Genomic DNA, 72089 nt, shown 5'->3' with positions numbered 1-72089 from the left:
GCTCTAAGAAAAACACGATGTTTGCTGTCCCACCAAATCCCTACAACACAAGTTCAGATAATGAGTCGTTAATACTAAGATGTGCAGGTCTCAGCCCATGTTTGCTTAAGGTTTTGTGAGTCCTTTTTTAAAGGCTTAAGTCATGCCAGCTCCACAAACAACCCCCATCTGAGTGCCAGAGTTTTTTCTCTTTTTCACCTCTTGCTCAGAAGCAAAAACACACACAGGCTCAGTGCCATTAGTGTTTGGCTTCTTTGTTAGAATTACCTGGCAATATGCAAGATAAGAAGGAGAGAGGTGGGTGGATAAGAGTGTGCCATGTAAGAGTACTGTTTGTCACTGTAATTATGGACAGAAGAGGTCAGGGCTCTTGAGAAATATGCTTTCCTTTAGAAATAAGACCACACTGTAGAGGTATGTAGAAGGGCAGAGAGGAGGAGAATGCTTTTTTAAGCAGAATCAAATCAGCAATGAAGGCCACCTCACTCTCTTCAGATACCACGTGCATATGTCATAATTTTTCCTCTGACTTTACACTCAAAGAAAGCTAAAATGCAAAAAGTAAAGGTTATTTTGATAAAAACAGCATTCACAGTTACAATTCTACACCATTTAAAGTAGTAATCATAGCTTTTTGACTGTTCTGCAATTAAAAAAAGATATAAACATTTGTAAAAATCCAATGTAACATCTTGCCACATTTGAACTTTTACCTACTGTCAGGTAGCTCACAACATCTAATATAAGCATTTTTGTACTGTTGAATTGAATTTAATAGTGGAACAGTTTGTAGAAAGATTTGAACCTTGGTTCATTTTCTTCCCCGGTTGTGGGACTTATTAGCCAGTTGCTTAACTGGCAAAGCCAATGGTGAATTGTATAAGAATTGATATCTTTTAAGGAACGATATCAGATAAGGTACCACATCTAAAAATATAGTCGAGTGTGGTGGAGTGCGATATGAGTGGAGATGATGTTATATGACAGTACGATAGGATAGGATACGATGCGATAAGTTATGGCAAGATACGAAAGGATACGATACAATACCATATTATACCATACCATAGATATGAAAGGATATGATACGATACAATACGATGTGATACGGTGCAATATGATACGATATGATACGATGTGATGCGGTACGTTATGTTACGACATCAGACGAGACGATACAATACGATATCTGGAGAAAGACTATATTTGATATGATATGATGTGATGCAATGCGATGTGATGTGATATAACACGAGACAAGATGATATAATACAGTGCTATATGATATGATACAATTGCGATACAAGATACCATACAATAAGATAGGATACTATAAAATATGATTCAATATAACACTATATGCTGTGATACACTCTTTTGTCCTCTTAGGGAAACTTCCTCTGGACAGGAGAATCGATAAATTAAAGTAATGGGTACAAATGTATCTGATAAGATATGATACAATATCTGATATAATATGATCGTCCTGATAAATGAAACTATGTAATATCTGGTACGTTACAATATTTGATAAGCTACGATGCAATGCGATGTGATGTGATATGATGTGATAAGATATGATATAAAACAATGCGATAGGATAGGATAAGATAAGACATGATACGATGGGAAACAATATGATACACTATAATTTGATACAACTGATACAACATCTGGCAAGATCTAATACTTAGTGTAATTTGATATCTGATAAAATACAACCATCCTAATGTCTGATGAGATATGAATCTGTATGATGGCACGTGACAGGATAAGATATGGAAGTATTAGGGCTGTCAATAGATGAAAAATTTTAATCGCAATCAATCTCACAAATGTTATAGTTCACTTGAAATTAATCCCAAATTAATTACACTTTTTTATCTGTTCTAGATATGCCATAGATGAATATTTCTCATGATTTAAACATCTTTATCAACACACGTGGACAAAAAAGCTTTCTTCATGCAAATGTTTGTTCGTGTCAACAACACAAAACGACGACAGATAATGTCCAAAAAAATCTCTAGACTAAGCTCAAAGATACTGAATGCTCCAAAAATATGCTGAGAGCATAACATGGTAAACTCAAGCCCAACAAGGACAACAGATGGAGATACTGACCTTAATGTAACATTACTGAATAATATCACAGTAGTGTCCAACTTCAGACCTCTGGAAGTTTACTCCTCTGTTGTTCTCAGCAGCTTAACACAGAACAACAGATCTCATCATCACACATGTACATAAGTACAAAGTCAGTGAAGTTTGTATCACTCAAAGATCATTCCTGATCCTTCACACTAAAGCAGAGAATTTCAGCCTCACATGGGAGAAATGAAGGCTCACAGAATCATCCCTGAACACCAAGAAGACTCACAACAGGATGATTCAAAAAGAGACTAAATAAAGTTAGAGTATTACAGATTACTGGGAGAAGTCAAGTCTCTGCTGAGAGCTCAGCAGTAAGGCACAGACACATCTAATGGTGTTTCACTGTTCTGATGTGGTCAGAGGTGAGTAAGGTGGACACATCCGCCCTACTCAAGAGCAAAAGCAAGTGATTACTTGTCTGCTGTTATTTATCTTTTTTGTTTTTTTAAGAACAGTAAGAAATTACTGTCATCAGTCCAGTAGATTTACTGGAATGATGCCAATAACACATTTGAAGCTTCTTTTCAAAACTCATGAACACAAAGAAAAGAAGTCTTAGTGGAGAACTTTTAAGGTGTAGTAAGAGGACTTAACCATCTCTTCTTTCTTCAGATCATAGAAGAGCACGAGATTTAATCTCAAACATTTTCTTCATAAATAAATGGGAACCCACAGTCTAATAATGCTTTTTAGCTTATGTTATGATGCTATACAGAGCTCATTTACTGCTTCACTCTCATGCTCACCTGTAACACCTCTGCTCCCGCAACATGACGTAGCTGTTTATTTACCAGCGTCAGACCGTCTCCTATAGGGACTAAACAGTCTTTGACACTTCTGCAGCATCTTAAATGACTGTCTTTTTTTTTTTTCATTTGACGTTGATTAGGGGTAAAACAGACCTTTAGGGGACGTGATCTGACAAGTCAGCAGCCATTATAAGGGGGCAGCGCCGCTATGGAGCCGGTACATAACGGAAATAAATAAATGAATGAATCATACTGGGCCAAAAGTGCGTGGACCCATTGGGAAATGCCCAGTATGCGAGATTACGAGTCCACCCCTGCTTGCAGAGTTGCCTGAGTGTCTCCGTTGTAAACAATCCAGCATGGCCTGCCTCTGGCTCTCTACATTAGCGGTGTGCTTGGCCAGCGAGTTAAGACTCTGCGAACTCCTGGTAACTCAGTTCATGTCCACAGTAGGATCAAATAACTTCAGTCTCATCTGGCATGATCTGAAAGCTGAACCTTCAAAAGTCTTTGTCCTTTATCCATTTCTGCTCGCTTGCAAGGCATCACAACGGCATGCTTCCTGATCTTGCAAACTTGATTGAGGGTCACACAGAACGCGTGCGTATTAATAGTACGACAAAAAAAATTAGTGGCGTTTAAAGTAGTCTGAGTTAACCAGATATTAACACATTAACTTTGACAGCCCTAGAAGGTATACAATGGGATAAAATATGATGAGATGCAATAGGATACGATACGATATGATACAATGTGATACGACATGATGATGCACTCTTTGGCCCCCTAGGGAATTATGGATACAATTGTGTCTGATAAAATATGATGCAATATCTGACACAACACTGTCATCCTGATATCTGAAAGTATTTGATAAAATATCAGATAAGATATGATGTGGAATAAAGCGATATGATACGATACAACACAATGCGTTGATTCTCTCTATTGTCCCCTTGAGAAAACTTAACCTGGACAGGAGATTTAACATCCACAACAATCCACATGTCAGGACAGAGGCACATACCAGTGTAAACCAAATTTAATATTATTTGCATTTAAGCTATACTCCACTAGAGCTGCATGAAAATAATATAGGAAAACAAGAAAAAGATAACGTCCTTTAAGTTGCCCAGCCTGTATAGATGTCAGAGGAAACTACTGCCTATGTTCATGTGGTTTGTTGTGAGTAAACTGTAACTGTGTGACTAGAGATCCCACTGGTGGTTTGGGGACATCAGAAGTCCCTGGCCTCCTCCAAATGGGGCTATATGGCTAACTCCTTTCCTGGGACTCCCTCTGGGTATTGTGATGATTGAGCAGAAAGAGGACATCGGTGAATGTGTGGGTAAAAGTTACTGAGGAGAGAATGAGACACATTATAAAATACATCTCACAACTCCCACCCCTTCTCTGTCATCCCCCCTCTCTATCCTCTCCCCATCTCTCTGCCGTTTCCTCTGCTCTGTTATTACCATCCAGATCATTATCAGGCTCACTCTCCCCTCACTGTGATGGAGAGGAGGGCCTGCCGCCCACATAGCTTTGGTGAGAGATTTTTAACAGCGGCAGCTCAGGAGCAGGAGGGGTGGGGGGGAGAAAAGCGAAGACAAGAGGCCCAATAAAGTCCATCTAAATATAGAGACACAGAGGCCTTTTCCCCTTGTCCTTATAAAGAGCTGCTGGTGAATCCTGGACTATCCTCCTCGCTGTTCAGAGAGTTGATCTCTCCCTTTAGGATCAGGAACATAACTGTTGGTGCGTGGAAACACACAAATACAGTGCTTTATGAGACAGAGGACAGGCAGCTCAGTGAGTTTTTTCTTTACATGAGAGGGAAAATCATGTTTGGTGGAACATACTAAATTAGGAGAGGTTTGAGGAGACTTCCAAAGAAATGATGGGAGATGTGAATGATAGGGGGAGGTTCCTGGTCTGAGAGGACATTAGGAAAGAACTTTAATCTTTCTTTAAAACTTGGCTCGATTCGCAAACTTTACATGGGAAGTAAAAATAAAAAGCCTGTTAGCAAAACCACTGTGCCTAGCTCACTTTTTAGAATAAATAACTTGGGGCATGTTCACAGTTTTACTCTGTTACAAAGTAAATAAATAAAAGAGTTAAGGACGGGATAGAAGGGACATGGCTGAAGAGAAATAACATGCACCAGAAGTCTCCTGTTTGATGTGAAAACCCCCAGCATTGTGATTCTTGGTCTCTTAAGACTGATGCTCCTAAGCATAACAATAAGGTCTGCTAAAGCTAACTCCATGTGTTGCATCGTTTCCATAGCACTCTCTGGTGTTGACTTATGAAGCTGTTGTGATGAACAAAACAAACCAAAAAAAAAAAAACAAAAAAAACTGCAGTTCCTCAAATGTCCACTTGAGGCTAGCTGCAAAAGCCCAACACGTCATTAACACCCATGTTAAAAATGCCTAGTATTAGAGCAGAAATCAGCCAGTTTAATAGCCTAGCAGGGTTGGAATTTAAATATTTTGTTTACCTGTCACTGTGGCATTTAAAAAGCTACCAAAATGTGTCTATTCAAGTTACAGGCAATTTTATGAGAGAATTGGTGCATAAATGATCCAGAGGAGTGCTCATTTAAAACCTTGTTTTCAACTAGTTTGTCCTGAATTCAATCTTGCAAACATTTGCTGTGCTACCTTTGGAGGCACTGTCAATTCATGGGCATTTTCCTGCATTATGAGTGTCAGACTCACTAGAATTTTGTTTTGTGTGCAGTTTCTGCAGTCTTACACCAAAATTCAGGCTTTGTCTAATTACCATGGACAGTTACGGGGGAATATGTTGCAGTTTTGAGCATGATTGGACCAAAACACCTGATATAAAAGAGAAAAGGGACAAAACGGACACATTTTATACCCTCTTTCCCCATCATTATGTGTCAATTTCTGCCAGTTTTCCAGAGAACTCATGGGAAAAGTAGACAGTTATTGCAAGAAGAAGAGAGACAGTTGAAATATTGATCAAACATTTGAATTCAACCAATTTCACAGTAAAAAAAGGGTAAGACAAAAGGTATTATTGCATGTCCAATGAGGACTTCAGGACTTTTGTCACCATTTTTTTTTTTAGTCGGCTAATCACGACCCACTAGAAAAATTGCGCCTCGACCCACTTTTGGGTCCTGCCCCACCAGATGAGAACCACTGTTATGGTCAATGCTTATCAATAATATACCACATTGCGGTGATACTGCAATCATCTTCAGTTGCATAAGAATAAAGTATAAGTTGTAAACTTAAGACATGACTAATCAAAAATGCATAATTTAATGAACAGCACTTTTTAGTTGTGAGTTTTTCTTTTTAAAATAAAAGCCTGCAGCATGGCGCGCTCTCAGAATGACATTTCCATTAAAACAGTCATATTCTAACACTTATATAATATATTCAGCAAATATAATGTTAATGCGCTTCTATCCAGCTTTTTTACTCACAGTTTCATACAATTAAACACAAATAAAGAAAAAACACAAGTCTTCTTTTGTGCTGACAGTGCTTGACCTCAGATTCAGAGCACTTCTTACCATTGTTTATTGTTGCTAATGGCTTCATATTTCCTTGTTTTCTGAGAATATATCATGAAGAAGACATGAAAAAAGTACAGGAATCCTGTCCTGACCTCAGCTGTAAGCTTTGGAAACTTTACCCTCGAAAAGACGAGTTGGATTGCTTTCCCTTCTTCCTTTGTCCCATCCCCTCTTGGTTTTGATTGGCCAGTGATGGAGCAGTGACTTTGAAAAATGTGGTGCTGTTCCAAAAGTTGAGCTGTTTTCAGCTGACTGAGACAGCTGCGACAAAAACAGCCAACACCTTTTTATCTATTCAGGGTGCTTTGTGCAAAAAGTGCTGGCTGTGGACACAGACCCTAGCACCAGTTAATCCGGCACTTTTAAAAAAATACACCATACAGACAACAGTATCTGGCCACACCTGTTGATTATTGAATTCAGGTGTTTCAATCAGACCTGTTGCTTCAGGTATATAAAAATCAAAGACGTAGTCATGCAGTCTCCATTTACAAACATTTGTGGTACAAAAAGAGTCATTCTGAAGAGCTCAGTGACTTCAAACGGGGTACTGTGATGGATCTCACCTTTGCAATAAGATGGCTCATGAATTTTCATCGCAGCTGGATATTTTACAGTGAACTGTAAGCAACATTATTAGAGAGTGGAAGCATTTAGGAACAACAGCAACACAGTCACGAAGCAGAAGACCACATAAAAATCACAGAGTGGGGTCAACAACTGCTAAGGCACATGGTGGGTAAAAGTCCTAAGGCTCTACTGATTGCATTGTTGAAAGTTTTAGCTTCCAGTGGTTTTAATGTAAGCACAAAAAGCTGTGTGGTGAGAGCTTCATTGACAGGGTTTCCATTACTGAGTGACTGCAGGCAAGACTCACACCAACAAGTTCACTGCCAAGTGTTGGATGGAGTGGCTTTTCTGTTTTGCAGTCAAATGGGCGAGTCTGGGTTTGACAGATGTGGGGAGAACTTTACCTGCCTGACTGCATTTTGCGAGCTGTTTGCGAGTTTGGTAGAGAAGGGATAATGATATGGGGCTGTTTTCTAGGATTTGAGCTAGGCTCCTTATCTCCAGTGTGAGGCAATCTTAATGCTTCAGGATACCAAGACATTTTGGACAATGCTATGCTTCCAACTTTGTGGCAATAGCTTGAAGAAAGCTCTTTTCTTTTCCAACATGACTGTGCCCCAGTGCACAAAGCAAGGACTATAAAGACATGGTTTGATGAGTTTGGTGTGGAAGAACTTGACTGGCCCGCACAGAGTCCTGACATCAACCTCATCAAACACCTTTGGGATGAACTTGGTAGGAGATTGTGAGCCAGGCACAAATTCACACAAAAACACTCAAACATCTTGTGGGAAGCCTTTCAAAAAGAGTGGAGGCTGTTATAGCAGTAAAAGAGGGGCCAACTCAATATTAAAGTACATTTGAATACATTATGACAGTCCTTGGGGGTGTAATGAGTGGGCGACCAAATACTTTTGTCTATATACAGTGCTTAACAAATTTATTAGACCACCTGTCATATTTGTCTCAGAGACCATCCAGCATCATGAAGTGCTTTAATGCGGACTCTTTAATTTTCAGTGAGCTCTCCATGTTTTACCATTTTGAACAGGAATGAGGAATTTCAAACTGAGTTTCCCCAAATTTGAGCCAGCTCACTGGGCTTCTCTCAGAAGTCAGAAATGAATTAAGCATAACATTCAACCACTAAAACTAATTTTTCTGTTCAGGAATGCAAGTAAATAACTATAATTTGACATATTAATCAAGAAATATGAATGTGCTTTACTATTTTTTCAGGTGTTTTGTAAATCAGTAAATTTGAAAATTCATGGATAACAATAATAATTATATTTTAGCATTAAAAATATCATTTGGGTTAAAGAGCTTCAACATATTGGTGTATTAATCATTGCAGAAACATAAAAAATGATTTTGGTAATTACCAATGCTGTTAATTTAGGGCAGCTGTGGCATAAACCTTACTTTGGTTAGGGTTAGGGTGGTCTAATAAATTTGTTAAGCACTGTATATAGTGTACCTTGTACTCCAAATGTTTTTAAGCACTGTAGTGAAATTATTCTAATTTCACCAGGACTGCTAAAGAGCTAATTAGTAGTTTTTTGCAGGCTCTGAAACAGGACTGTTGCATCTTCACAGATTTTCCCATCTCATTACATTTTCCTGAATCCAACAGCTGCGTCATTAAGATAAGTGACTAACTCATGCTTATACAGTTCGTCCATCTGAAGTGCAGATATCAGTGGCAGTTCTGTGTGTTGTCTGTAAATAAAGTTGCTTTCTACCATTTAATAACATTGTACGTTCTGTGTAGGTCAGAGTAGCACTATATTCTCTCACCAGGCACAGATATGATGTTTGTTACGCCCTGTGTGAAGCAAACAGGAGGTCATTTCACAGCTGTCGTTGTACTCCTGTGTTGAAAGCAAAAGTTCAGAAGTCAAACAGGGGAAAAAGGTTAACTGTGTGCTTAAAATCCTCGTTTACACCTGTTCCTAACCGACCCCTGTGGTGTGACCACACACAGAACCATTTGTGGACAAACTCAAACAGCACACAAACATAAAATTATAGAAGTCATAGCTGAGACATTGCTCTAAAGGCAAGCACAGAAAACCTGAATCATGGCACACAGTGAACATCAGCACTTGTTACATAAGAGCTCCTCTTCCACACAGACAACTCCACTGCACAGTCTGACAGAGTCAATGTCAAACTCTGCATGAGAGAGAAAATGGGGATAATTCGTGCATGGCTACGTTGGTTGTTGTGTGCAGAGCTGAGGTGGATCGATTTGTGCGCGTTCGTTTGTGTTTGCCTGTGTCAGTTTGTGGTCGTGAAAGCCCCGCTGAGAGAGGAAGCTCAGCTGTCAGTAGTTGTCAGGCGTGGGCCTCCCTCTCTCTCTTTCTTTGCTGATCCTGTTCTAGTTAACCTTGCTCGCCCTCCCTCTTTTATTTTCTCCCCTCTAACTTTTTTCTGCCCCCCAACAGCAGAGGTCGAGGTGGAGACGCTCGTTTGTACAAGTGTGTTGGCCAGAGATAAGGAAATGTGGCCAGGGACCAACAACTCCCACTGGGCTGAACGTATAACACACTGAAACACAAACACAGCGGAGAAATGTCTAGAATATTGTGGCCAAAAGGTCAAGGCATTTATCCCCGGTATGTGGCGTCGATGTTCTAAACTTTGACCTCGTGTCACCCCTGGATTTAACACTTCTTCCCTAGTCCTCTCCCCCATCCATGCAGAGCTCTGTCTCACCCTGCAGCCTCTTTTTGCTTTTTCTACACTACTTTGGTGTGAGCTTGCCAGCTCTGCCAGACTGTTATGGCATGGTGTGAAATAGACGAGAGGAGAGGATGTGAGGCTGAAAGCGTCTGTGCTTGCCGATGGGTTGTGTGGGGGTGGGTTAGGGCCTGCTCTAAAGGAGTGTTCGGGGATGTTGGGGCTTGTGATTACAGCATAGTTCTGACGGAGCTCCCCAGGTTCTGCTTATGTGAGACAAACTCAGATCACAAAGCAGAAAAAGACACGCTGAAGCTGTTTTCACATGTGCACTCCTGAAATTTTGTAGAAAATCTCAGACTGCCTGCTTCTGAAAGGCTCTGATGTTGTTTATGTTCCTGTCAGATGGGAAAGGGTTTAAGGAGGTAAGCCATGATGGAAAAGAGATGTGCCAAGAAGGTGAATGAGTGGCAGAATCTGATGCTTTGATGAGAGTTTTTGAGTTATATCAAAGCTACACAAGGCTGGACTCATAATCTGGCATACTAGAGTACCTGAGGCTTTCTACATCGATTAACTCCTCTAAAACAGGTCTTAAATCATTTTCATTTACCTGCATTCCCATACATTCAATATTCTCTTAGTTTCTTTAAAAAACTTAATTCAGCACAGTGCCTATAAAAAGTATTCACCCCAATGAATGTTGAACCCTTTCATTGATTTTATAAATCAATCATGGTCAATATAATTTGGCTGTTTTGACACAAAAAAAGCGTCTTTAATGTAAAAATTAAAACAGATTTCTACAAAGTAATGCCAATTAAACAAAATTCTGTAATTTCAAATAAGTGACTGCATGAAATTCACCCCCTTTAAAGTGACTGACCTAATTCAACAAGCTTCAGCGGCTGAGATGGGAGAGACTCTGCATACAGCAGTCAAAGCTTTATGGGAGAGTGGCAAAGAGAAAGCCACTGTTGAAAAAAACTTAAATCTCAACACTAGAGTTTACCACAAGGCATGTGGGAGACTCTATGGACAAGTGGAAGAAAGATCTTTGGTCTTATGAGACCAAAATGGTGATTTTTGGTCATCAGACAATCCCAGACCTCAATGCAATAGAGAATTTATGGGTGGACCTGAAAAGGACTGTTCATGCCTGATCCCAGTGCAACCTGACAGAGCTTGAGCAGTTTTTCAAAGAAGAATCTAGTTGCAGTGTCCAGATGTGCAAGCCTGATTGAGACCTATCCACGCAGTCTCAGTGCTGTGCTGTGTTATTTCACTGTTTTGCCTTGATATTGTAAAATTTGGCATTTTTTAAGAGCTTGAGAAATGAAGACACTGTCATGGGAAAGTTTTCTTCAAGACATTTCTATTCAAAATAACAATATAAATCTAAAGAAAACAACCAGAATGTGCCCCTTGTCCAGAAAATGAGTAAAATAAAATATATGATTACATGTCAATCTAGGATTTCTGTACATCCTAGATGCATTCCTACCAGTTCATGGCCTGCTGAAATCATCTACATGACCCACTTTTCATCCTGACCCACCAGTTGAGAACCACTGATCTACACTGTTTCTTTTTCCAGTAACATTCCTGCTTATTTCAGAAAGACTGCGCCAAACCACATTCTGCATGAGTTACAACAGCATGGCTTCACAATTAAAGAATGCATGCAGTCCATACCTTTCATTTAAAGTGTATTGCACATTATGAAATATGAAGACAACAGAAACCCCAACCTCAAATGAAGACATGCATCAAGCAAAAATTGGGAAGCATTCTGCTATCAACACTTCAACAATTAGTGTCGTCAGTGTCTAGACGCTTACAGTGGGGAAAAAAGGTAAACATGCTCCTGTCCCATCTTTTCTGGGAAAATGCTTCATGCTTCAAATTCAGCATGTGTATATATTTCCACAAAATGAAAGTTTATCACATAAAATATCATGTCTCTGTGTTGTATTCAATTCATGCATGCTGTCCCATCTTTTCTGGAATTTAAATCGCTACATGAACTACAGACCAAATATCTAAATAAAACTGATTTATTTATAGAGAAACAAAACCGTGTCACTTCTCTCAGATTAACCTGTTCAGCTGCTGTTAGTCTTTCTGCTAATTACAGCCTCTTACCTCCTGTTAACTTTGATAGACTCTGCCACAAGTTTCAGACCTACATGGGCTTATCTATCAGAGGTGTGCGAGTGGCATCTATGGCCATCAGAGCAGCTGATAGGATACAGGCTGGCTGTTAGATAAGCAGCCGTTTCTGCCAGAGCCCAGAAAACTCAAACTGATCCAGAAATATCTGGTCGACATCACACCAAAACTCCCCCAGTTCAAGCTGCTCTTGTTTGTGGTTGTATTTTTTTCAGACTTGACCAAAACTACCAACCCCATGCCTGAATCTGAGAGAAAATGTCTCAAAAAATGTCTATAATAAAGATATATATGATCTGGTATGTATATACAGTATCATACCATTTTAATCAGCATTAATTTTAATTCTCCTGAAAAACTGGGATATTATAAAAAGTACAGTCATATCATTTTGATGGCAAGAAATTTCTGGCATCTAAAGACACACTACATCTCTGTCTAAATTGTAACTCAGAGGAAATAAGTCGCACCCTTAGCCAGTTTGGTACAGTTAGTGGTTTCTGTCATCTATTTTAGTGATCTATATTCTATGGTGCAGCCTGGTTTATGATTTGCTTTAACCATAATACTGTCAGAAGTGACTGGTGCTTAGCATAATTTCTGTCAAGTATGAAATTATTATTAAATATTTCAGCTGTACTTTTGTCCTAAAGTCATCCATTTTATCAACAGTCTGGATCCCAGACTTGGCCCCGGATCCCTCTGCCATCATAAACAGATATGTCTTTGGGACAAATGGACATGTTTCTGAGGAGAGGGAAGTGATGTTGTTTTAGGGACTTTGCTATGAGTCCAGTCTTTCTGGCTGATCCGGTTGAATTCTTCAGCGCTCATTTGAATGATAAAGTTGCTCGGCTTGTTAAACGTTGGCAAACATATATCTCTGCCAAGCTTTGAGTCTCTGTTAAACAAAGACGTTGCTGTTGGAGGTTCTTATATTTCAACAGTCCCCCTCCTCCTACACTTATTGTTATATGGGTAACTTTCAGACATGTCATCAAAGTAAGCCATACCTGCTGATAGTTTGCTTCCTTGTTCTGTGGCAGTATCATGGACAAGGATTATGTTTTATCATTGCAACACATACATCCATATATGTAGTTGTTGTGACTCAATTGGCTATTGTTGATTGGTGTGTGCTAAAGTTCTCCTTGCTCTCATTAAATTCTTTCATTCTACTTTTGCTCATGAGCTTGAGCAATCCAACAGAAACCACTGTAAAGCAACCTTTAAGCTTTGGATCAAATCATAATAAACGATACATGGAGAAAGTGGGCATAATTGAGCATATAGTAAGGTAAATCTTCCAATAATTACATAGAAATGGATGTATTACAGGACTGCAGCAGTGACATATGTTTTTTTTGTTGTATGGACTGTATTAAACATGGTCTGTTGAAGGCAGCCATGTTTAAACATGGAGACGTAGTCTCTGTGACATCACCCATTGGTTTATTGGAGTTTTGATGCCCACCCATGGTGGTTGCTATTTTTTTGTCGCTAAATTTTGGTCAACTAATGCAAGCAAAGAGCTGGAGCTGAGGCAAACCTTGAGGCTCATTCATGCTGCTTTTTCGTACGAAAATAGATCAGTGTTTTATAAATGATACTAAAATCACTGCACAGTTTCTCACATGCATCTGTTGGACAATATGAGATTAATCCACAAGAGATTGATTCTTGGAGTTATTGCTGCCTTTCTAAAAGCTCAACCCAGCCAGGTCATTGTCCTCTGACCTCATCCCTCAATGAGGCATTTTGGACCAAAGAAACTGAAGCCTACTGGATATTTTCTCTTTTTTGGACTATTCTCTGTAAACCCTAGAGATTGTTTTGATGACGTGAAAATCCCAGTAGCTCAGCAGTCTCTGAAACAGCCTGGCATCAACTACCATAGCATGTTCAAAGACTCTTAAATTCCCCTTCCTTCCTCACCCTGATGCTCAGTTTGAATTTTAACAGATCATTAAGCTGATAAGATATTTGCTTTTATAAGCAGTTGCACAGGTGTACCTAATAAAATGGGCTTTGAGTATATTAAATAAAGCCGTAAATTAAATTGCCAACCTTTACTCTATGCACCGAGCTAAAACTCCCCGAATAACATCAAAAGAGCATGCATCAAAATCTCACCATAACTTCAACTAAAGTTTATAACTGAGCTCCTGAAAGTTGACTCAGTGGTTGATAAGCTTGGCTGATGCACTGGTTTTAAGCTTTAATGCACATTTCTGCATTCCCCCCTAAGCTTCCTACTGTCTGTCTCTGCCTCTCGTCAAAACATGTCTCTCCCCAGACCAGACCGTGTTATCTGAATGGGTTATTGGAATGAGAGTACCCACGGGAAAGAGCATGTGATGGGTGTCTGGGGTCTGCTAAGAGTCTGGGTAAATATAGCTTGTATCTAAGGCCTATCTGACGTTACAATACCAACACTCCCTGGACATAGATAGAGCCACGTGGGCCTGGAAACAGACACCGGCCAAGTGACAGGGTCAGGAGGGTGTAGGAGGATTGGCTTGGGTTAAATAGGTGATGCTATGTTTGCTCTGAGCAGCTTTTTAGGGAAATGCAAGACAGATAAGTAGAATTTGGAAGACATAACAAATGTATGTATGAGGGTAACTGGGGACAAATCAGACGTCTTTTAGGCCATAAAAACAAGAGGTGTCTTTGCCTGGATGTGATTAGAGTTGAGCTGGGGTCTGATAAGGTGGGCCTGTTTTTATGACAGTTCTGAGGAATCCCTTGACGTCAGAGCTGCACGACAGAGCGAGAAGCGTGCAGAGTGTGAGATTTGACTGCCTCACTTTGTACGTGCATGTGAAAAAGAGACCAAGAGAGAGAGGCCTAATGGTGACTCAGCATAACAAGGTCTGCTGGGCCTGTGTGACCTCGTTCATCAAGCTGACACCCGGCTCTGTTTTTGCTCCTCTCTGGAGTGACTCACAAGAAGAATGCGAATAAGAGGAGGAGATAAGAAAATGACAGGCAAGACGAGGAAGAAGAAAGAGAAACCATGACATATGTGTAGAAACAGAAGTACAAGCCCTGAAATGGCAACAAGAAAAGATGTTAGGGGGAGAAAAAACATGGCAAGCAGAAAAGTGGAGTGAATGAATGTGTGAGCATGATCACGAACAGAGAACAGGGAGGTGAGATAGAGAAAGATAAACAGTGACAGAGTGATGAGAGGAGAGAGGGACCAGAGCCGCTGCGCTTCAGTAACAACCAGTAAACACAGCAACAGCAAGGACATTGGTTCTGTTGAAGGCAGCCATGTTTAAAAATCTGACATGATTCAGCTGTAAAAACACTCATGTCCTCTGTGTTGTCATCTTTTAAAGTATGTCCTAACACAATGGTATGACTTCAACCAGACTTTTAGTTTTAAACACTGGCTTTCTTCAGAGCCATCTATTGTTTGCACACAAACCCTGAACAGAAACCTGATCCGCTGTCACTGGTGAAAAACAAAAAGATGAAATATTTTACACACCAAAATGCTGTCAGTGAATTTGCTGAAAGGGCAGATTGAGGTCAGGCTGCAGACCGGGCATCTCTGATGGTAACTTTCACAGACTGTTCATCTGAGATTCTGTTTATCACAGAAAGGAAGTGCCATAATTTGCCAGTAAAGCGTTTTCCCAGTTTAGTTTATTTTTAAATAATTCAACTTTTTTCATAATTAAAGTCTGGCAGCTACATTCATGAAAAAAAAAAAAACGCATTGAAAACTTTACAGACTAATCAACATTTCATAAGTAGTTCAGAGGAAAAGGTCAGAGGTCTAATCTGGGGTTATCGACCTGTTTTAGAAGGAGTTGAACTGCGGCTCGCTTTAGCTTTGTTAGCTTTAGCTACAGCTATGCTAGCTATGCAATTTACCTTTCTACGTAAGCCAATTTAGCTAAATTAGCTTTAGCAACATGAGCTTTAGCAAATACAGCTGAAGCTAATAAAGCTAAAGATAATGTATCTTCTTTGTGAGCATGGCTTTAGCTACAGAGCTCCATACTCACATTACCTCCATAATCTATTGCTAAGTAAGCCTGAGCAACATGAGTTTTAGCAAATGTAGCTAAAGCTAATGAAGCTACATAGATACATAGCTTAAACAGCTGCTTTTGGGGCTTAGCTTTAGCTGTGTGACTACGTTAACTCTGTTATCTACAGCTAAGTTAGCTTGAGCAACATGAGCTTTAGCAAACATAGCTGAAGCTAATGTAGCTACCTAGATAATGTATCAAGCAGCTTACATATACTTGCTTGTGAGCATGGCTTTAGCTACATCAGCTCTGTACTTACACTGGCTCAGCTATCTATTGCTAAGTTAGCCTGAGCAACATGAGTTTTAGCAAACGTAGCCAAAGCTATCTGAGCTAGGTAGATGAGATAGATATGTAGCATACATTGCTGCTTTTTGAGCTTAGCTTTAGCTATATTAGCGTCAAAGCTACATTGCTTGTAAGTGTTCACATACTTAAAAAAGCTAGTTTTGGACAGTAACCTATTCATACGAAAGACAACGTTTCAAAGGAAGAATAGCTCTTATAAAGCTACAATATGGTAAAAGTTCACTGTGATGAGACCTTTGAGCTCCAGACTACAGTGAGTTCACCCTCAAGTCAAGTTTAGGTTTGTGTCAAATTTTACAAAAATATATCCAGATGTATTCTTGAAATGTTGAGCTCAAAGGATCTGAGGGCACAGCAACCTTTGACCTTGTTCCTCCAAACTGTATTCAGTTCATCCTTGAGTCAGAGTGGACAAAGTTTGAAGAAAATCCTTAAAAGTGTTCCTGAGGTATTAGGCCCATAAAAATGGCTTGCAGACGTATGGACAGTAAATGTATGGTAGCATTAAAAAAGACTGATTAGCATCATGCAGTGACGTGCTTACAGCTACCCCCCTGGCTGCAGTTTCTGGCACTGAACATTACATTGTATATAGAATCACTCAACCCTGTGGCTGATGGTCTTCTTTGCTTGTGCAGGTCATAAAGAGACTTTATTGTTGATTTTAGGCTGTTTCATAATCAGATATACCTCCACATAGGAGCTTTAAGTTACTTTATTGAAAATGCACTAGAATATTTGCTCTTTGTAGAGAATGATTTCTCTCTCAACATTTGGATTTTAAATGTTCAACACTCTTCCAAATGTAGGTTTTGAACAAAAATATAAACATTCCTTTGTATTAAAATATTCAGGCATCTGTGCCAGATTTTCTGATAAGCTATGCTCACAATGGCACTACAGGATGATGGCACAGAACTCTGTTTTACTTTCCAAACTAATATAGCCACCAACTTCAGCTGGCATTCTTCCTGGTGGTTTTTAGCAAATGTGAGAATACTTACACACTTAAATAAGAGGGGGGAGATTGTAAGAACTGAAACATTAGCATGTTGTAAGCATGCTGTGATCAGCTAAAATATTGCAGTGCCTGAGCATGATTCACAGAGCTGCAGGCATGACTTGTTTTTGGTTTGTCAGTGTCTCAAAACTTGAAAGTCTAGCTGTTATGGATGTCAGTGAAAAACAATAATGGGGAATGATTATCACTTTATAACAGGTAAAAGGGCTGGGTGTCTGTTATTAAGCACTGGGTTTCACTAGAGAAGAAGGTCTAATTGGATTTCAATCAGGAAAGTAACTGCAAAGACATATATTGAAGTCAAGGCGACATTATAGATCATTACTGAGTGGTTAAATTACATCTTGGGTGAGTGCAAAAAGATAATGGATGTGTTTTTGTTTAAACAACCTTGCCTGCTTTCTGTCTCGAGGCCTTAAGGGGGTTTAGAAGTGACACATCTTGTAAAGTAGCTGATGTAAGCACGAACATGTAGAGACGCTGCTGGGAAACAGAACTAGCTGAGCTTGTTTAGCAGAAAGAAAAAAAACTGTTACTTGCTGGTCTTGTTCAAAGGCTTCAAATGCACTTTCTAAAAATCTCTGTTTATTTTCTTCCACAAAAGTTGAGAAAGACTGATAGTGAGCATTAGCCTGAGGGAACACCCTGCACCCCTGGCAGGTGGTGGTGTTGTGGCTTGATAAAGTCTGGGCCCCACTCCTGTACAGGATCTAACCGCACAAGCAGCTTTGATAACAATGTGCACACATAACTAAACCCTCTGACCCCACAATATCATCACAGCAGGATCTGCCAGTCAGATCTGCTGTAAATACAGCAAGGACACAACTACATAATTTACATGGTGGCATTCCAGCTCTGTGGGTGGAAAGACAAAGATGTCCTCTTGTCTGCATGTTTCTGTAAATCAAACACAAAGTCTGGAGGCATCTTTAATTAAAAAGTCTTTATTTTTTTAATGTATGGCTTCTTTGAAGGGACTGTAAAAGACATTTTTATTGAAAAAAAAAAAATCTAGAGAATTTCTGATCCGATCTGTCAGGGATCTATAAACAAGCATCTACTGTCGCTGCCATGCACCAAATCAATGGACATAGCAACAAAATGAAGACGACACCTGGATTTGCAGGAATGCCTCTGCAGGTTAAATGACATCAGTTACACAACTAGAGTCATAGTAACAAAAAGCTATTTTTAACTTAGTACCTCATATAAATACCTACATATAAATATTGTAAATGTACTTGATGACATAAAACATTTGCTGTACATGAATGTCCTTTCAGGCGCAACAGTTTGTGAAAATCTCAGTGAGAAAAAGAGAAAATAAAATACACTGGTGTTTGAGCTCAGTGTCAGCTACCTTTCATCATGTATGTATATACTCAGCGCTCCTGGTCCCCATGGCCCACATACTGCATGTGATTATCTACATCCATTTGAAATTATCAAGACCCAAGTAAGCCAGATAAAGTCACTGACAGCTGAAGGTCAGTTATGTTGGGCTCTCTGCACTTGGTTCCGTGGTGGGGAGAGCACTTAAAAAACAGGATATTCAAAAAGAAGTTTCTTTTTTATTAAGGCCTCTTTAATTAAAAAGAATTCTAAAAAAAATAGTCCTGAAACCACAGTCTCTTGTCCTTGAGGTGAAATCTTTCGTTGTCCTTCGGTGCAGAACTCAGCGCTGGAGGTTTGATCGCTCTCTGCAGATGGCAGCAGGATGGGACCACAGGGAGGCCGAGAGGCTTCCTGCCTCCCCTTATCACCAACCTGTCTTCACCCTGCACTCATCTATAACTCCTCCCACTTTCCTAAAGCAGCAAAGCCCTTCAACTCTGACTATGGTGGCGGGAGAAAAGAGGGTTACATGTCCCACACACCTCACCACTATGTACCTTAGACACACCCCCTGATTGAGCCAACAACATGGTAACATTGATAATAATGGCATACAAACAAACAATGACATTAATACAATAATAAGGACAATAGAATAATAAAAATAACAATAAAAAATGAAGTGTCAGCTTCTGGAAGCCCTTGGAAGTGACCACAAACTTTTTGCTGATCAGCTTCCCCACCTGAACCTTGACAATCCTCTAGCCCCTCCCTGCCTCGTTACCCTTTAACCAATGAGCAAACGGCTCATCCAGATCGTATAGTGCAATAGTCCCACCCATCTTCCTGAAAGCCCCTGCTGAGTAAAGCTGGGAGACCCTGTAGGGTGTTTGCCATCCAAAAGGTCCACAACCACAGCCCCCTCCTCCTTCTCCTTCCCCACCCGTGCCTCTTCTTCTGTCTTCAGATCACTGCATGCGGTCCGGTTGGATGTGCTGCTGCGGGGCGTAGTGCAGGAAAGCTTGTCCTGCTCCAGCTGTGGAGGAGAGGCTGGGGTGGACAGTGGCTGGAGCTGTGGCGGCAGAGGCTTGGCTGGCGGTGGCTGTGGGGCTGGTGGCGTAGCTGTAGCCCAGGAAGCCGGCCGGGGATGCGGCGTAGGGGTACTGCTGCTCAAAGGCTGCCTGGGCGTACTGAGAGTAGGCTGCGCTGTAGTCCAGGTAGGGACTGGTGCTGATGGAGGTGGAGACCTGAGTGGGCAGCACCAAGCTGGGCTGCACAAAGGCTTGTGGGTAGACATATGGTTGGGCCATCCTGGGAACAGAGACAAAGACCAAACAGGGTTATTAGAGAGAAAACCAAGAGTTAAGGCTGGGCAACTCAAATATGACCTACTGGGATTTTCAGATCTTAGAAGGTGCAATACTTCTTTAACCTGAAATGTGTGCCAAAATACCAGTTTATTGCTTTTATTTTTTTGCACTTAATGCAAACATTGAAGTGTCATTATTTTTATATGGCTTACAAAGAAAAACAACAATTCATATTAAATTTGCAACATGAGTCAAAATAATCAAATTTAAAATCAAATATAGTGTTGATTATAATATAAAATGGTTTATTGCTTATGTTAATTGAAAACACAAAAGATGAAGAACTTATGAGATAATTACAATCTCAATATTTGGAAAAAAAAGACTATTTTCCCAAATCGTTGAGCCCTACCAAGAGCCTGGCTTCTATTGTTTACAGTTCTCCCAAAGGGTGAACCTGTCAGAGAATAAACTCTCTGTGGGCGTTCTGATCTTAAGGGAGTTTCCTAGGAGAGCACTTCCACAGGTATCCACCGTTATTAAACACCAAAAAGACACAAGGAAGAGGAGGTTAGGAGGCGAAGGTGACTCAACCTCTGCCTGTTTCAGTTAGTAAAAACCTACAAAACCTGTTAGGTTGGCCCTGCTAAGGTAGACGGGCGGGGAGGAGTTGAATGGGGAGGGGGGGGTTTGACAGAGTCAGCCGTTACTGGCAGGTTTTCAAGCTCAGGCATCAGCAGAGTGTTTTAACAGCTGCTGCTCTTCACTTGCTACACACAGTCAAACACAGACACACAATCAGACAAAAAAAAGGGAAGTGCATGAAGGCTGTGCAGAAGTTGCAGTCTGCTACTTCTCACTCGGTGTGTAAATCTCACACAGACTATCGCAGGTGATGATGCTAGCTGGGGGAGTCAACGGTGGCGAGGGAGCTCATCAGGGCAGAGTGCCGGGCCCCAGCAGAGCTCACGAGGCCGGCACTCTCATGCAGCTGATTAGAGCTGCTGGGCTCTGGGGACTATATTGTCTCTCTCTTTCTGTCTTTACTTTGCCATTTTATCCATGGAGGAGAGAACAGAGAGAGTAGTAGGAGTCTATTTTGAGTCTGTACTTGAAATATCTCTCCTGGGTTTGTTGTCTACAGAGAGGGATGACTGTGGTTTGTTCTATTAAAGGGTGATGTCTTCTGTAGAGTGTCTTGCCATTGTTACTGTGGTCTTTTGCAAAAAAATGTAAAGAAACACCCGGAGACAAAGACAAGAAAGTCAAAATACACGTCACTTAGTACTTAGGATGCATCTCAGTGCTCATTTAAATCTTTTTATTTTATTCTTTTCAATTTTTGCTTCTCTTTACCTTCTGTCCCCTTGGGATTACAGGGTAAAATCTGCCATGTTTGTCATAACTGTGTTGTTAAATTTTTTTATTTTCTGATAACTAAAAAACATTATTTAAGGTACTTTTTTTAAGGTTTGCATTTCTGGATATTTTGACCACCTTTTTTCAATACAGTCAGGCTGCAGACTGTCCCTGTCAGAATGCAAATGCTATAATTTGCCAGTGCAACATTTTTCCAGTTTTAGAGTTTTTTTTAATCTAACTTTACACATAAACAAAGTCTGAAAATCAGACAAAGATCCGAGATCTAATCTTTGATTAAATTATGTATAGATTTGTTTCTAGAAGTAGTTACATGAGCAGTTACTAGCAGTGAGCTAGCTTTAGAGATAAAATAGCTATGCTGGCTACATAATTAATGTCACTACATAAGCCAATGCAGCCAATTCAGCTTTAGCAAACACAGCTGAAGCTAATCGAGCTATTGAAAAAGAGGCTACATAACTACTTTGTGAGCCAAGCTTAAGCTATGTTAACTATGTAGCTTTTCTAAGCTATGTAGCTTACACAGCTATTGGAGCTACATAGCTAATGTAGCCACATAGCTCCATTAGCTATTTAAGAGCTTAGCTTCATCTCTGTAGATTATGTACTTATTTTGCTTTGTTAGCAACGTAGCTACACCATCTATGTAGCTTATGCTGCTGAAGTAAGCTACACTTGCTGCAAATAGAATGTTTTGAAGGAGGATGAGCTTTGAGGATTAGTGTCCTAAAATAAAAGGAAAATGTCATGAAATTGTCAGCGATAGAACCTTATTATTCCAAGCAGAAAGTGAGATTTTAGAATTACAAGGCTCTATCTGCATTTAATGTATTCCTAAAAAAACACAGTCTTAAATGTACAAGACTTTCAGTGTTGCCCATTTAGAATTAAATTAGGACATCTGTCAACTTCATGTATGACAGAAACTGGTAACAACCACCAGTTTTTTCTTTTTTAGATACTAATATTTGAAGCTCGATATCGCAAAACTGCTCAGAATGCAGATAGAACCTCATAATCCCAAGGGGGACGATTTATAATCCAGGAGAAAAAGGCAATCAGTAATGAGATGCAGTCATAAGGTCAACACAACAAAAGATGGAAGCATGCATGGATAGGGATGTCCTCACACTCTTAAATGCACACCCTCTGATATCCCCCTCTCCTCTCCCCTCCCCCTTGCCCATCCAACCCACCCACACACCAGTTACCACTGCAAACCCCAAACCATGCCATAATAGGAAAAGAGTCACACCGCAATCAGCATAACCTCTTCAGTTCATATCACACAAAAAGGAAAGATAAAAAGGCACTTCAATCCATCACAACACACTGCACTGCACTCTCAAGCCATCACTGGCACCTTGGAGAGGGTCTGGCTGAGTGAGGGAGGAAGGGGGAGTGGGCAGATATGTCTGTCACCCCTCCTCTGGACCTGGACTAGTCCTGTACTGTTGGCATCTTCTGATCCTCTGCTGGTACCACGGTCAGCTGGCAGCACAGAGCAACCATGACAGAAGGTTGAACAAGGAGGCAATGATTATTTTCAACAATGGCATTACAAAAGGTCCTATGGTATCAATTAGTCAATACAGGGGTGTGATCGAGGAGAGGTCAGAAATGTGTCATCTAAAACTAAAATTAGTTTGGCTATAAATCCATCAATGTAAAGATAGAAAAAGAAAAATTCAACTTTTAATACATTAAAGCAAAGATAAAGGGCATTAAAGCTCCTGAGAGGAACTTTAAAGTTTGTGATAAATTTCATGTCCCGATGGAAAAAGCAGAACATCTCATCCGTTTGCCTATTCTCAGGCTTCTCTCATACAGTCACTCAATAAAAAACCCACCTTTTAAAGTTGGGATACCCCAGTCTCACTTTTTTGGTGCCCACATAAATCATCTTTGAGTAAGACTGGTGGATACAAATAATAATTTGATAAATCTGGTTTTACTGCAGGTCAGACTAACTCTGTAGTGTGCTCAGACCTCTACCAGTGACTGCATTGCCTGATAAACTGAGCACCAAAGCCACTCTTATTCAGGCCACAGCATGCTTTACTTTGACACAGCAGTACAAAAACCTCCCAAAAGCAATGCAACAAGTATCCTACAGTAAGGAAGCCTGAATTACCCAATGTGATGATTCATTCATTACAAGTGTTCATTTAAGGGAAGAGGCAATAAGTCTCAGAACATTAACTCAGCTTCTGTTCAGCTGATGCTATTATTTTATATTGCTTGGGAGAAAATGGGCCTCCAAACAGCTGTATCTAGTCAAGTTTCTTGCCAAAGCATAAACTGCCTTATCTTGAGAACTATCTTAACTGGAGATGCACAATATTATCGGCATGATATCGGCAGACAGCGTTGCCAGATTGGGCGGTTTTATACGGATTGTGTGGGCTAAAATTGGCTTGGGCTGGTTTTCCATGAGTTAGGTGGGTCATAACTGGATCTTACCAGGCTGGATTACATGCTTCCTTGTTATCTTGAGTTAAGTAAAATGACAGTTATGACACTAGTGGAGATCTCCTTGATGTCGGTGAATGTGTCAAACTGACAGCAGCGCAGGCTGTCAGTCACCCCCAGGAGCTCAGAGAGTTCAGTGGGAATCTTGTTTGTGATTGGGTTAGAGCTTGGGAGCGTGCATAACATATGGGTGTGCACGTCAAGCTGTGAGTGTTTATATGATTGCATGTGTGTCTGTAAGAAAAGTAAACTTTGGGATGCAGATAGACCACAAATTTTGTTATTTTTGGTGTTACCTCTGGCCCACAGTAGCCTGTGTTTAGTTAGCTAGAGCCCTGCAAAGCTGGAAGACTTCCCAATGTATAGGAAGAATGAGGATTCTGATAAATAAACAAGTTTCATAGCTAGCAATGTAATTTTGAAGAGAGGAGTTATGAATTAGCCAACAATTAAAGCCTTTATTTCACACCCAGCTGCCACACACTTGAATGACAGTTGTGCCAGACTGTAGCTGGAGCTAAGACTGTTGGCAGACACAGTATTAGGTTCAATGGTTGATTATCATATCAGCAGATAAGAACATTTCTGCTGATATTTATGACTGATATAACTGCTATAAATATCAACCGCGTGTAAGAATGTTTTAAGCTGTACAAACACACCTACAACATCTGAGGTATTTTTCTTTGTTCATTCTCATTCCTTAGACTTTAAAGATGAGCAAAGAAATGTCCTTCTACTAGTGTAGTTCAGACTGGAAACTTCAGTTATTAAAACATGTTATTAATATCAGTATCAGATATCGGAAGGATATTGAGGATCCAGGATATCAGCAAAAATCTAATCTCATCAATTTTTAATTTGAATAAGTCTTGCCTGATAGTCATTTTACTGACCTGATCTTAAACTAGGTTTGATCTGTTTTGGTAATTAGTGACTGGAAACATCCTTCACATCTGCTGATTACACATTTTTTTCAATGAAATCAGCTCCCAATAAATTGAGGCATCCTGACAAAAAATGTCCAAAACAAAGTCAGTTTTGACGCCATGCATCAATCACTTTATCTGCTACCTACTCCTTGGCAGTATTTACAGCCAATAAATTGCTAAATAGAAGTATTCAAATTTAATGCTGATGGCCTTGTGTGCTTTTGTAGCTCATAATTAGGAACAATATTTATTTCAGCCAGTTTCATCATCATATAAAAACTCCAGGAGGAGTTTTAAGCTTATGTTATTATGAGAAGTAGCTCTGCTACTTTTATTTTACTACAGGGATCATATTTGTAGTTGAAGTAAGATACAGAGGCTCGCTGAGGCATCCAGTGACTGAAGGGAAAAAAGCGATAGCCATAAAACCAGACAACAGCAGCATGTAACGAGTAAGCATAAGCAAATGAATGTAACCCCCACCCATGGGCGCAATCTACACTCTGCCCTCACAGCGCTATTGAGCTACTCACAAAGAAGCATTCACTTTCACACACAGCTTTCAAACATGACCATACATTAATGCTGTGGGGCATATGTGCTCTCACTCGCATCCCGTATAATGAGCCTGCCTTCTCCTCGGCCTTGGCAGCGTATCGCCGTGGGCAGTTTACTGTAATCTCAGCTTAAAATCTACTGACCTTATGTAGGTAAAGTGGAATAGAAAACAGTGTAAAATAATAAAAGCCTAAAGGGAGAAGACAGAGAGACAAAGCACTGCTGTTTTTATCTTTGGCGTGAGCAGAGATGGAGATGTTAGCTGAAGATTTAGCTTCTAGTTGAAAAGAAAGAGACCAAGGGAAGTTAGGGATGGTAGCTAGCGAGCTCCCGAGGGGCACAGAGATGCCAAGTGGATTGTGGGACAGTGGCAGGGGGAATGTGGATGACGGCCAGAAGATCATAGGTCAGCTGGTTTTGTGCTGACGGCCAGTCTGTGTGTTTGACATAGTGCCACTCTGCGGATGGCAGGCCCAGACTAGAAAGACATGCTCACCAGAGAAAGATTTGATGCACATAAACACGACAAAAACAGAGCGAAGTAATCATAGACATGAAGGCCACTTAATGAGCTAATGTGAAAAGCCCAGGCGATATCACACTGAGCAGCTAAATATTTCTACACGATAACACGAATGACCTTCAGCGCATGACTCACAACAACACAAAGTGTGAAAACAGATGGGAATGAACTGGGTGGGGGGAATCAAACAACGGCTCACAATAACTTGTTAGAGGGGCTTAATTTTCCTCCCTTTCTTCTTTGTTAGAAAAGTCTTTGATAGCAGGAGGGAAAAGGGTGTTTTGTTTGGCACCTGTAGAGGTGTGTTTCCTTGGGAGCACACAGCCTCATTAAGCATTAGTCCCAGAATACACCTCCAGATACCCTCCCCCTGCAATCTCCTCTTTAACCCCCCTCCACAGTCTCACAGAGGTGTCAGTTTTCAGCGTCTAGTTGGGCACCACTTTAACACAAGGCAGTCATTTTGACCGTTTTCCCATTTGTAATATGCATCACTTTGCTGAATTAAAAGCTAAAATGCTGCTTGTCCTTAACTTTTCCTACAAGTGCCTGTATTTGAATTTAAAATGGCAAAGATTACTTCTAACTAGTAGGACAGCAGGAAGTCCCTTTGACTGCACGGATTCTGCTGCACTTAAATTGCTGTTTTTTCCTGCAGAGGCAGCTTCTTGGTTGCTTGATAGCATTCATTGTTTCTCACCGAGTGAGCTGCCTATTAGAGCAGTTTTAGATATTTATTAGTTAAATTAAATCCGTCTGGGATGTTTTAAGCTGTCAGTTAGGATAAATGTCCTGCTCTGTGGTGCTGATCAAGGGCTGGTTTGGATGACAATTTCAGGGGCATCATATGAAGAAATCACATCTATATAGCTTTTCTGGAAAGGCATATCAGGAAACACTGTTTTGACATTTCTTCATGAATTCATAAACCAAATGTACATCATAATTTACAAATGAAGGCTCATTAACAAACTTAGCAATTAAAAAAACTGGTTTGACAAAAAAATTACATAATTTTACAAACATCAAACGTAATATTAGCAATAAATGAATGAAGTAAGTTTATTTTGCTGTGTTGCTTTAGCTCAGCTTGTACCATTTCTCCTGGGTGAAGCTTTAATGTAGTCAAACTTACTTTTCCGCATTACAGGGTTACTATACGCTTTTTTAAAAAAAATCTGATTTAAGACTTTTTAAGACCTGAACTGTGAAAAAAGAAATAGCACTTTTTGAACAGTAAATGACAATAAAATGAAGGCATGAGATTTCTCAGCAAAGCAAACCAGGGTGGAATTTTCTGATTTAATGAACAGTTGATAAAGAATTCAAATAGTATAGGGCAAAGAAATTTTTAAGTCATAAACACTCAAATTTGATGATTTCTGGCACATTTAACTCCTCTATTCTAATAATATATATGCCATATGGTGATATTTATCTTAATGTGTTAATCTAAAAAAGGGTGGGCTTTGCTGATTTTTAAGCGGGAAACCTGGTAGCCCAGATATTAGCAACTAGACTAGTGTTTTACAAAAGCACAGACTGCATTTATTTAAAGTGAGCCATAAAAAAAAAAAAAAAAAAAATCAGAGAGGGGTCTGGGGTACTACCCCTGGAAATTCAGAACATCCAGCACTGAATTGCCTAAATAATGGAGAATACTTATGCAAAACATTTGTAGGGGAAGATGTTTGAAAGTGTATAAAGTTGTCTAGAAAATGAAGATTGGAGAAGAACAAAATCTGAGCAAAGGCTCTGTCCTGTTCGAGTGAAACTGATGACAGTAGGTAGTGACAGCACTACAGTATTTATCAGAAAAGTCATGCCCAAACTCTCCGGTGATCAAGAAAACAAGTACTACTACCAAATATTTTTTCTATAAACAGTTATTTTATAATATTGGATGTTATTTTACCATATAAGGGAATCAAAATGGAGTGTTCTCCATCAAATCAGACTAAGCCAGTTGTTATTTTCTTGTCCTGAGAGTGTAAAATGAATTATCTACTAAAAATCATGTTTGTTTTATTCAGAGTGAATATGGTTTGCTGTATGTGATGACAAATAACATTAAAAACGTCTACAGTTAATTAAAGTTAATTAAAATATAAAGTTTGTTGTAAAAAAAGGACATTCCTACACAATAAATCATTCCTGGTTGGAATCTTGTAGTCTTTCTAGTAGGTTTGGGTCTGGCCTTTCTGGTGTTATTGGGAGAAATTGAAGTGGGAACGAGTGATAAAGCCATAAAAGGGATCCATGTGGAGTAGGAAGTGGGAAGTGGATGGATTATAGAGAGTGATGCATGAGAGGAGACAAAATTGTGAGCTCACTGACCCCCCCCCCCCCCCCCCCCGTTCGCCCAATCAAAACATTGTCCTGGCCTCAGTGACCCCTTCCAGCTCTTACAGCATCTGCTGACCACAGCTTTACACACAGACACTGCAGTAAGCCCCAAACCAGAGCACCACAGCTACATGCTACACCCCAGCACTGCTCAAAATCCTACTTCAGACCCCGTACTCACACCATATGTTGTGGAGGGGTCTGGGGGGAGCTGAAAGAAAAGCCACTTGTGCGCTCTGCATCTTAGGGAGGCCTGCGTCTGTCACACAGCATACAGAAGAAACTCAGAGGCAGGCGGACAGGTGCTCCGTGCGCCTCTCTACGTCTCTGGGGTGGTGGTCATGGGAGATTAAGGGGGTGTATAAAGCTGCAATTTGAGCCAGCACCTGTCAGGCAAAAGCCTCAAAGCAGCACTGTGTTCCACATTTGAGACCCTCAGGGTTTCTGTGCCATCCATGCTCAGTGTGGTAGAAGGAGCGCAGAACAGGGAGGGACTTTCCAGGGTCCGCTTAAGGTCTTGGAACATGATGGGACATGTCCCGAGTGGACCCTGTGGATTCTCATTTAGACTAAGGGAGATGTTACAGGGGGGTATGACAGATGCATACATTTTAAGGCATCCAAAAACACCGAATGCTTCTTATTTTACCCACGTCCCTGTGGACAGTGCTGGGATTTCCATGTAGCTCAAAATACTCACATACTCTGATGTCTTTAACAGTATGGGGCTACCACTGGGGGGTAAAACATTAAATATTATACCAGACAGATATGTTAGAATTCATTCATTGATCTTTAAGTTAACGGAGCTGCCAGTTTCTTCAGAGCAAGCTTATATCACTCACAGGAAATGACTTCAACAAGAATTTGATCACCAAAATAGCTGATTTCTGGGTTTCTGACGTTTGAATAATGAGGCGTTTTCAACACATACTAGTCATATGTTAGCATAGATGTGTCAGCACTTGGTCACAGTCCCCACAGACAAAACATATTTTTTACTTAACATGAGCTCAATTTGTAGTTAAACTTGCAGACAGATCTAAGGATTCAATGGGTAGAAACTTGAATGTTGCCGGGGGATGATCTGAGGGAGCTGCAGGGGGCAAGGAGAGTCATTACTGCAGTGAAACGCTCATTAGCTGCTCGGCAGACCATGGCTCCTAGACGCTATCTAGGCTGTTTCTACAACACAGCCACTTCTAGGAAGATTTCTCAGTGACAGAGCCCACTCAGGCAGGTAAACAACACGAGAGGCTTTTGACAGAGGCCAAAAAAGTGAGTCACACAATCACCTCTGGAATGCTCCTCTATTACCACAGATATGTGAACCATCTCCCAGCCCTACAGAGCTCAGATATGCTAATGGACTACTCCTGGAGTTACATGTGGACACAGAAACTGACATGTACTTTCCAGAGGCCTTGTTTGTCAAAGGAATAGTAGCCTGGTGGCATCCCACAGAGAGAAATACAAGAGAATACAACAAGCGCCCACTCCCGCTCACTTACCCATACTGCCTCTGGATGAGTGCTGGGTGAATGGGCTGCACTCCGATGGATATGCCTGGAAGATAGGAGGCCGGCTGTCAGACGCACACATTAGCATTTACAGAGGAGGACCAGAGAACAATACACAGAGAGCACCAAGAGACAGAGGCAGGGTCTGTTTCAGACCTACCATGGATGGAAGGACAGCTACACATGAACAAAAAGACACAATAAAATATGTAGTTTTTATATAAACTTAAGGTTATTTACATTTAAAATGAAACATGCTGATCGGTATAAAAAGTATGGTCAAATTGACTGTAACACACATCAGATGATGGAGCAGATTAACCACAAGCTAAAACTTAATAGGTATAAAGAGATCAAGTAGACCTCATTCATTGATGCCCTCTGTTTAATTCAAATAACAATGCCTTCAATATCAAGTTAAGGGTGCTTGAATCTCTGCATACTTGGTAGTTTCACTTGTTCTTGCTTGTCATTATCTAATTTTATGCCTTTATGTGTTGCTGGACATCGTAGATCATGTGATCTTTAGTTCTATCATCTGTGAGGTCTTATCACTATCAGCTGGATAGGATGTAGGCACATTATTTGTAAGCTTTTATGAATTATTTAACCCAGTGGTTCTACACTAATTCAGCCTCAGGACCCACCATGACTTCCTAAATGAGAAATCAAGACCCACATTTCCACATTTGTTCTACCGTTTAACTTTATCTAACGCAAAATGGCGCAGTTTGGATCTTAGATGGAACAAAAGCAACATGTTCAAAAAGCACATCATTATATGAACACATTTTATTTTACTCTCCTTCCCATGACAGCATGTAAATTTTGTTTGTTTTCAATAGATTTTGAGAAATGAACACATTTTTGTGGGAAAACAAGCTTTGTTGATCCAAGATCATTAGATTAATGGTTAAAGGTCTTGAGAAAACAACTAAAATATAAGCTGCTACCGTCCGGCTGCAGAGTCAGATTTCCAGCATGCAAGACGAAAAGGCTAAAAAACTCATTTGTCTCCGCTGCCATTGGCTTTAAGATGAGAAATGCTGTGACTGTGTTATTTTTTCACTGGGCTGTCAAAAGATTCACATTTTTAAATTGCAATTAGTTTCTTTCTGTTGTTGATCGCACACTTTTGTCAAGTTTTAAAATTCCACTACTTTGCATTTTAGGTAGATCAGAAATCATGTTATGAATTACTGAAAAGTACAGAACAGTAAAAAGGTAAATGTTTGATAACACAAGGTGCAGATGACTTCTGACTTGTCCACTGAACTTTCTGTGAGATTTTAAAGTGAAATCAGACATTAAGGAGCAGTGGTGGATTATTCTATGTCACTGTAGCTGCAGGGAGATGCTGATGGGGCTCACTAAATGTTAAAAGCGACAATAAATCATGCGATTAATCATGCTAAAAGAAATTAGTGCACTTATTGTGGACCTTATGTAATTGCGATTGACTCGTTTCATCTTGACAGCCATTATTCTTACTGTTGCACTGCAATTAATCACTGTAAAAAAAAAAATAGCACACCTATTGTGGACATTAATTAACCGCAATTAACTTGATTAATCTTGACAGCCCTAGTTCTTACTGTTGCACTGCAATTAATCGCGATTAAAAAATGAGTGCACTTTTTGTGGACCTTAATTAACTGCAATTAACTTGATTAATCTTCACCACCCTCATTTGTACCGTTGCATTTTACTTTATTGACCACTGAGCTTTTATCTATTGTGACTTATGCAGTAACTATAAACAGTTTGGACGTATATTTGCTGACTGCAAAACAAATTGCTCTTCACATGGATAATAAGGTGAACTTTGAAAATGTACTCATCACAACACAAAGGAGTCATTTAACATATGGATGCATGTCCACTTAGGGCCATACATTATAGACTAGGGATCTGCGTGCTTATACTGTTAAATTTGTGGATCAAATTAGCTGGTGCATTTAAATTCAGTTAACCTAATTACCTATATTTTTTTTATAAACACTGGCTTGAAATCCTGCTCTAATGCTCATTTAAACTTTAATGAAGCCTCCAGCCAGTAGAGGCCGCTCTAGTTTCAGGTAATAGTCGCTGCTTTGCTGTCAGAGCATTCCCCCTGTTTTTTGCTGGATTATAATTTGAGAAGCTTAGCAGTTAGCGTGTAGGGGAACAGTGCTGTATGACTGTTTTTTAAGAAGAAAATGGAAATAAAGTGGTATGTAGACTGTTGAGGGTTGTACTCACAGATAACAGCTAAATCGAAGTAAAAAGAGGCCACATATCAAAGCAGATATTAATCTGCAAAGAAGAATGAACGCTGGTAGAGCTAGCTGCTAACTTTAGCCACGCTCTACAAAGTATATCAGGCTCACATTGTACTCCCTAACACAATGACCCTGTGATGAATCGGACTGTTTTCTTAGTATTTTCTCCTCTTTAGACTAGTCTGCTAAACATAATTAGGCTGGTGTCTTATTCCATTCGTGACCCACTGAAATAGCTTTCTGTCCCACTGTTTGGTCCTGGCCCACCATCTGAGAACCACCGTTTAAACTGAAGCTGTAGCATACACAGTGTACCTCACCTGTCTGTATGCTGCGTGGTTTAGCACCCAGGTAGGCCAGGTTCACGTTGGCCTTCCTGCCATCGATTATGGGGTTGGGATCCTTGCAGGCTCTCTCTGCTGCTCCTCTGTCTGTCATAGTCACCTGATGACAACAATCAGAATCGTCAACAAGGCCTCACAGAAAATTAATCATATTCTGTGAAGTAAACAAACCGATGCAGCATGGCATTCCCAGCTGGTTATAAATAAACTATTCAAGCAAGAAGAAATCAAAACACTTGAAATGCATAAAAAGGACTTAGACTCATCATAAAATCCCCCCTACAGGCTTTCTGCTGTTAAGATTGTGTATCTGAATAAGACGGGAAACTACAAACAAAGCACAATGATAAGCTTTGAAAACTGCCCACAGCAGCAGCAGCAGCCGGCCACTTGACTGCCACTCAGCTCTGCTCAGTGCTGAAATATGGATCTGGGAAGAGCAACAAGGAGCTTATCCAATTAGGGACAAAATATTAAGGAGATTGGTATTAGTTCACCCCTCCTCTCTCCCTCCTGGCATTAGACAAGCCCTTCTGTTTTGATTGCCACATTCTGCCAACTCAGAGGGTTCAGCCACCTCGGTGTGTGGACTGAGTCGTGAATGTAGGCCACGGCTTGCATTGTTTAAGAGGACGTTTTTAAAAGCAGTGTGCCTCTCCATAGTGGAAGGATCCGGAACAAAGCCCACTCCAGGGCCTGTGTTGTGAACACACAGGAAGGAGCGAGACTGTGTTTACACTGGAAAGAGCCTTGCTGTGGGGGGCTCTACTAATCCACCTCTGAAGTGTGTTTAAAAAAAAAAGGTGCGCTAAGCTTTGGGGTGCCTCCCTCCAATCCTGCAGCCAGCTACCTCTCCAACTGGAACGCTCAGAGAACAGAATTATACGGTTGCCTCCCACCGCACCGAAAAAGTGTGTCTTTTTCTCCCGGGCAGCACCCGCATCGGCCTGAGCCTGTTTAACCTGAAACACAAGACTCAATAAGCAGCCGTTTGATTCCAGCTCGACTCACAGGACCACTTTCCTCAGAGTTAAGGAGCCAATGTGTAAACACAGAGAGCAATTGTCTTCAAATTCTGGCTTTGGAAGTAAACATGCACACATAACAGTTTTCCATTCCTTCTTTGGCCTGGAAGTACATTTGTGCTGATATGTCCTCCGAAGATTCTTGTAAATATTTGCATTTCTTGTTCTGCTTCTGTTCTTTGTGTCAAAGAGAGAATGAATCTTTATCCTCTTAAAATGGCAAGAGGCACCAATAAACGTAGACTTTAATGGGGCATCCGATTTGTGCTTTGATATTTTCTTGAGGAAACCATGACCAAGATCATGTTGTGATCCACGCACCAATAAACAGCACCTTTTCACCCAGCCTAAGTAGGCTTGATTCCTAATTCATGACCTTCAAAGTGTATTTAAGGATCAGCCTCTCCAAAAGTCTCAAAATGAAACAATCAACAGGGAAATTCAACATAAACTTGCAGTATGAGAAAGCCTGTTGGTTGATGCTGGAATTTCTCTCTAAGCAGCCAAGATGTGATGCAAATCATGTGCTACAGCCGAATGCTCCGGTCCTTGACAATGGAGGGCAGGGTGTGCAAGGTCAACCTCCCCACTGCTAAAAAATAACCATATAAAGCAAGCAAGGAGTGCAGACTCTCTCTCTCATACACACACATAAACACACACACTTACAAAGCCATAAGCTGGGGCTGCTCAGGGGTGAGTAAAGGGGGTGGGGGGACTTCCTAGGGGGGTTGGACATCATGGACATATGCTGAAATATAATCTTCTTAGTTACCCATCAACTTGTGTGATCCTTCATCCTCATTAAGCTAAAATAACAGGCAGCCAGGCGAAAAAGGGAGATGCTGTGCAATTATGCATGTCAGTTTCAATGGTGGGGCTTACCTTTGACACATATTAGATGTTATAAATGACTAGCATGGACGTTTAGTCAAATGAAGAAACGAGGGAGACGCTGACACATAAAGCAAGTCAACTCTAGACATGATACAAGTTATGTTTTACTAGCAAATGCCGGGAATTAAAGAAATAACGCACAATTACAAGGAATATAAGGTTCCTGTTGGGCTCTATATTGTTGAAAAGATGTAAATGAGATCTTAGTGTATGTGTTGTTGATATGATGTTGCATGGCTGTCCTATGTACTCACAAAGCCGTATCCTCTGGATTTACCGGTCTGTCTGTCCGTTATCACCACCGCCTCGTCAATGTCCCCGAAGGCCTCGAAGTATTTTCTGAGAGAGGCATCGTTCGTGTGGTACGGCAGCCCGCCGACAAAGATTTTGGTAAAAGTTGTGTCTTTCTGCAGCGAGGTTGGATGCATGACTTCAAGAGCTCCGTTCATGAACTGATGAAGAAGCATTAGGCAGCCGGAGAGGAGACCAGAGGCACGCTGAAATGTTTCTAAGCGTTCAACAACGTCCCAGCATTAGTAAAACACTACTAAATATCTCACAATATCACACTGAAGTCTCCTTCTTGTGTTATCCTTAACTTGTAGTCTTAGCAACCAGTTGACAGTGAGGTTCTCTCCGCTGAAACTCCTCCACACCGGTTGCTTCTCTGACGCTGAAAGCAAATGTGCCGGGAGGTTTTATATGCCACGGCTGAGTGCCCGCCCACGCATAACTCCTGACCAATCAGGTTGTCCGCTGGGTGCCTACTTGGGCAGCAGCACCTCCCATTGGTCCGCCTTCTCCGGCGCTGCGCTGCACCTGCTTTTGTCCTTTACAGCACAAAGAAAAGCCTACTGTACGGCAGAAAGCGCGGCTCTGACTGCCACATGGTGCTGAGTGCTACTGTAACGAGGAAGTAAATAGCATGGCGATAAATCACACTGTCAAGCATTAATGTTAAAAAGTTAAAGAGGGATGAGTTTGACCTAGCTTCACATTGCACATTTAACTGAAGCAAATACTCACGTTCAGTCAAAAAGTTGAAGATTTTGGGACGGCATTAGTTATCTGGAGTCTCCAGGCAAAGAGCGATATTATACTTTTCTCCATTTTGCTTAAAGCAGTCATAGCTGTAGACAGGCCTGCCCACAGAATTAACTGGGCCCCTGAAAAACCCAGAGAATGGGCCCTCTCCAGCTGTGATTTACTGATGTCAATGCATGTGTGTTGGACCAGTCGCACTGGTAAAAGCTTCCTGGCTAACAATAATTTCATTGGGGATTAAAAGTGTGTGAGTCCATTATTGGATTCTGATTTTGAAATTATTTGTGCAATTATTTTCTAACCCCCACTCTTCGAACCATTTTGTCACTTACATTTTGAGACCTTCAACCCATTTTTGCAGCTTTTCACCCATTTGTGACACTGTTTTTGCCACTTGTTTTTTCTCTTTTTGCCACTTCCCACTGTTTTGGCCCATTTTTCCCACATAGCCTATTTTGCCAATTTAAACAAGTATTTGCTGCCTGTAACCCATTTTTTTTGCCACTTATTTTCTCCACTTTTAGCCACTTATCTACCATTTTCTTGCCACTTGTTGCCAATTTCTGCCAGTTCTTACCTTTTTTGTTTCTTTTCACCGATTTTAACCCACGTTTGCCACTTCTAGCCCACAGTTTTTTGTTTTTTTTTTGTACATTTCACAATTTCGTGTTTCTTTTCTTTTAACATTTTTTTCTGGCATCCGGCCTTTTTTTGGAATCTCAGGGTTTATCTTTCAGGGCTTCCTAATGATTTGATTCAGTGTGCCCATCCACATTAACATTACCAATTAAAAGGTAGTTTTATATTTAAGTGAAAAAGAGGTTTACATTTTTTTAAAGACTGTATTGTACTATAGCATAAATAAATCTCATTTTTGTTTCTTTGATGAGTGGTTATTAATCTGGTCAAAAATGAAATATGGTTATCCCATCTTAGCTTTACTATGGACCATGATTTTCCTCACCTCCATAGGCCCGTCCTTTGGCTGGGCCCCAGAGAGCTCTCCCCTTTATGCCTCCTTGTGGGTAGCCTTGTGTACAGGACCCTGCCTGTAGCCCTTACACTACATGTCATTCCCAACCCTCCCGTCCCTATTTTCAGCTCTGTCCACTGTCCTACCTCTCTCTGATAAGGCAAAACACCCCCAAAATAAACTTTAATAAAATACTAACAACAACTTTGCTTTGGTGATATGTCAAGTACTCTTTGAACCTCCTTTACATTCTGAGCACTCATTTTAATTAGGGCAATATTTTTTAATGTATTCCTCATTTTTGATGCACACCTTTGCATAAGCCTTGAGGCCTCCTGAAGCATGATGCCCAAGACAACCGCCTTCTTTTGTCTAATAATAAAACTACCTATGTAAATATAGGAATGTGAACATCTTTTTTAACTTCAAACCAAATTGAATCTAAAGCCTTAATATGTGATCTTTTTGTGCAAGTCTCATAACATTTCCTATTACTTTAGACCTCTATTGTTACCACATCAATGATTGAAGAATATGATTTTATAATGTTCAGACATTGTGGAGTTGGATCAAGCCAAAATTATAACCATTTTATTATTTCAACTACCTCAGTAGATTCAATATCAGAGTTTTATGTGACTGCGCCTTTTCCTGGTTAAAGTACAATGTGAAAAATTCCCCCCAGCATGACGAAAACCACTTCTTATTGCCCCATCATAAAAGCAAATGATTGGCAAATTTGGCAGAAAATGTAAGTATGTAGAGCAAAAGTTAAGTGTGTATTTGATTATGTTCAATGCCACAAATATGCTTGCAACATGCCACCAAGAACCACCTCTCTATAGGCAGAGAAAAATTAGTCTAAAGAAACAAATCAATTCCAACAAAAACGTTTTTCTATTTGCCAATCAGGGTCTAACCCCCCAACAATAACTGGTGAAGTTCACCTAAAGGACAATGTAAGTAATGTGAAGAAGCTTTTACACTTTGACACAGAAGCACAGGAGCCACTGGTCTCAAGGACTGGTACCTGTGTCACCCCCATGAAAGCTGAGAGGAGCCGCTGAGCTGTGGCTGCGGCGTTACCTTCCCGCCCCGGTGCCTTGGAGTTCCACTGCTAAGTATCAAGGGTCCGGCTAACAGTGAGGTGATACTCTAATGACCTCAATAAAAAAGGCTTTTAATTCACACCTTTCCCTCTATGAACTGGTTCACCTTTCACACATGGCCTTTGTAGCTGGCCATGTCACCTCATTCATATCCTCTTGATAAACCCCCATCCCCCTCCCTCATTTCCAGCTGTATGTCCCTGTCAAAAGTACTTGATGAAGCTCCTCACTGTCCTGCTTTGATCTTAGTCTGCTCCCTGACTTCAGCTTCAGGATCAATCTACAGGTCGTTGCTGAAACAGAAGGAGAGAATACTCCATCTGCTGGTTGACTTGCAGTAAAACAAGCAGACGGAAGGGATCATTGTGATGCAGATGTTGACTCAAGTTTATAGTTTTGATTTTGTGATGCCAGAGATTCGTATAGTGAGTTTTACAGCTGAGATATTAGAGTGGAAAGTTCATTGTTTGCATGCAAAATACAGTCCAATAAATCCTTAACAACTATACAGCAAACACAACAGCTTATCTCTTAACCTTCTTATCCCCTAATGTTGGAATTACCATGTTGGAATCTAACAGTATGCATTACTTATGTATTTTACATCCCAGTTTTGTTTAATGACCTAAACCACGGAGTGACAGCATCATAAGAGAATCAAAAGTCTTTGGAAAGCTGTAAAAAAAAAAAGATCTGGACACATAAAAAACAACAAAAACAACAAGATGAATGAAAAAGAAAGCCCTCCCTTCCTATGATGACCTCTACGACCAATTGTCACGCAGCTGTCATCAACGCCAGGTTTGGTAGGCCCCTCTGATTGGTCCATGCACAGTATGCAGCAGCGCGGCATTGGTCCAGGTGTTTGCCGAAAGGAAGGAGTCTGTCTCGAGCATATACACACACTAAAGCAGCAGGTCTTCCGCATTTCCCCCAAAGAGATGCGACTTGGCACGACGAATCTACAGACAGGAGGAAGCAGTCAGTCACAAGGAACATTTTCAGAGTCTGTTTGATTTATTTCTGAAAAGGAGTTTAGTGTGGCTCCTTCAGGAGAAACACAGGAGAAACAGTACAGTGCCACTCTAAAACAGAAACAATACAAAAATAAATCCTAAGAGATCACAGTTGATTTACTCTTAATCATTGCAAACAAATGTTTAACATTTCCTCATTCTTTTCATGGTTATGTCCATAAAATCAGAAGTAACACTCCTTAAATGCATTCCTATGTCAATGAATACACTCTTCAGTTGAAATACTTCGGAGCTAAAAGCTGTAAGAAAGTCAACACACTTCTTCCTAAGTTTCAAATTTCAGGTTGCAAAGGTTGCTCATTTACACTTTCACAGCAGAAACCACACAAGTCTTTGAAAGGATACTTTGGTTAGTACAGAACCATTGCCTTACAAAGTGGCTACTCATTGCAGTAAACAGCAGAACTGAAATCTCAATCATATTTGACGTCACCGCCCCCATCCATGTATACCAGGGGGGCTGCGAGTCACAAGAACACCGAGGAAGTAGGGCAGCCCCCATCCGGTGACCGTGGTCTCCAGGTTTACAGACGGTGGCTGCCCTTCTCTCACCATTTCTTGTTCCGAGGCTTCAGCTCCTCCGCAGCGTTCCTCAGGAAGATGTAGTTCTTCTTCTGGGGATTGTAGTACTCGTGGCCCTGAGGAGAGCAAATATTACAAAAACATGAGTGATAATCTGTCACGTGAAGATCTTATGAAAAACTGGACAGCTCCTACCTTCGACCAGTCGTAACTAGAAGCATAAGCGAAGATGTTGCCGTTATGGTTGAAGCAGCAGGCTGTGATGGGCTGGTCCAGCTGCTCTGAGGTCTTCAACTTGGTGCGGGCGTCTTTGTCCCAGAAGCTGAAGCGCCCGTCTGAGCCAACAGTGGCCAAAGTGCCATGAACAGGATGGAAGGAGATTGCATTCACCTGAGGAGAAAATGGAAAACATAAGGCTATTCAGGGGAAACACGATAAAAAGACTGATTATTATTTTAGAGTGCTTACAGTGTAATGGATGAGTTAGTAAAAAGACAAAAGGGGGGGGGGCACAGGGCCTAGTAGTTCAGTCATGCTCCGGGCCGCATGTGGCTCTTTCAGTGCACGTCATTCCTTAACCTCTCGTTTAACATTTCCGGCTCTATCCACTGTCCACTTTCCTCAGTAAAGGCAAAAAAGCCCCCAGGAAGATAAAAGGACGGTACAGAAAATCTGTCACAATCATTTGCTATACCAGATCCAAAAGTAAAAGACTTGAAGCACTACTCACAGGATACAGTTACAAATACTGTGATGGTGTCAGCAAACCAAATGAATTAATCTGAAGTCATACACTAAATGTGTTGAAAACAATCTCTCACATGATGCGGGTGTGGATGATTCTGCATGGACGCAGAGGCAGAACATAATCGATGCATACTGATGTATTATGAGGAGCCCACCCTGCTGAGCTTACCTTCAATAATCAAATGTTAACCAGTTTCTCTTTCAAACAGAGCTTTGATTTTAATGCTTTTCTGAAATCAGGCTCTTTTATATGACCATTGTTCCCCTGACAACTGAAAACCAATTTAACTCTCTGTTTCAGTACCACTGTGATCATTAAACGCAGTAATATCAAACATCACTACAAGACAAAACACACACCAGAGGGTTAAACTACCATATGGTGACACAGTAGAATATGAACTTAGATCTATAACAGAATCCTCACACAATCAAACACTAACTAACAACATGTAAATAACAATTTCAATCACACCTGTCATGTCTTCAGCTTGGATTTAAAATCCTAAGAGGGTGATCTGAGGCCATTTCCCTCATTAAACAAGAGGTGTGTGAGAGTGAGGGATGCAAAGAGAGAAGCAGTTGATGAAGCTGTTAAATTTCAATATGTAAGATGTTTTTGAAGACAAGAACAGCTGTTCTCAACCGGGGTGCCACGGCACCTTAGGTTGCCTTCTGGCATTGTTAGGGGTGCCTTCAAAATGCTTTAAATTAACCAAGAATTGCCATGAATGTGCAGATTATTAAGTATCCAGGCTTGATCATTCAAAATTGCCTTATATGCCCTTTTCCTGCAACCACATCAGCTTGTGGTCAGAAAATGTATGGGGCCCAAATGTAGGCATTTTAATTTAATTTTCTGACCTAAAGGCTTACGGTAGTTCAGTTGGTGTTCGGAAATGTGTTTTAAAGGTCTACACCACCATTCTATACAAATATAGGCAAAGAGACTGTTTAAAGGATTTATCTTTTGAATAATTTTACTGAATGACTGCCATAGGAATGTTGAATGTTAGTTTTATCAACACATTTTTGTTTGAGGTGACTTTGTAGTTTTGTAATATTCTTTACCAAAAAAAAAAAAAAAGGGAAAATCTAACTACATCTTTCCCTTTATTTCTCAAAACTAAAGTGTAATTATTTTGATATTCTTTTTAAGTTGTCCATTACATATTTTTAAATATACACCTTGAACTTGAAGCAAGATTATTTTTCTTGTAATATTTTTCTTTTTACTATTTTTTAATATAATTTAGTTGATAAGCCCTTGTTGGTAACTGAGGACGCAACTTATTATCAACAGTGATGCATTGGGATATTAACCAAATAACATTGTGGGCATGATGATCAGATTTGAACTGAATGGTGAGACCGGTGAAGATACACAGCTTTGATATCAACATTAAAATAATTTCAACATTTATAAGTTTAACTGAAAATATGATAGCTTCATTTAGCTGGTTTTATCCTTTTCTTTGTCTCTCAAGTTTGTATGTTTGTTGTGTTTTAATGTTCCTCTTGTTGTAACTGGTTTGCTATCTTGGCCAGGTCTCCCTCAAAAAATGGACCTTGATCTGAAAGGACTACCTGTTCAATAATGCTTACATAAGATAAGAATGATTAAGGATGATGAACTTTGTACTGCAATCACACACCATTAACAGACCTGTTGCTTAAGGTAAATAAGAATAGTGTGGATGCTTACTCAGCATCCTCACTAATAGTGTTTAAAGAAAAGCAGTGGCATAGCAGTAATAATGGTGCAACGATTGCATTAAAGAGTTTTAAGACAATAAGTTAAAGATTAATGGATCCACCTTTTCTTCCTCTGACTGCTGGAATGCTGTCTACAAAAGCAGTCCATTAAAAGCCTTTCAATCACAGCTCTTGACAATTAACTTCACTAAGTAGTATAATTTTCTATCTCCCCATTACAAAATGTCAAGAAAACACATTTTAAAAGCACAAAAACTCACAGCATAGATGTCCTGTGGAGTGGTTGTATTTGTTCCGTTAGACCTGTGGCACTTGAAGGTGAAGTTGTCTTTGGCTCTGAAAGTGATCAGAGAACAAATTAGCGTCATATTTGACATTAAAAGCACTGTCTTTTAACTTGTTTTTTAATTTATTTGAAAATGTTTTAGAATTTACTGTAATCATGCATTCATTCCTTTAAAGAAATAGCTGTTGCAGACACTCACGGGTTTGGAGGGTTGATATAGTGGATGGCAACTCTGCCTTCAATGCTTCCCAGAGCAAAGCCTGTTGGCTTGTTCTGCTTGTCCTTGAATATGGCAACACATCGGTGCTGCAGGAACAGAGCAGGAGAGCACATAAGAGCACACTGACTGATGTGAGTTTACGCTTAGCCAAATAAATAAAAAGGATAAAAAAGTTACCTGATGTTTGAGAGGAGAGTCTATTCTGCGAAACTCCGAGGGCTGGTTCTCCAGCTGGTACACTATCAGGCCTCTCTCAGCTGTAGCAACCACAGCCATGGGGTAAACCTGAATGTTAGTCAGTGAGGTTAAAAAAACTAAATAAAATCCACTGTACAAGAATCCTAAACTGATGTGATCCAACTTACAACATCTGCACAGTAGCATCTCTCTGGCATCTGCAGAGACATCATGGGATTGGGAGAGCGGGTGTCCCAGAACTGAAGAAAAACACAGAAAAACTGTTTTTTTTCTTAGACAAACATTAGAAAACAACCAGGTTTGATATTCTGGTCTTCTCCCTGCTCTTTTATATTATCAATTCTAAATCAATGTATCCCTATGTATCTTAAACTAAACCAAAGGCAGGGTTCAAAGGTTATTGAAAATTTTCAGTGGACAAGCTTGTTGAAAGTATAATCTTGAACATTTGACCCCTCTCACACAGACAACAGCACTATGAAAAAAAAAAAAAGCTTTCCCTGGAAAAAAAAAACATGAGTACCAAGCTGCTGCATAGTACAATAACATGAGAGCAAACACTATCAGCAGGGCATGTTGAATAATCTATCACACAATCACAGCCAAAAAAAAAAAAAGAAACCAAACTGAATTATGACCTTCAACACTCTGGAGCTGTATACATCTATCTAAAAGCATTATTATATGGTTTTCTGAGTAGTGGAATCTGATAAACTTTCACTCATGAAATATCACAGATTAAATTTGAATGATCAGACAGTCTTGTCCTGTTTTCTTCTCTGCCTTAATCAAGAAAAAGTTAAATGACAGTAATTAAAAGGACAACTAGATGTATTTAAATGGCTGATATACCTTAAGAGTTTTGTCCCAGCTACCAGTCATAATACAGCTGTAGTTTGGTGCTTTTATCCAGTGGATAGATTTGATTGGACCTTCATGCTGTGAAAAAAAGCAAGACATTTAAGTTTTGCTGGTTTACTGTTGCACCTACAAATTGTATCTGGGAGATTCCATCAAACCTGTGCAATCTGCATTGCTTGGTTGCTGTTAAGATCCCACATCTTGGCTGTTTTGTCACAGGAAGCGGTGAAGACTTTACTCCCATCCTGGTCAAAGGGAGTAGTACATCATAAATTATTCTGTAGCCAAGCAAGCAGCATTTGTTACTGGGCTTAAATTACTTTGTTCATGAGACCTACATCACTCCAGCACGCATCCAGCACTGGACCAGTGTGCATCTGTTGGGCTTTAGGGACAGTCTGTCCATTGTCTTGCACCTCCCAGCACCGCACCTGTGGTGAATATCACAATATCACAGAAATGTGTTACGACTGGATGTTTGTAGTAAGACTAAACGATTTGGGAAAATAATCTAACTGTGATTTTTTTTTTTTTTTTTTACCCTATATTGCGATTGCGATTTAATATGCAATTATTTCTTAAGTTCCTCATCTCATGTGTTTTCCAACACAAACAAGCAATAATTCATTTTATACTATAACCAACACAATATATGACATATTAAACTATGGCTCAACAACTGTGTAAAGATATCAGGTTGTGATGATTTTGTCTTTGCAAATTGGATGTGAACAGTTGTATTAAAGGGAACGATAAGTTTGTTATAATTCTCATATTTAACAAGAAAAACATACAAAAATGAAGAAAATATGGATTGTTTTGTACACTATTCTAAAGATATGCCACTAGAATGATTGCATGATATGTAATGTATAACATCTCTGCTGTAAAAAGGTTTCAAACTGGTATTTTGACACAAACTTCAGGTTAAAGAAATAGTGCACCTTCTGCCATTCGAAAATTGCAGCAGGCAATATTGTGATTTAATCTAATTTGCGATTAATTGCGCAGCCCTAGTTTGTTGTCACATGATCTCAATGATGCACAAAAGTCAGATGGGGAGCAGGAAATGAAAAACGCTGGCTTGGAATTAACAAGAATAGAGGGAAGTTAATACATTTAAGCTTTTTGTGGACCTGCACATGGCAGTTATCATCGGAATTTATCATGTATGATCCTTAATCTGTACAGAATCAGATTTTAAATTGTTGCAGATCTATTCAACTGATAAAATAGTTAAAAATATCAGCAGTATGTATGAACGAGTTAGTGGATTTCTTCTTTGTCCATCCTCATTCATTGAAGTTTCAGTGTGTTTTAGGGACTGAAATTTTCTTCTACTATGATTTCTACTACTACTACTAATAATAACAATAATGATAACTTTATCTGTACAGCACTTTTTAAAAACAAAGGTTTCTAACTTGCTCTGACACATAAAAGAACAAAGCTGCAGAACCCTAACAAAAGACAAAGTGTGTTTTAAGGACTAAAGGTGGAGGTCTGAAATACCTATCTAAAGAATGGTACTGATATTGGTAAAGGCTTCAATTAGTGCGTAAATATCAGACATTTGATATCGAGGAAAAAAAAGTATCATGTTTCCCAACTCTAGATCTCTAAGACTGGCTAACCATTTCTTCTTAATCCCAATTCAAACAGTTAGGCTGTTCCCAGCCCAGAACATTTTTGATTATGATTTTTTCTGTCTCCCCATCTTGAGTTTTTGCTGTGGTATGATGTCATCTGCAAACAACATAATGACCAATAAAACGTCAAGGAAACAACTGTGGTGAATTTATTTCTCTAATCATAGTTATCATTACTATCATAATTGATTCAGTAATAATGTACTAATGTATATTAAATCACTGTAAAGTGTTTTGCTCACATCATTTGCCCAGGATCCTCCAATGAGGAAGTTCCCCGGCATGGTGGGTGGGCTGAAAGCCAGGCAGCTAATACTGTCATCTGGAGGGGAAGTCACCTCAACATCCTATGGGACAAGTCAGGGCCGCAAAGTAAAAAGAAAGAATCCATCAGTGAGGATTTAAGGGGTTTAACATGATCATCAGAGGTGCATTTCAAAATCATATCAGTAGTTTGTTTTTGTAATTTGATAGCTTACCTTCATGGGATTGTGGCTGTCTGTTGTGGCGTTCCCAAAGACCCCTGTCCCTCCTGTCCCAAACCCAGTGTTTGTGCCGAATAAACTCATAGTGCATTCAAGTTTATCACAGTGAAGACCCTGGGGGGGGGGGCGAGGGCTTGGGTTATTGCTTTAAGTGATTTCAACATTTTCAAACGATATACCGAGGAAATAATATCTTTCTAGACTATAAGACCAATGGGTCAGGCGTGAGTGAAGCAGGGCACGAAACACACAGGTAACGTCAAGATTGGGCGAAAAAGCGAACACAAAACCGGACGAAAGTTTGAACAGAAGCACTCTGTTTGGAGTTTAATGCTTTAGATTGAAGTCACATATGTCTAAGGGTTAATTTGTCCATGTACGCACACCCAGCTGACAGATCTCAGCTGAAGAACTGAGGATTAAGCTAACTACGTAAATTAGCTATTAGCTTCTACAGTTTATCGTCCCTTCTAATGTGTGTTCATATACAGAATAGTTACTCTTGTTCAAAATGCGTTTGATCGTATTAAATAAATGAGTTAACAATAATTAGCGCGTGATTGTAGAAGGACATTGATAACAGCGCTACTTAACGTGAACTAGCTTAGCATTTCAACCAGGTAATACACCACCATAGCCGGTTGCTAACGTTACCGACATTAGGCTGAAAACTTTCCATAACGGCAACATTTCCAAACAGCATGTTCAAACACTGCACACTGGGAACACTGTCTCTTAACTTCGTTGATATACATACCCCTAACCTCTGCTGTAATGCGGCTTTAACCTGGTAACGACAGAATTGCCAATATATTTTGGCGCAGTAGGAATGTGGCGCTTGTTGCCTCGGTGTGTCGCAGTTTGGTGACGTATGACCCGCGGTACAATGATGCAACATGAAGAGTGAACGCTAGAGGGCGTTGCATGACAAGTCAGTCCACTGTTGTGGAACTACATTTTTCTATTTACCTTTAGACCCAGCATTATGAGGACATTACATTTTGGCTTTCCTACAGCGTAGCAATAATTTCTGCCATTACATTTTTCAGATAAATTTCCAGAATGTCTTTTGAAGTATGAGTGATTTGCTTAAGATGTTGGGGGAATTTATGAAAGGTTTAACTTGAATTTAGGGAATTTATCTGTGAATATTTGGGAATTTGAGCGGAAATCAGGGCGAATTTGTTTGGGTGTTTTGGGTAACTTTTAACTTTTTTATTTGGTGCAATTTGTTATGACAATGTGGGGAATTTGCTTGAAAATATTCCAAAATGTTAATAGCTATATTGAAGAAGATTATATTTGAATCTTCAGGCTTTTTCAGAATGTTTTGTTCAATGTTGGAATTTGCTCTAAAATTTTCATGAAAACTTGGGGATGTGAGTTTAGAGGAAAATTTCTTCTTTTTTTTTCTTTCTTTTCTTTTTTCTCTTTTTTTTTGCATTTTCATGGATATTTTTTTTTCCAAGTATTTTCTGGGAATTTGATTGGGTGTTTAGGCAAATTTTCATTGACTTGTAAGGCATGGATCTGTATTTTTCTGCTTGATTTTTTTCAGGAATTTACATAGAATTTCTAATATTTCTTTTGAATGATTTGGATTTATGATGATGTTTCACTGGAAAAAAATGGGGAATATTTGCAACACAGGATGCATTTAATTTGATACTTATTACCCATATGCTTAAGGATTTCTGATTTGCTTTGTGTTTATAGGTGCAAAACCTTGCTTGAAAATGTAAAAATAACTAAACATGAGCAGCGTTGTGAACTGAGACCTAGTGCATTACAGTATGTGTAATATAGACTTTGCTTTCAAAGAGCAGCCTGCAGGAATAATAAAAAAATAGCTGATCAAAAGTGGGTGAGGTTTATATAATACAAATTTATCCTGGGCTTGCGCTTATCATAAAATCTGTGCCCTGATAACAAGCTGGATGGTCCCTCTCCTATTCAATCTGCAGGACACAGCATCTGTGGTTTTACATTTTGATTCATCTGACCACAGAACAGTTTTCCAGTTTGCCTCAGGCCATTTTAAATGAGCTTTGGCCCAGATATAGCTTCTTCTTTGCATTATACAGCTTAAACATGCATTTGTGGATGTTACGGGAGCTGTGCTGACAGACACTGATTTGTGGAAGTGTTCCTGAGCGCATGCAGGGATTTCCATTACAAATTCATGCCTGTTTTTCATGCAGTGCTACTTAAGGGCCCAAAGATCTCTTACATCTTATACTGAGTTTTGGCCTTGTTTCTTGTGCTCAGAGAGTTGTCCAGATCTCTGCATCTTTAATGATATTATATACATTGGTTCAGTGTTTCCCAGACTTTATATCTGGTGACCCACTTTTTACACGGTTACAAGCCATTGCGACCCAACAACTTTGGTTTCCGTATGTTACTGCTGATCATTTCTGCCTTTTGTGCTATCCTCGGCTAGTTGGTCAGACTGGCTGGGATAATGTTGATTCTGGACTCAGTCTAGTCCTGACCTTGCTGTTTGACAAGACTGAAGAGGAAGCCTTCACCTCTGTCACATAGACTTTCTTGGCTTGCTTGACCCCTTGGGCCCTCGGTGGCTGTCTGGTCTTGAACAATGCATTTATTTTTTACTAGCCATCAATGACTGTGACTTTATCGATCCAGTGGCAGTAGATCCTTGTTTTATGTTTTTCGGGGGTTATTATTATGGTTTATAGTGGTTTAGTGTGATATCTCCTGCTGCTTTTCATTAGTACCACTTACTTTTCAAGCCTTATGTTGCTCTGTCCCAGCTTTTTTTGGGATATATTTCTGTCATCACATTTATCATAAGCCATTTTTAATGAATTGATAAAATTTCTCAGCTTCAAGATCTGACCTGTAGTTTTTTCTTCCTAATGTAAATGAAATACAGGTTTATAAGACATGTTTGTCATTGTTTATAAGTCAGGATGGTTCATTTGATGGGTGGGCAAAATATGGTGGTAGAAAATGTCCCTAAACATATAAGATTTCATCCTGGTGCTGATCACGGATACCAAACAGGCCATTTTTCATCACTGAATGTTACTTTGCTTCACTTTTACTCAACATACAGATTTATCTTCTGAAGAGTTAATTTATTATTAAACTCACAAAACATAAGGCTGAGTTCTGAGTGATATAAAAACATTACTGGAGTAGGGACATGTCATTAGCTCATTAGTTATAACGGTTAAATCCTTTAGCCCTAAAGAAAAGTGGGTTGATGGGCAGAGTAATGGGAACTGTTGGCATTCCTCCACAGCTAAAGAGTCCTCAAGCATAACAGATTTTTACAGTCTTAAACAGTTAGTATTAAAGCGTTGGGGAAGTTTACAAATGTTTGTAGAGGAGAGGAGGACTCTTGTGATGCGTACATGCACTGATGACCAATAGAGTGACCTCTGCTGGGAAACCCTCTACAGTAGAAAGAGTGAGCTGTGTGGTTTTAACTCATCTTTGACTTTTTTTCCGAAGAGAAACACAAAAAATACACCAGAACAAGGTGATGTCAGTTTGCAGCCATGACTCCATTGTTGAGTCCATGACCTGGTCCAGCCTCTGCTGCCCCCAAACCTGAGTAAGGAACATGAATAATCAACTTCAGGTTTGATTCTTGCTTTGTCATTCATCCCCCACCCCCACCCTCAATAACTCTATTAAAGCCCTCAGAGAAGTGCTTTACATGTGCATGGGGGCTGTTGGCATGTCTCTTCATGATCACTCAACAATTAGGGTGGGCCTGAGTTTATTGTTTGAGTTCAAAGGTGTCTGCTTGGAAGAGGGGATTAGGGGATTTTCCCTCTTTACCTTTGGACTCACCTTTTAGTGGTGTCTGAAGGCTCCTCGTTTAAATAGGAGAACTAAACTAGAGTTACTGATGTTATTTTAAGGGAAGAACGTGGCTGTAAAATCTTGCAATAAATAAACATATTCAGGCCTAAAAGATGAGCTGACATGTCAATAATTAGCGTCAACTTGAAGCAGTGACAGATGAGACATGTTGGAACTAAACACGCATGGATGAGGCACTTCGGTTACAGATATCAACAGAAAATAGAGATGCGCGCGCAATGATAGGACAGTGATCCGTCCTCCCTTACTTTTCATTCACCCCTTCCTCACACAACAGTCCCTCCTAATCTTTCCAGTCTTGGTGTGTCCCATTCTAAACCCCTCCTGCCCCTCCTCTGACACAGCGCCTCAATAAAACCCATTCCCGCGCGGCGCTAGGACTTTGCGCACGAGCACATTATGGGTGACTGAAACGTTGAACTGATGAACGGGGATAACTGCACGTGAAAATCCTTTTATCATTCAACAAGTTAGAAGAACACAAAGTCTCGGACAAAATGCTCCCAGGCGCCTTTGAGAAGCTTACACTTCTGTTGGCGTGGAGTTACTGCGTTTTGGCCACGCAGGTCTCCTTCTCCAACTTCTCCGTGGACAACGACGTGCGCTCCAGCTTCATCCAGCGGCGGCTGCGGAGCCAGGAGCGCAGAGAGATGCAGCGGGAGATCCTCTCCATCCTCGGGCTGCCGCACCGTCCACGGCCCCACGTCCACAGCAAACATAACGCTGCGCCCATGTTCATGCTGGACTTGTACAACACCATCTCCACGGACGCACAGCTGCCGGGGTATTCCTACTACAAGCCCGCTCTACCGACCCAGGTTTCCCCCATGGTGACCCCGCAGGACAGCCGCTTCCTGGATGACGCAGACACGGTGATGAGCTTTGTTAACCTCGGTGAGTTCAGTCTGATTTCATGGATTCCCTTCTCACAGCTGAAATGAGAAAAGTTGGGCTATATCAGTGATGTAGTGAAGACTATACCAACTATTTTTTAGCCTCCATAGAGTCAACTCTGAAATCTTCTCCTAGGATGGTAAAGGCTACAAATATGAGAATACTAGTTCACTGATTTACTCCAACAGAGAAATGTGGACTTGCTCACTCAGTGCACTGGCCAAGTGAGACTCAACGCGTGGCTCCTTTGAGTCTTATTATAAAAAAATCCCCAGAAAAGCTTAAAAAAGGTGAATTTTGACCTCAGAAACGATCCACACCAGTTTATTTTCCAACGCTTACTGTTTCGTCTGTTTATTTCCATCAGATGTGTGGAAGAAAAACATGCAACATAGATATCACTGATTCTTGAGAAAGGGACAAACATCTTCACAACTTGACTTTGTATTTGTGTTTTACAACCAAAATCTGAAGTAGGTATTTGTGCAGGTTGAGGTCTCAGCAGTGGTGTGAAGGAACAGATTCTAATGTAACATTCTTTTCCCTAAATATGACCTTTTTTCCATCATATCTTGATTTTTTTTTTCAATGTTGTCAGACACACTAAGGTGGATTTAATTTTTATTTTATTATTTCAAGATAAATGTTAAGTTTTCAGCTGGTATTCCAACAAATGAGCAGAATAAAATGAACTAAGAATAATGCATCTTTTGTGAAACAAACATCATCAGATGGAGCTGATGAACATCTGATAGAGATGATGATGGGGATAAAGAGTAGTGGATTAAACTAGCCTTTCACCTTAATTGACTAGAAATAAAATATAAACGAATAAAAATGAAACCAAACCCTCTGCATGCTCTGATTGATATTTCTTTCGTAGTACTTCTAGGACCCCCCCCCCCCCCAGGTTTGGACTGTAGCTCTTGCAAGGCTCTTCAGTCAAGCAGGGTTGTGTAACACAGCGTTAACCTATCATAATTGTCTAAGCTCATATTTAATGGGCCAGCGGTGATCATACAACCTTTTTTCTGTTAATTTAAAAATGATCCTTACTCCCTGAACCAGCAGAAGCTTAGTGAAAATGTGCAAATACTAAATGCACATTTAAGGTGAACTAATATGCAAGAAGAGCCTTATAAAGCATTGTTTATAAAACAGAAAGTTTATTCTTTGCTGGTTGCTTGAATATTTTTTGGAAAGGGGGGATTTAATTTTGAAATATTTTGCATTTCAAATCTTTTTAAGTTTTATTTTGGAACTTCGTACTGTCTCAATCTGAGTGCAGCTGGTTTTCTGTTTGAATACAGAGGTGCTTTCATTTTGAAAGAAAATAAAAACCAGTGTAGATTGAGGACTATGACATGAACTTAACCACGGCAAAAGGAGCTTGTAATGGATAGATAGGAAATAAGGGAATAGTTAAAAGGAGAAGTGTGATAACACAAGTCACAGATGAGTTTTGACGTTTCCACTGAGCTGTGAGTGTTTTAAAACTGAAATCAGATCTTTAACCCTCGGTTGGTGGATAATAAATTGTTACACTACATAAATAACAACAGAAATAATTTACATTAATTTTTCTTTTTAATTTCTTATGCATTAATTTTTAATCAATATCAGATCTGATCATATATTTTTGGGAATTTAACCATTTAAATGCCAGTTTAAGTGCAACAAAACTGGCCTTTTTGTCATTTAAAAATATTTAGAAATATGTTTAAAATGAAATGTTTTACACATGTAAATTGGATTTCCTCAGAGGGGATTATCACAGCCTTGAATATGTTAATAATGAGCTACAACTTTGATTTTTAGGTTTTTTCTTTAAAGATTTGAATAGATTTATCTCTAAGGTTACGACTGTAATCTTACAGGAAACAAAGAAAAATCATACACCTTTCCCCTCATGGTAGCTATGGGAAAATGACTGACATTAAGACAACAGGAAGAAACTGCAAATTTGAAGCAATGACTCCTGAATGAAAGCCTAATATAAAATGGATGTTTTTTTTCCCTGTGATGGTCCAGAATTGTGTTTGTAATGGGTTTCAATGGGACATTTTTGGTTATAAACATGCTGAGAGTATACAAAAAGTGCACAGGTTCCGATATTAAGATTTCAAAAATTTGACTGAAAAAAGCAACCCTCCAAAATGTATGTTGTTAGAAGTCAAAATAATCAAGAAAAGAGTGAAAAATCACCCAAAAGCTGCAAAATGGCCCATACAGTCTCTGGGCTAAGATACAACAGTGTGGTGGACTTATTTTAGAGCTGTCTGGCTGCAGGAAGAGTGGAAGTGGCTAAACCAAAACATGCTGAAAGCAGCAATGAAGCATGCAATTAAGTGCAGTTTTGATTGATTGATGGACCTTAATTAATCATAATTAATGCATTAATGCTGACAGCCATAATAAAGCAAAGGGGCGAAACTGATGAGTCTGAAAGCAGGTATTCTTCTCTAAGTGTCATCAGCTAGTACCATTATATCATGCTCCTCAGAAGATTTCTGACTGAGCTTACAACTCCTTTTCCTAAATAGCTGGGACATTGTATGAAACACAATTTGCAAATCTTAAGAGGCCCATATTTAATGTAAAATACCACATTTATCAGATAATAAAACTGAGAAATTTCATTGTTTTTGGAAAAATATCTACTGATATTAAATCTGATACCCAGAACACATTTTCAAAATAGTTGGGACAGTTAACTACCCTGGTGGAACATCTCACAATTCATTTCTGGGTTAGTTTATGCATGTTACACTACATCCCAAATTTAATGAAAGGTTTGTATGAATCAGTTTTTCCAGTGCTTTCCACTCTGTTTTCACATCCTGTAAGAGTCACTTCACCATGCTGCATTAGTCATTTAAGTGTGGAAGCGTGCGTGTGTGTTTTTGCATGTCACAGTGAGGCTTTTGGGTCACTTTCTTCCATTGTAATCCAGAATTATGCATTCCGAGCTGTAAATGTTATGACAACAAGCTTGTATCTGATTTCCCCAGAATGCTTTCAAAGCCATGGGGGAGCGGCTTTACTGGGTTTTGTTTCACATGACTGGGAGTTTAGCGGTCACCTCCAAATCCCCACAGGGAGTAAGTGAGCAACAGGTTGACTATGATGATAAAAAACTGCATCCAAACATCATGTTGCCTCAGGTGTGTGTGTCTGAGAAGAGGTTTGTGTGTGTGCGAGCTGATATGCTTGTTTGGAAGGTGTTAATCACAGGGGTCAAAGGTGAGAGTCAGGACATTATTGAATTTATGAAAGGTAAATCCTGCCTTTGTTTCTCTTGGAGATCCTCCGGCAGCTCTGATATCGCTCTGGGTGCCCATGATTCTTATCCAACTGGGTGACATCTCAGTTCTTGTCTTCTTCTGCCCTCCTCCTTCCTCAGGGCTCAAAGGAGAGTTATGGATCAATGTGAAGAGTTTGCACTTTTAAGTCCTTTATTTAATGATTGAGTCCAAACAGAAGACTTTAAACAAAGAGCGTTAAGAATTATTTTCAGATCTGCCTGCAACCAGAGAGTTAATACAGAACAGTTGAGCTAATAAAGAAACCCCACATTAATGCTCTTAGCCACAAACTTTCAACCAGCAGTCTCCAGCTAATGATCTCTTGAAGCATCGTCTCTAAAAACTCTCCCGATTTCTGTGGTTTCACATCACAAGCATTTGATTAAAAAGAGGAAGAAGGAAAATAAAGGGCCACAGAGAGTGTGTATTATTTTTACTAAAGCCCACCACAGCTTTCTGTGCTGATGATTGGCAGAGTTTTAAGTGGGGGCTCCCACTTTGAGCTGCAGCGGCTCTATCCTGGTGGTCCCTGGATGATCGCTTCAAGACCAAACTGGATTATGGTATTTCCCTTTCAGGGACCACAGCTTCCAGTGTGACGGAGCACTGCTCAAAGCCACACAGACTCTGTTACTCTGGCACACAAGGGTGGACTTTTATTCAACTTCACTGATATTTTAGAGAAATCGTCTTATGTTGACAGTGATGAGTAAAGCAACTCAAAATTTCAAAAAGGTCAATACAACCCCAGTTTGTCAATTACTGTCAGTGTTTGAAGATTTGTCTTCACATTATAAGTCAGCAAACGTATTGTACCAGTCTTTTATACATATTTAGACAGTGTATCAGCAAAAAACATTCACCATGTAACATCACACAAAGCAGCTGCTACTGACCTGCTCCTGTACTTTCATTTGTTTACTGAGACACAGCTTGAATTTCATGTAGAGGGCTGACTTCAGTTGTAGTTTTTGTGGCTGGTAACTGTTTTGAATCACAGTTCTACATTTTTGACTGGGGACTTGTACACATGAGGAGCTTTTTTGCACTGACCATAACACACGTGCCAGGGCTGCCCACAGAATTGTCTGGGACCCTGAAAACCCAGGCTTTTGCCACAGTATTGCCCCCTTTAGCCTATTTATGCCACTTTTGACAGATTTATGCCACTGTTGTTTCACTTAAAACCAATAAATACCACTATATTGCCATTACAAACCAATTTATGCCATGTTTTTTTTAACCAATTTCTGCCACTTTTAACAAATTTAGCTTCTTAACACTATTTTATGTCACTTGATTTTGCTTGTTTTAACCACTAAATGTCAACTTTGCCACTTTTTTGCTGGTTTAAACCCATTTTGAATCTATCTCTTTTACCAAATTTCTGCCACTTTAAATCAATTTTTGCGACTTTATGTCCAAATTTGTTTTTTGTCTTGTTTTAAACCATTAAATGCCATTTTAGCTTTTTACTGCATTTTAACTATTTTTTTCCATTTGTAGCAACTGTTCTGCCACTTTAAAGGTGCAGTGTGTAATATTTAGCCTATTAGCATTTAGCAAAACAAGCTTGGTTAAAATGAAACATAACATTTACAAGTAGTTTGATCTAAATTAGTGTTGACATCTGATAACACATTTTTTAAATTTATGTTTTAAATTAACTCAGAATAAGCCTTTTATTCATACATAGGGAGGGTCCCCTCCAAGGTCCCACAGTTATCACCAGAGAAATGAGCATTACACTCCAGAATTGACTGTTAGATGTTGATAGTCCCAGTTTTACATACTGTACCTTTAAACCAATTAATACCACCATATTGTAACCAATTCATGCCAGTGTATTGCCACTTTTGACCAATAATGTCACTTTTTGCCATTTTCAATCAATTTTTTCCCACCATTGCCCATATTTGCCACTTTCAACCATGTTTTGCTGTTTTGCACCCTTTTATCATTTCATTTGCCACTTTTACCTAATTTGCTACTTTATGTCCAGATTAGCTGTTTTCTTGTCTTGTTTTTACCATTAAATGTTGATTTTGTCCTTATTTTTTGCCAGCTTCTTTACCAATTGTTGCCATTTGTAGCCCATTTTTGCTGTTTTCCCACCCTTATTGCCACTGTATTGCCACTATTAACCCATTTATACCACTATTCTGCCACATTAAACCGATTAATGCTGCTTTGTTGCCCTTTTTTTTTTTTTTTTTTACCAATTTAGGCTTTTTTAAAAATCTATTTATACCACTGGTTTGCAATTTTTAACAAATTTATACTGTTTTGCCACTTTTAACCAATTTTGCTACTAAACAACATTTTATGTTGCTGTTTTGCTTTTATTGCCACATTTGCTTCTATTTTTGGTTTGTTTTTACCACTAAATGTCACTTTTTTCTATTATAACCCTTTTTGCTGTTTTTTTTTAATGATTTTCCAATTGCATTTCCCCTTTAAACCCATTTATACCATTGTTTTGCTGCTATATTGCATTTTTTAACCTATTTATGGCACTTTTAACCAAATTATACCAAAGTTTTTATCCACTTTTAACCCATTTTTGCCACTTTATGTCCAAATTTGCTGTTTTTATGCCCTGTTTTTTTTTTTTTTTTTTTTTTTAAAATAAATGTTGATTTGGTCAATTTTGCCAGTTAAGAGTCAGTTGCCATTTGTGGCCACTGTATTGCCACTTTTAGCCAGTTTTGACACTCTGCTTCCAAATACACTGTGTTGACTGCTTTTTCCCCCACTTTTAAACAATTGTTCCACTTTATTCCCAATTTTTTGTCTTATTTTTGCCACCTTAAACTAATTTCTTTTTTCTTTTTGCCAATTTTAACCATTTTTTGCTGTTTATCTTTTACCATTTTTTCCCCCTTTTTTCTTAATTATGTAAATCTTTTCCATTAAAGTTGCCTTAGTTTTTTTCTGCTTTATTCTCCGACATCCTGATGTCTGTGCACACCACGGCTTAACCATGAATTCTAACATTACTTTCCAAACGGTATATTTCAGTATGCCCATCCACATTGTTGAAAATAAAAAGGTAATACCTTTTTAAGAAAAGGTGTTTTCAGTACTGCAGTAAGTAATGAAATACATTTTTTGTTGCTTTGATAAGATTGGTTATTACTCAGGTTACAAATAAAACATGGTTCTCACAGCTTAACTTGCTATAGATCGTGATTTTGCTGACCTCCATGGACTCTTAGTTTGGCTGGGCCCCAGAAAGCTCTCCCCTTTATACCCCCTTATAGTCTGCCTTGACATGTGCTGTGCAAATTCACAAAACTGTCACCTTTTATTCCAGAAATGACTGCAATATACTCTACTTACCATTAAACACATGACCATGCCGCTGAAGAACAGTGAACGCATTGTGCTTTTGAAAACAAGCATCTAAAATGCATTTGACCTGCTAAGCTGATCTGACAGAGGCGTAAGGAGATCATGCTAAGAATCTCTTTTGTCAACCGGAAAATCTTATTAAGCTCTCATAATAATGCATTCATGTGCAGAATAAATCTTCTCATTTGAGTCTGATTAGTAATTGCATAAAAGAACCCCTGAATGAGGCACTTCAGATCCATGTTTGTGATCAAGACTTTGTTCAGATTGAGAGTTCAGTGTAGTTGAAACTATGCTGTTTTATCAGATAACAGGCACAGTGCTATCATTTCTGACAGACTGATGTAAAAGTGCAAGTGTTACATAATTCATGGCATGGCTGATATGACTGCATGCCTGCACAGTACAGCTGCTTGTTTGTGTATGCACCTATTTTTTAGTCTCCATAGAGCAGTGCTTCTCAGAGCGTGGGCCAGGTCTCACTTGTTGGCCCCAGAGGTACTCAAAATGGGCTGCAATAAGTTGTTAACAATAGCTAAAAACTACACAAATCCTTTTAAAAAAAATCTAATTGAATAAAATATTTGATAATATAGTCTAAAAGGGATATTTGGTATTTTTGAAGCTGGTTTGTATTAGGTAATTGGCTATAGTCATGGCATTAGCCTCAAGTGATATCAGAGAGCGCTGACCCTTCAAACAGGACATGCTTGGAGAGGCTAGGTGATATGGGTGTAGTATCTTGGCATTATTTAGTGATTTTAAGTGAAAAATGTGCCAAAAAAAAAAAACAATGCTGGTTCAATGGAACGCTGCATTAAAAAATTTTATGCATGCTTTGGCTTCACGTTTTTTCCACCCAAACATATCTGAACAGCTGTTTTGGTCTGCAGGCTTCATCAGAGGAAACACGTAACTAAACTAAAACAAAACTACAATGAGTGAATTTGACTGAATCTCTGGAGGCTAAAGGCACTACTGTTGCCAAATAACCTAATACAGCCCAACTTCAAAAAAATGCAGAAATGCCCCTTTAAGTCTCAGAAGTAACAAAACAGAACCAGAAGTTTTAACTCATGGCTTATTTTTGTCATTTATTTTGTTTGATGTATGAGGCTGGTGTCACAGTTTAACTGGTGTCAGATTAATTGGTTACACTTTTAATTATTGTGCAGTGCAGCTTGCTTCATGGTTTTAAGAATTTATCAGTGCCTTTGGAGCTTTATTGGCTCAAGAAAAATTTTCTGATCCACAAAGATGAATATCGATTGAATATAAGAAGAAGGAAAATACATTTAAAGTTGCTCATTGAGAACCCACAGACACTTTCTGAATAGCATTGGTATCTCTGAAAACCAAGCGTGTGCATTTACATTCTGTGTTCTCATGTTATGGTTACGTGAGTATTTTTGATGGGCCACAGAAGATTTTCAGGTTAGAAATTGTGCCGCAGCATACTGAAGTTTGGGAAAGACTGCCTTATAGTATTCCCACTTCTAAATTAAGAGTATAAGAATTAGGGGTACCAACTTTAGCACATGCCACTACACCATTAGAGATGTCATTTTCAATATGGCAGCCAGTGCTCCCAAAGCCCCTTCAGTCACCCAGTCTCTGTCCAATACTTTCTATTCTAAAACATATTTATACCAGCCTCCCTGATTTATAGAAAAAAGCCTAGTTAGTCTACTGAAATGTGCTATAGGTTAACGATAGCTCTGTGGCTGTGTGGCCCCGCAGCATGAGGAGTGATCTGAAGTGTTGAAGTGCCTCCCAGAGGGAAGTTTGCATATCTGAGGTCTGATCTCTGCAGCTAATGGTCCCTAACGTAAACACACTGAGTCCTTACAAGCAATTATTGCTTTCATAAAAACACCCCTTGTTCCCTTCCAGCGTTTAATTGCGGTCAAACGAATGCCTCACAGCGTTCAGAATGCTCTGCTCTTAAGGACCTGCGGTGTGCGTATTTCTGATCGTTACAAATGTTGTGAGAGGGCTGTGAGTCAGTCCGTGTCTGTGTGGGTTCTGGTTCTGTTTTCTGGCTGCACTGTTGCACTGAAACAATAGTGGGCCATCAGTAGGATGGCAGGGTGATGTCATAATGATGTCAGGGTGTATAACAGTGGGCAGGATGTGTTTAAGGTGGCTAATCGCCTCCCCTCACCTTCAGCAGAGACCTCCACAGCTCTCTCCAAGGACAAACACATCAAGAGACGCTGTAAAAACACAACACTGGAAAGCTTCAGGAAGCTTTCGGGGTCTCCATGACCACCACTCCTCTGGAAAGTCTGAGTGTGGAGGAGCTTCAGCTGGCTCAGGGCGGGTCGGAAACCCTGCTGTGCCATCAGGATACTTCTGCTTTACTTCATTCTCTGCATCAGGATGAAATGAGCACACAGAGCTGCATGGCAAAATGATCAGGGAGGTGTGGGTGGTACACGCTCTGCTACTTTTGTGTGCGTTTCTCTGACTTTATGTGAGTGTGTTTATAAAAGCACGCTGGCTGCTGTGGTTTTCCGGGCAGAGCCTTAACGGGCCTTTTCTTGTGGTCGGCACATGTGTGTAATTTAAACATTTAGCCAAACTGAGCTCAAGTGTGTTTTTCTCCCCCTACATCGGCATGTATGGCAGACTTGACTTAAGTGATGTTTAGATCAATCACTTCACTTGCGGAAGCTGGATTTTTCCTATTTCTGACCCTGGTGTTCAGAGATGTGGGCACAGCGACACGCATCAGAGCAGCGTTTAAATCACCAACAGTTTTGACAGAAATGTAACCACTGACTAGTTTACCATCTGATTTTACTCACAGACGTTTGACTTTTCCTCAGCTGTATAAACTTTCCCCTTTAAATGTCACAAGTATTACTTTCCTCTGTCTCACAGCAGACGACAACAAACCATGCATCATGGAGGGAAAATAATCTGCTTCATTATAAATGAAGCATTTAAGCACATTAAACATAATTGTTTTCTTTTTCTTTCCCTGGTAGTTGATCAGGATCAGGATCTTCTGTTCCAGCAGCACAGACGAGAGTTTCGCTTTGACCTTTCCCGCATCCCAGAGGGAGAGGCTGTCACAGCCGTAGAGTTCAGGATTTATAAAGGATTCATCCAGGAACGCTACGAGAATGACACATTCAGAGTCAGCCTGTACCAAGTCCTGGAGGAGCCTCCAAACAGGTAAATAAGAGCCTTCTTTTCAGACACAGCAACTCAGAAGCCCTTCACAGATTGCAGCTCTGCAACAACTCCAAGATGAAGTTTCAATCCCAATTCAAAGTCTGCAAAGATATACAGTGCCTAAAGAGTTCATCCCCTTGGATGATTTCTACAAAGCAATGTCAATCAAACAAAACTATGCAAAGTAAAATAAGTGACCAGACAAATATTCAGCCCCATCAAGTCAGTATATTGTAGATGCAGCTTTGGCTTCAATCACAGCCCTGAGTCTGTGTGGATAGGTCTCAATCAGGCTTGCACATCTGGACACTGCAATTTTACTCCATTCTTCTTTGCAAAACTGCTCAAGCTCTGTCAGATTGTACAGGGATCAGGAGTGAACATCCCCTTTCAAGCCCAGCCATTAATTCTCTATTGGATTGAGGTCTGGGCTTTGACTCAGCCACTCCCGAATGTTCACCTTGTTGTCTTTAAACCATTTCTGTTAAGCTTTCTCTGTATGCTTTTCTTGTTGGAAAATAAATCTTATCCAAAGCTTTAGTTCTCTTGCAGACCGAGTAAGACTGTCCTTAAGGTATTTCCTACATTACTGCTCTATTCATCTGACCCTCTACACGCCTTCCAGGGCTGGCTGCTGAGCAGCATCCCCACAGCATGATGCTGCCACCACTATGCTCAACAGTACGAATGGTGTGTTTGTGGTGATGTGCAGTGTTTAGCCTCTGCCAAACATAGTGTCTTGTCTGATGGCCAAAAAGCTCTATTTTAGTCTCATCAGACCAAAGAACTTTCTTCCACTTGACCATGGAGTCTACCACATGAACTCTAGTCCAGATTTAATCTGAGTTTTCTTCAACAGTGGCTTTCTCTTTGACACCCATAAACCTTTGACTGGCAACAGTTGTTGCATACAGAGTCCCTCCATCTCAGCTGCTGAAGCTTGTGACTCCTTCCTGCTTTAGTTGCCTCTCTCACAAGTCTCTTTGTTTCAAAGTCACTCCGCCTGTGAGGATGGCCTGATCTAGGCAGATTTAGACATGTGCCATATTCCCTCCATGTTCAGTGCCTTGGATTTGTTTTTGTATCCTTCTCCTGACTTGTTCACCTTGCAAAGAAGATGTAGTCGCCTGTTTCCGTGTTTCTCACTGGCAAATCCATCTTGCAAAGCTCCCATCTGAACAGATTGGGCCCTGTGAGAAAGTGACAGGACCAGTCAGGAGTAAGAGGCAGCACTTTTGGGCGCGGCAGAGTCTAATATATAAGCAAGCAGCAACAAGAGGCTGGTGCAGATATGGCAGAAGAGATTAGCATGGATGCTGCTAAAGCGCCAGTTTTATCAAAGAACAAAGTTTTCTTTTCAAAAACGACAAAAGTCGTGTACTGACATGTCTACAGTCGCCATAGTTCACGTTATGCAGTTCTATATAGAGTTTACTCCTCGTTAGCACCACACACCTACATGTGTTGTTGCTCTGATTGGCCCATAAAGATGTGACAGACAGAAACATCCAGTCACCCTCCAAGTTTTTTTCAAAGTCTCTGCCCTTTCCCAAACACAGTCAGGTTACTGACTTGTTCTTTTCAATCTGTTTTTTTCTGAGTTGCTTGGAGTGTTCTTTTGTCTTCTTGGTGTTATGGTAGCCAGGGATACCGATAAACTAATGACTAGACCTTCCAGACACAGTTGTCTTTATACTACAATCACTTGAGACACATTCACTGCACTCAGGTGATCCTCATTCCAGCACCAATTGGCTGGACCTCTGTTGAATTGGGTCAGTCACTTTAAAGGCCTAGAATATTTATGCAGTCACTTATTTGGCATTGCATAGTTTTTGTTTAATTGATATTACTTTGTAGAAATCTGTTTTCACTTTGACAGCTGAATTATATTGACCATCATTGATGTATAAAATGAATAACGGGGAAAGCATCCAAGGGGGTAAATACGTTTTATAGGCACTGTAACATGTACCACTGAGAGGAAAGAGCAGACTGCTGGGTGCCTTCATTACTGTCTCTTCCTTACTGTGCCATATTTTTTCCTCATTGAATTTGTCAGCAGGCTGCTCTGATGCCAACTATTATGTAGACGATGTGGCACAGTAATTAGGAAATACATGCAGGATCAGAGTTTACCCTACCAACTGTACTAAACCAAACCAGGCTGCATGGTGGAAACACACTGTTAGAGAAACCATTGACATCCATGAGAAATCCTGAATGTGGAGCCCAGAGTTCAGCAATACTCCAAGATTTTCTAGGTGGAAGCAGTTCCCCAAGACAAGGAACATCTTAAATTTGGCCTGGTTTCTCTGATGATCCTCTTCTGATGGGGGCAAATGGTCAGAAAACTGCGGGCCTCTACGTGTTTTCTGTGAAAACGTCAACCTTTCTATAAGCGCACACATCTGTCTGCTTTGGTTGGCCCTGCCTACATTTCCTCACAGGTTATTCCAGCTCATGTAAGTGTCGGCACTGAAGCTGTTTACACAGACATTAGTGTCAATTACAGAAGCATGGTGGTTCAGTTAACTCTCACGCAGTCAGAGCAGGACAGACCTCAGGAGACCTGCATTTATAACACACAGCTCCAACCACAAATACCACTTTCAACCCTCAATACGTCAGTTTACCGACTACCTCCCTCACACTGGAGGTTATCCCTCCATGTTCCTGTCTGACTCACAGTGTATCTTCATTCTACAAGACTGTCAGCTTCTGTGTTACACTCATATAAAGGGAAACAGATCATCAGATGATGGAAAATAAAACTTCACACATCCCCCTTCTGTCTCAGTCACCTCTGGCCTTTATAATGCGCTTCTCCTGCCCACAGTATATCATCACTCCTTCCCGCAGACGGAGCTGAGTCTGCCTGTCAGGGAGGTGTAAGAGAGCAGGAAGAATCATGTTCAGGCAGGAGATTTAATCGGCGGCTGACGATGGTGTTGGAGACGACACCATTGTCATTCACAGACGAGCAGACGGCAGGACTGCAGGCAGGCGTCTGCCTCAGGGTCTGACACTGTCTGTAAGCTATTGTCTGTGATATCTGGCCTTAAATCAACTCATATCAGCACATCAGTTTATCAGTGAGATACAAACAGCATGCTCAGGTAGTTACAGGTGATTGCTGTGAGGAGATATACTATTATTGACACTGTTACTTGCTCTAAATTCAGACTTCTTCTAGAATTTTAATATCTACATCTTGATGAGGTTCACTGCAGTTAGCACAGATCCCCAGCTGATGGAATATGTTATAGAAATGTTTGGAGTCATGATAATACAACAATAATGCCACAGGATGAAGCCATGCTATTATGATATCTACCACAAACATTCAGTTAGGGATGAATATAAGCTAAACTCCACTCCATTCTCCTTCTTTTTACCTCAAAAGACTATTAAGACCTTGAATTTTTGCAGATTAACCATACGGTAAAAAGATATCCACAAGGCCTCTAAGGACAATTAATTATGTAATAAAGCTGTGTAAAAATAGTTCCATGATGTCCATTTAACACAGCTATACAGGGAGAGTTTGGACCAAGCCATACAATTATCCCTTGAATGCCACTGCTTGGCAAAAATTTTATGCTTACATTAATGCCAGTGGAAGTTCAGAACTCTCCAGCTATGGTATCAAGTATAGTGATTTTTATACACCATGCACCTTAGCAGTCATTGACACCACTCTGATAGAGGTGGTCTTCGGTTTCATACCTGAGTTGCTGTTGTTCCTAAATGCTTCCACTTCCTAATAATATCACTTAAGCCAGGTATACACTGTGCGATTTCAAGTCAATCATACGACAGTCGTGGCAGAATGTCATCTCATACTGTGTGACGGAATCGCTTACGACGCACAATCATTGCGCACGAGTTGTGTGCTCACACTGGGCGACTGAAGTCGGGATGGACCGTGACAGAAACCAGCGGAGTTTCATTTTTAAAAAGTCTCACACACTCAGGATGAAGTGTCTCCAGTCATATTCTCTCTCTCTCTCCCCCCTCTATCTTTCCTGCTCTCTTGCTCTGTCTCCCTCTCCCTCTCCCTCTCCCGCTATCTCTCTCTGTTCCAAACACACAAACAGTATCACCCCTGTGCCACTGCAGGTCAGCGGAATATTTCCTGCTCTTTTATTTCCTTTATTATAGCGGGGTGCATCAGAAAGTCATTCCAGCTGTTGTCATGGTAATTTAGGACGTTGTCTGACTGTTTACAAAGGAAAACAATCCCCCAAAGTTGTTTATTCTGCTCGCGTTTCTGCTCTCACTGTGAAGTGTACGACCAAAATATCAAACATGTCAGAAATCCTCCCAACTAGTCGGGAGCTGGTCGTCAGGTCATAGTCGGGCTGTGGTCGGCCGTCATACCCCCACTCAAAATTCGTGTTAAATGTACAGTGTACACCTGGCTTTACAGTTGGCTGTGGAACATCCTGATATTTCACAAACCATGTTATTGCAAAAATGGCATCAATCACAAACCACGTTTGCAAATGGAGACTGCATGGTGAGCTGCTTAATTTTACACACCTGTGGCAACAGGTCTGATTGAAACACCTGAATTCAATGATTATCACGTGTGGTAATTATACTTTTGTACATATAGTGTATTTGATCAGAAAGTTATTATTTGGGAAGACTTTAAAAAGCATAACTGTAGCCTTTCTCCAGACCACATGGGGAACTTTTGATGACAAAAAGTATCTTACAGTAGATACAAGTGTTCATGCTATTGTGTTTTGTATTCATGTTTATGTGTGTTTTGTATTTTGTTGCTTGGCAGTTGTAGAATTTGGCCATCTTTTACTATTATTTTCCCCCTATTTTTGCTTTTGACACAGTTGGATGGAGGTGACTCACTTGGGCTTATAAACAACATACCACCATTACTATAAAACCTCTTTTCCGCCTGCCTTTAATTTCTATTGCATTGCTTTAATATTAGAGGGAAAGATTCAAAAGCTCTAGTTTGAAACTTGAAACAGAGTTAAATCATGCAAGACAATAACTTTTTGTCACTCTTTTGTTTCATTTTTAGAAAACAAATGTGCAACTAGTGCACACTGAAGTCTTTGAGGTTTAATCCAGGAAAAGATCCAAACAGCGATACTCCTTATGAGATTCTGACACAGCATGTTTGAAGTGTAGCTATAAATTTAATGACACACCTTCTCTCCTCAGTGAAGTGGAGCTCCTGCTGCTGGACCAGCGAGATGTGTGGGCTGTAGAGGAGGGCTGGCTCATCTTTGACCTCACCACCACCAGTAACCTGTGGCTGTCGGACCCTGAGCACAACCTGGGCCTGCATCTAGTGGTGGACAGCCACGGTCAGTCACTGATACACTCACTAGCATGGAGAGGAGTCAATGACAGATTAAGATGATGTCTTTGTCCGGATGATTTATAATCTTTTAAGTGTTAGACCACCACATGTTGAACAAATGTGTTTGAGTCTTCAACTTCTGACTCACATATAAAGTCCAAGAGGGTCTGGAACATCTGCATTAATAATGTTTTGCTGTTCAGTCCTTTTTTGATTCGCTAAGAATCTTATCAGTCAGGACTTCTTTTTTCTTTAAGTGTGTGTCTTTCCTTTCTGCACATGTTTTGACACTTTTTAAAGACATAGCTCCAAACCTGTGAAGCACAAAAGGATGAAGAAATCATTCTTTATTGGAAACTCAGGCTGAATAACACGAGACACTCATACTTTTGCTCTCTGTCTCCCTCTGTAGGCCAAAGAAGGAACCCCCGGTTAGCTGGCTTGGTGACGGGCGGTGGACCTCAGGACAGGCAGCCATTCATGGTCGCCTTCTTCAGAGCAGATGAAGTGCGCTTACGCAGCATCCGCTCTGCTCACGGCCACAGGGGGCGCCATTCAAACCGCTCCAAACCCCAGAGGACTGTTCAGGATGCAATGAAAGCAGTAGAGGCTGCAACAGGTACCTCAACCCAAATGAACCCCCTCAAATCGAGTCAGTCAGTACGTTTACATGCATAGCGGTAGTTAGGTTGAACTGCAGTTAGCTCAGTTAGTCAGTGTAACAGGACTACTGTCCTTGTCTCAACAGGAAAATGGATTAATTGATGGGAGCACACCCCCCCTACCCTGGGTGGGGATACAACCCCCTTTCAGTATTACTGTGGACCTCCCCGTTGATCTTGCTAATATAGTACTAGCAGGCAGCTAACCAGATTCAATACAAGTGGTGAAACACGAACAATTTAAAAGCCCTGCACATTTCAGAGACACTCTATGCATTCCGTTTAGTACAAATGAGATGAACGCCATATTCTTAGCTAATGATGATAACCACTGAGGTCACTGAGGTCTTAAAATCTGAATTTTTCTGAGCTGTCTACCTAAAACCATCATCTGAGACACTGTATATCTCAGAGAGGAAGGGCTATAATTTGCCAGTGCAACCCACGATAAGAGGTCTATCAAAGATTAAATTACATATAGATTGATTTTAGAGGTAACTACACAAAAGTGTTAATTTGGGCAGCTATTTTAATTTTAATCTTAGTCTTTAGATGAAATTTCTTGTAGTTTTTGTCACATTTGGTCATTTCTATTCTTTTTAGTTTTAGTCATAGTTTTATTCGACAAAATTAACACTGCCACACAAACAGTGGCTTGCTTTAGCTTTGTTAGCTTTAGCTTAAGCTAACAAAGGTATGCTAGTTGGGGGCTGAATAGCTCGGTTGGGTTTCACCCCTGACTTTGGTGTGATTCGACTCATGGTTCAAATCCCAGTCAATACATAATCAATATCCCTTGGGCAAGGTCCTCAACTCCTGGAACACCTGTCTACCTGCCAGATGTTTGTCGCTTTGGATAAAAGCATCTGCTAAATGAAAGTATAACATTGTAGCTACTTAATTAATGATACTACATAAACCAGTTTAGCTAAGTTAGCTTTAGCAAAAGTAGCTAAAGCCAACGTACCTACATAGTTAATGTACCTGTAGCTCTGTAGCTCTGTTAGTTAAGTAGCTTATGCAGCTAACTGAACTATGTAGACTACACTGGCTGCATTGGAATTTTTTTTTTTCATTGAAGACAAGTTTTTTTTTTCTGTAAACAGACTGTTTATTCAGGTTCATTAAATGTTTTGTAATCAGGTTTCTCAGGTCAGGTTTTTGGCTTTTAACTTTTGGTATCCTAACTTGATAGTTTAATTCAGTTTTATTTTGAAATTTTTAGTGTGTATTTCTGTTCTGAGATACATTCTGTCTTAGACGAATGCTCTGAGAGTGGCCATCAGAGATGTACAGTCTGCAGTCTTGTCTTGAGAATCTCCCTAGTGTGCTCTGTTTTTGGACCTTTGTATTGCTAAAAGTCCACTTAGACTAAAGCCAAAGTCAGACTACATATTTTTTTTGTTACGTTGGTTGCTATGTCAGACTAGGCAATCACACAGCCATACATTTTTGCCATGACTTATCTGACATACAAGATGGACATGTAGTTTCATAATCATTCATTGGAACCATTGTGATACTGTACTGTACTAAACTTTGTCTATCCAAAGACTATAATAAATGATACGTTAGCTTGGGGCTATAGTTCTATTTCTTGCCAACATTTCTGTCTTTTTCAGTCTGATGTGCTAGTTCCTCTATAACACATCCTAAAGGCAGGAATGTTGATCAACAAACTTTTCCTTTGTCTCATAGTTCCATCTCACAGCACAAACATCATCACTCTTTTTTTGCCTTGCTGTTTGGTTTGTTTACATTTGTGACAGCTGTGTGTGCAGAGCACTCCGTGCTCTCACTGGTCAGCGTCACTGATGTCACAGACAACAGAAATAAAACAGGCTAGACCTTCTGCCAGCGGGGTCATGAGGTGTCTTAGATGTGTCCTTAATTATTGTTCACTATGACAAACTGCAGGAGATGAAGCAACAGGTTTTTCATTGGGCTGTAATCGTGCTGAAAGCAAGCAGTCTGTCCTCGGCTTTACACAATAATTGGCCTGCTCTAAATGCATGAAATATTTTGATGAATTTGACCAACTGGTGCCCTCATCTTTTCATGTTTTCAGTTTCAGATAACCTTGGCATCACAAAAGAAGGATGTAAAAAGCATGAGCTGTATGTCAGCTTCAGGGATTTGGGATGGCAGGTATACTTCAGAATATCCATTTTATCCCATTTTATTGTACTTACATCAAAATGTGACAACAGACTGTCATTTAACTGCTATTTTCCTCTGATTAGGACTGGATCATAGCACCAGAGGGCTATGCAGCATACTACTGCGAGGGAGAGTGCGCCTTCCCTCTAAACTCCTACATGAATGCCACTAATCACGCTATTGTGCAGACTCTGGTAAGCCCTTAACTCTCCCTGCTGACAGGAACTTTCACTACAGTAACCTCCAAACGCTATGACTGATTTATACTTCTTCTAACCACAGGTGCACTTTATCAACCCGGAGACTGTGCCTAAACCCTGCTGTGCCCCCACTCAGCTCCATGGCATCTCTGTTCTTTACTTTGATGACAGCTCCAACGTCATCCTCAAGAAGTATCGCAACATGGTGGTCAGAGCCTGTGGTTGTCACTAACCACTCATACCCCCTCCTGTGAGCGCTTTAAATCAGCAGACTCTTAATAAAAGGCAAAGCGATGGAACAAGAGACGATACATGATTGATTGTTTGGCCTCCGGGGAGCTCCAAGCTTTAATCTGTTGAGATGTTCAGAGCTTCCCACGCAGAATTAAATACTACCATGAACCAATTAGAGCTATTTGTCACAGAGAAAGATTGAACAAAGGGGTTTCTTTGTTTTCCTTCAAATGTGACTTGCAGAAGTACACAGCAAGGACCCTGAGCACTATGGAGTCTTTTCACTCAGTGAAGTCATTGCAGAAACATAAAGATGTGAAGCACACATGCACCTGCATTTAAGTTTTCCTCACTCCATCAGGTATCGGAATATAAAAACCTGTGCATTTAGAAACTGATTTCACTGCTCATAAAACTTGAAAAGCTCCATCTGTGTGTTGAACTGCTGCACTTTGTCTTTTGGAACAGCTGGATGAACTTCTGTCCCACTGAGGGGGGAAAAACACTATTTTTTTCTCAGACAAACTTGTGTTGAACAGATTGTTCAACAGGACTGGGTCAGGTGTAAAACATCTGGCAGCTCAAGTCCGTAATGAAGAGAAGCTCAAAGAAGATTGACAGGAGAGACAGCTCCTGATGGAATATGTGACTGAGAGGCCTCCTGGTGGGCCTGCTCTCTGGATGCAGACATGGTCTGTGAGAGGAATACAGCATGCAAAATGTCAGTGATTCATTCAGTGAGACGGACATCAGGATGTGCACCATCACCTCAAACTGCAGCTGCATGATGTATCAGAGCTGCAGAGGGAAAAAGTAACTTTATTTTGTTAGAGTGAAGAAGTTAAATATGTGGAGACTAACAGACATCATCTGTCCTTGTAAAGGTTCCCCTCACTGACTGTTGAAATTGCTTGTAAATAAATGTTTCAAGAGCATTCAATATAAATAAAGAAACTTTACACAAGACATATTTATTCAACAGCAACAAAGCTATTTTACAAATCATAGACCCAGTCTGTTTATAGAGCACCATATCTGGTCTTACTGTGACATCATATTCTTGTCTTCATGTTTTATTTATCACTTGTTTCTGTGTACACATATAAAGATGGACAGCATGCCTTCCCCCTTGATGTGCAAAAGTAAAGCTGAAATATCCCCCCACACAACAGGTGTTTTCATACTGTAGTGATGACATTATTTTAGGCCGTTTATTAGAAAACTGTGCAGTGGCTTTGACATAAAACCTTCCCTGCTAACATATTTAAAGTAATAATGGGAAATGATTATTCAAGTGGGCTAAGGCTCAAGTCTAACAAGTCTACTCGAGGTAGTGCTAAGTGGCCCTTCAACTTTTTCAGTTCAATGTTTGTAGTTTCTTTCAAAAAAGATTTGAAATTTACAACAACAATCAAATATAATTTTACATTGTTTCATTGTGTGAAAAATTTAAGAAATGTATTGATGTCATGTTTGTCACCCTCAAGGTGACTTAAATTCTGTTATGCTACTCTCTGTTACTTTTATGGCTCCAAAATACACCTACACCCTAAGAAAGCACGAGGCTTAATGTCAACACCTGTACTTCTGTCATGTCTGTAAGCTTGGTCATGTGTATTCATGCATCTTCAAGTGGTCAATATCAACACTAAAACATCTATTAGCGCCATAAGAGCTAACTATGATCATATAAACCATGTCCTAAAAAATGGCATGTATTTTGATGTATCTGTTGGGCAGGATAGAGCTTAAGGCCTGTGCTGCAGACGGCCAGTAGGGGGAGCTCCGGATGCTTTGACTTCACTTTTGGGGCCCTGTCATATCATCCATCTTTTTACACAGTCAGTGGTGAACACCATGGAGGACATTTCTGCTGATACATGGCACCATACACCAATCACATTGTGCTTTTAGAGAAAGAAACAAAAATCTCCACTCTGGAAAAATGGGGCAGACATTTCAGAAGAATCGTAAGGACAAAAACAAAGCAACTGTTGCACTACCAGGCAAATCAAAGCATTCACACTGACACTCACAAAGCCTCCATATTAAAATACAGCCCACACTGTTCATACACAAATTATGCATATCTGTCACCATAAATAGAAAACAGAGGTAGCAGCGTAAATTAAATGTCACTGATTCAGTCAGAATTGGTGTTGATTGTCATTATGAAACTCATCCCCAGCAATGCAATATCAGGAGCTTTTAGCATCAAAGACAGGAGTTCATTTTAAGACCAAACTACTCATTTATGATCATAAAGCAGTCTTACATAATAAAAAGGAGGAAGATGGATAAACTTTGATCAGCATGGGAGGACCTGAGGGAGTTTCTTTCTTCACTTTTAGAGGAACGTGGGCTGATTTTGTCAGCGCTGTAATGATTTGAAAGCTCTGTTTAAACATCCAAACATTATTCTCTGAAACTACAAGATCTTTTTTAAATAAGTAGCTCCCTGTGGCTATACAGATGTAGACTTTGGTTTCCTGCTTAAAGATTACCAGATAAAATGAGAAATCTTGCATGTACTAAATGATCTGAATCCCATTTTGTCACAGACTTTGATAAGCTCTAAAGAAAAAGTCATGCCTAGCTCAATTTGACAACTACACTTTGGGGGATCCTGAGGGTTTAATCTTACCACCCCTCTTAGATCTGCCCCCTTTGATTAGAAATGACAGTCAGGCATATAAAAAATGAGTGAGGAGGTAGAAATACAGCAAATGTGGGCTGAAGAAAGCAAAGCTTAAAAGTGACAGACTTGTTTCCTGATGATAAAACAGACTCCTCACTACAGACACTTAGTCCTGGGACCTCTCAGCTCAGGGGCAGAATAGTGTCTTCTCCGACCTGCCTCTGCTTCCATCCTCCGTCCCCCTGATGGTTGCCTTGGCTGTAAAGAAACCTGTGCCTTTAGAGACTCACACCTTGTCTCTGATTTCCTGGGGGAGGCTTCTGGCTCCAGCTTGGCTGATGGTGGAGGCTTGGGGGCTGAGACGGGGGTGAGAGCGAGGCAGACGTCCCCCACACTGAGCTGGCGGCACTGCAGGCCACAGAGACGCGCGGTCCTCTGGGGGCTGCAGGAGGACCAGCCCCGACCACGCACAAAGAACGGGTACTCCACGTAGACGTCCACCATCTCCTGCAGGAGGAGGTTACATAGGTACAGAATAAGATCCTACAATCTAACTCCCAAACTTGGTCACAAGGGGGCGGTAATGTTCTACAAGTGCTGAACTCATGCCAATTTATACAGCTATAGAAACCTGTCTATTGGAATTTGAAATGACTGCAAAGACGTTTTATGTCTTTTTAAGTTAGCATTGGAATTGGCATTGTAAGGCATGGCAAGGCAAGAGTAGTTATTGAAACCCATTCACACACAAAGCAATTTAAAGCAGGCTTGTTTTTGTTTTTACACTTTAGTGCCATTAAGTCAAGGCAAGCACTGACTTTTAACATCTCTTCCTTTGGACCAGAGATAACTATTTCAGTCTTTACTTCATCAACTGTAGGAAATTTTGGGACATAAGCTCACTGATTTCTTTAATACATCTGCTCAGTGAATGTAAGGGGCTGTAGTCATGTGATGGCACTGACATTCACAGTTGTGTGTCATCTGCTAAGCATGGTAAGAGATGTAATATTAAAGAAACTGAGCAAGCAGCATGAAAGAGAATAGGACCAAGAACTGATCCTTGGGTAATGCCATATTATGTCTCTTCAGTCAGATTCATAGCTATCACGTGACACAAAATAGTCCCTGTGTGGTAGATATGCTTTAAACTTTGAATTCAGTACAGCACTAGAAGGTCCCGCCCACCATTCCTGACTATCGAACTGCTGTGATCATCTGAATCAAATGCAGCAC

The 72089-nt window shown here is 40.1% G+C and overlaps 3 protein-coding genes across 5 annotated transcripts; 1 reads left to right on the top strand and 2 right to left on the bottom strand.

Annotated features, from left to right (window-relative positions):
* Positions 1-18195: 18195 nt before the first annotated feature.
* On the bottom strand, positions 18196-34861 carry LOC121505982 (RNA-binding protein 38-like). Its single transcript, XM_041781445.1, has 4 exons — positions 34432-34861; positions 32232-32355; positions 29642-29696; positions 18196-19917 (listed from the first exon to the last, which is right to left on the bottom strand). The coding sequence occupies exons 1-4, from the start codon at positions 34642-34644 to the stop codon at positions 19575-19577; spliced, it is 735 nt and encodes a 244-aa protein (XP_041637379.1). The 5' UTR covers positions 34645-34861; the 3' UTR covers positions 18196-19574.
* Positions 34862-37663: 2802 nt separating this feature from the next.
* On the bottom strand, positions 37664-45901 carry rae1 (ribonucleic acid export 1). 3 transcript variants are annotated; one of them, XM_041815444.1, is made up of 13 exons: positions 45782-45879; positions 45019-45138; positions 44782-44886; positions 43229-43321; positions 43049-43135; positions 42882-42968; positions 42197-42268; positions 42009-42116; positions 41811-41917; positions 41586-41661; positions 39058-39252; positions 38893-38978; positions 37664-38265 (listed from the first exon to the last, which is right to left on the bottom strand). In XM_041815444.1, coding segments are annotated over exons 2-13 (1107 nt in total). In that variant the 5' UTR covers positions 45109-45138; positions 45782-45879; the 3' UTR covers positions 37664-38264. The 3 variants fall into 3 exon arrangements, with proteins under 3 accessions (XP_041671378.1, XP_041671359.1, XP_041671367.1); XM_041815425.1 differs by lacking the exon at positions 37664-38265 and having other exon boundaries at positions 38889-38978; positions 45782-45901; XM_041815433.1 differs by lacking the exon at positions 37664-38265 and having other exon boundaries at positions 38889-38978; positions 45789-45871.
* Positions 45902-49382: 3481 nt separating this feature from the next.
* LOC121507125 (bone morphogenetic protein 7-like) lies at positions 49383-68213 on the top strand. The gene is made up of 7 exons (XM_041783300.1): positions 49383-49779; positions 59432-59621; positions 64818-64963; positions 65372-65578; positions 67696-67769; positions 67865-67975; positions 68064-68213. The coding sequence occupies exons 1-7, from the start codon at positions 49383-49385 to the stop codon at positions 68211-68213; spliced, it is 1275 nt and encodes a 424-aa protein (XP_041639234.1).
* The last annotated feature ends 3876 nt before the right edge of the window (positions 68214-72089 follow it).

The sequence above is a fragment of the Cheilinus undulatus genome, linkage group 3 (assembly GCF_018320785.1).
Source record: "Cheilinus undulatus linkage group 3, ASM1832078v1, whole genome shotgun sequence".
In the NCBI taxonomy this organism is placed as follows: Eukaryota; Metazoa; Chordata; class Actinopteri; order Labriformes; family Labridae; genus Cheilinus; species Cheilinus undulatus.
The sequence above is the reverse complement of the archived record's forward strand: the minus strand, read 5'-3'. Positions and strand labels throughout refer to the sequence as shown.

Coding starts and splice junctions, on each gene's coding strand:
- rae1 (XM_041815425.1), bottom strand. CDS start 45,108: ATGAGTTTATTCGGCACAAACACTGGGTTTGGGACAGGAGGGACAGGG. Junction 44,887..45,018: donor ACAGCCACAATCCCATGAAG/GTAAGCTATCAA, acceptor CTTGTCCCATAG/GATGTTGAGGTGACTTCCCC. Junction 43,322..44,781: donor GAGGATCCTGGGCAAATGAT/GTGAGCAAAACA, acceptor TATTCACCACAG/GTGCGGTGCTGGGAGGTGCA.
- LOC121505982 (XM_041781445.1), bottom strand. CDS start 34,644: ATGCTTCTTCATCAGTTCATGAACGGAGCTCTTGAAGTCATGCATCCA. Junction 29,697..32,231: donor ACCACGCAGCATACAGACAG/GTGAGGTACACT, acceptor CCTATCTTCCAG/GCATATCCATCGGAGTGCAG. Junction 19,918..29,641: donor CTCATCCAGAGGCAGTATGG/GTAAGTGAGCGG, acceptor CTCTGTTCCCAG/GATGGCCCAACCATATGTCT.
- LOC121507125 (XM_041783300.1), top strand. CDS start 49,383: ATGCTCCCAGGCGCCTTTGAGAAGCTTACACTTCTGTTGGCGTGGAGT. Junction 59,622..64,817: donor CTGGAGGAGCCTCCAAACAG/GTAAATAAGAGC, acceptor TTCTCTCCTCAG/TGAAGTGGAGCTCCTGCTGC. Junction 64,964..65,371: donor TCTAGTGGTGGACAGCCACG/GTCAGTCACTGA, acceptor CTCCCTCTGTAG/GCCAAAGAAGGAACCCCCGG.